The following is a 71,642-nucleotide window of genomic DNA, read 5'->3' as shown; positions in this document are numbered from 1 at the left end:
GGTGTGCGTGCTTGAGTGTGTCTGGTGTGTGGCGAGCCATGCATACAAGCACAACTTTGGGGGCTCAGCTCTTGCCTGCCACCTTGCTGAAGCTTCGTTTTCTCATCGACGACACTCCTGTGCCCAAGAACTCCAGGCTAACTGTCTCCTGAGCTTCCAACAATCCTCCTGCCTCCACCTCCCATAGGAATGCCAGGATTACAGATGCTTGAATCAGGATGCAGTTTAAGGTGGGTTCCAGGATCAGTTCAGACCATGAGGCTTGTACGGCCAATGCTTTTTCCCATTCAGTCAACTTCTTGACCCTAAAGTTTTCTTCTTAGTGTTAGCAAAAAGAAGCCTACACTGCAGGAACATTTGAGAAAAGCAAATTCAGGTAGCAAGATGACTCTGGGGGTAAGGCCACCCAGCCAGACCTGACGACTTGAGTTTGACCTGGCGAACCAACTCCGGAAACTTTTCCTCTGGCCGCCACATGCATGCTGTGGCACATGCATATGTGTGCGCACACACACACAAATAAATGTAACATACACAAAAATTAAAGCCAGGCACCACGGTGATACACGCCTTTAATCCCAGCATTTAGGGGACAGAATCTCTGTGAGTTCAGAGCCACCCTGGACAGGACACCCAGGACAGCAAAGGCTACATAAATAAATATTGGAGAGAAAGAGAAACAGAGACAGACAGAGATAGAGACAAAGACAGAGAGGCAGAGAAAATTTAGAATAAATAAGAAACAAAGTTAAAATTTCTCCCACCTCACAGAGAAGGAGCTTTGGTGTGCTGCCACACGGGCTTGCTCCCAGGCTCTGCCCTCGGGTTCTGCTCTGCACAGATGGGCTTTTCCAGCTGACATATGGCCCGGAACCTGCTTTTCTCAGCACGCAGTCAGTCGTGTCTTTCCACAGCAGTCAGTGGACTAGGGTGTGGACTCACCACCACCGATTGAACTGGTCTCCAGAGAACGCATGTTTAGCTCTCCATTCGCAGCCCCCCTCCGAACCTGGCCAACTGTTAAAGGACATGACTCCCCTAAAGGACAGAGGTGTAGAAAGTACAGTCATGTCCAAAAGACCAGGACCTGACAGATGCGTGTCTCTTGCCCTCTCGATCTCTTTGCACTTGAATGGCTCCTCAACTCCACTGTTTCCTGAATGACTACTTCTTCTCCCCTCTCTACTGATGAGCCTCCTGGTCTTCCACCAGCACATTTGAGTCCACCAGGCTGTCCATCTTTGCTCCCCAAGGATCAAGCTACTCATTCACAACTCTCTGAGACAGGCTGGCCTCCTGTGCAAAGATTCCCCAACATCCAGAGCCAGTGGCCAGTTAAATACAGTCTCGTGACTCCCCCTTTTCACTGATACCCATAAGGACATTGTTGACCGCTCTCCCCACATTCACCTTCCATTTCCTTGCAGGCCGCTAACTCTCTACAGACCTTCAAACCGGCCTTGCCTGTACCTGAAAGATTTCCTGCCACCCTCCCAGCATGCCCCACCCCCAATCCCTCCCAGCATCCCTCCACCCACCTCAGGGACTAATGTTCTCTGATATCTGACAAAAGATTCTAAGTAAAATCCCAGTAATTCCATTAGTGTTTGGGGGGGGGTGCCATAGTCACTTCAGCTCCTGCTTGACACCACACATACACACACACACACACACACACACACACACACCACCAGGCCACGAGTGTAACAGCATTCTGAGAAACACCCTAATGCAAGGTCCAGGACAAAACCAGCATCCATGCTGAGCTATGGAGAATGTGACTGTGGCAGTCACTCTATGGCCAACAGCCATATGCAGCTGTGCTGAAGACACATCTTAACCAATAATAGGGACTTCCTTGCTCTAGACCTCTTTCTCTCACTTGGAAAATGGGAATAAAGACACATGGCCTGTAGAGAGGTGATGGCCAAGACGCAGATAGAATGGGGATGTAAGGAGGGGGTTGACAGTGTCTTTTACACTATCAGTGAAGAAGGAAAAATATGGAAATGGAGTTTAACAATGGAGTGACCGAGAGATAGCATTTAGTGTGTGTGTGTGTGTGTGTGTGTGTGTGTGTGTGTGTGTGAGAGAGAGAGAGAGAGAGAGAGAGAGAGAGAGAGAGAGAGAGTATTCATATGTATACTGAGTCTTTCACTCTTTCCTCTGTCTTTTCTTTCACCCCTGCCAAAGCTTTCCAGGGCCAAGGCTCCTTTCTACTGCTGTCCTTGGAGTGGGTGTCACCAGTGTCTACTGCAGCATTGCCCCAGCTGAGTCACCTGATCTCTTCCAAACCAGCTCCACGTTTGTCAAAGCTTCAGTAACACATCTGGACAGAGGATTGAGGGAACAGTGCCCAATTGTCACCAAACTGGCTACAAAAGCAAGAAGAAGGAGGTAGAGGGCAGGCAATAAGCAACAGGGGAACTCTATAAGTGGGGGACTACTTGGATATCTTCAACAATGCAAACAATGCCCATGCTAGCTGTAGGCATCGGAGTCCAATGTCTGTCCTCCCTTCCTGACCCCAGCAGTCCTAGAGCTCTACTGATGAAGTCACGAGATGCTGTGGCCATCCCTGCCCAACCAAATCAGACAGAGTGACGTTGTTTGACATGGTTTGAACATGAAGTGTCCCTCCAGAATGCTATTGGAGATTTTAGGGTCAAAGCCCAGGCCCTGGCAGCCTTAACAAGCTGTGTTCAGCTTGTTCAGTAGATCAATTAAACAAACAAGTAATGGTGACAAGAAGATTTCAAACAAGCAATAGTGACAAGGAGATTTGTTCAGTGTGGTCACACTAGGAAGGGGAGCAAAGAGTTCCAGTGACACTTCTGTCTAACAAGTTCATCTACAGGGTCCTGACATGAAGTTGAGGTTGATGTAGGGGCAGAGGGATGTATAAATAAGCAGTCCTGGCCTAGGTGTGGTCCTCCTGATGGTCACTGACACAAGTTGTCAGAACTGTGGGAAATCTCTTTCAGGGGTACAATTTCCCCTCTAGCTGAGATCAGGTTTCACTCAGTCTTTTCCTTCTCCCAGCATGAAAACCCTGGAGAAATTCCAATGTCTTGGTGTCCATTGTCTCAGTGTGAGAGGGAGGGCACAGATGTCTATTTAGAATATCTTCACTCCTACCAAGATGGTTACAAAAAGGCTTGTAGAGCAGACGTGGTCCCCAGATAGATCCCATCCATCACTGAGAGGTGCTTGGCTAATGAGGTCTTGACTTAATCAATGGATGACTCCACCAACGGATGCACCAAGTGATGACATTACTGGGAGGTAAAGGACAATGTGGAAGGTGGGGCCTGGCTGGAGAAAGTAGATCCCTGAGAGTTTGGAGACAGTATCTTCTCCCAGGACCCTCTTGATCGCTCTCTACTTCCTGGCCACCATGAAGTGAACTTCCTTGTTCTGCCCACACACTCACCACCATGATGATTCTACCTTTCCTTGGACCTAGAGCAATGGGACTACCGACCATCCAAACCCAGGAGCCAAAATCAGTCTTCTTCTCCGAACTTGCTCCTCTCAAGTGGTTTGTCAGAGTAATGAAAAGCCTAAAATAGACACTCTCACTCCCCACTCACTTCACAGAGGAGAGACAATGTCAGTTAGTCTGAATGCTCCCCAATATCCCATGCACCCTGAATCTCACTCCCACATTCCTTCTACCTCCCAGCAGCCCTGAAGCCAAGCACACAGGAATTTTCTTTGGGAAGCAGAAGGCAGACACCCTTGCAGGTCCAGGTTAAAGTCTGTGCCCTTGACAGCCTCTGTGGGTAGTGGAGGAGAAAGCGTTCTCCACCCCATGAGCCCTGCACAGATCTAGTGCCCTGAACTGAACCTCTTCCTCTGTGAAGAAGAAAAAGGGAAAACCCTTGACAATACCCGCAGAAAGCACAGGCTGAAGGTAGGCTTCACACGAACTCGATGATGCAGATAATCTCTCCAAGTAGAGATAGAGCGAGGCACCCAGAAAGTACCAACAGTGTCCTCCCCAGAGCTGAGAGGCTGGAGAAGAGCTAGAGGCTGAGAAGAAGCCTAACACTTGAGCAGATGAACAAGTGCCCCCAACCAAAGCCAGGCACGGTGGTCCGTACCTATAATCATAGAACCTGGAAAGGTAGACACAAGAGGATCGGGAATTCAAGGTCATCATCAGCTACCTCATAAGTCTGAGGCTAGTCTGGCTGAGCTACATGAGACCTTGTCTAAAAAAAAAAAAAAAAAATAGTGTCTCAACCTCTCAGCTTCCCCTGTGATGTCCTGACAGTGTCTCTCCTTGGACAAACTCAGCAAGAAGCCAATGGATAAGTAAGGCATGGGTATGTGGTCCATAGGGACCAGCTTTTGCATGGAGAGAAGGACCAAGCACAGTCCCAGAGAAGAAGAGCCTCCTGCTCTCCCACATCATTCCAGCATCACCCTGGGAAGAAGCAAATTCCTGCCATAGCGAGCACTCAGCACATTCTGGTTCTTATCCTTGTTATTATCAATTGCACCACTTGCCTGTCATAAACCCAGTCTGCTCTGCTCTTTAGGACCCTTGTCTTCCCTTCCATGTCGCAAACTTGGTTATCTTTCATCTTCTTAGGAAGGAAGCCACTGACGAAGATGACACCATTCAGCTTCATTCTAGCAACCACATTTGACCTCGAACCTCACATTCCAGTATCCCAGGGTGCTGGGGGGATCTGAAGTAATTACAACTCTTTCATCAACTTGGTCCAGCCTTACCAAAAGTGCCTCTATGAACTTTTTACTATTTTTCCCCTTGGAGCCAAGGCATCAAGGAAATTGACATTGGCTGAGCTCCTGTAGCACCCAGCACCACTCTACATCACACCCAGTGTGGCTTGACAGTTAAGCACATTGGCTTGGAGACTAAAGGTGAGGTTCAATGGTAGATCACTTGATGGTATGTACGAGGCCCTCGGCTCCATCCCACTGCTAGAAAATGAAAACAAAAATGAACTCAGTTTGGAAGCAGGCCAATCCTGGACAAACTGTTGGGTTTCTCTGATTCCCAGTCTCCCCCTGTCAATGAAATGCTGCCTATGAAGGGTCTGTGGTGACAATGGGCAAGGCCTGGCACAGAGACATTCAATTATATCTCAGGAAAGGTGTGGATGATGGAAAAAGAGGGATCCAAGGCGGTAAGGGGATCCCCGGAGATTCCTTTAGTGTTGACTTTTGAACCCTGTAGTAAGAGTGTTGGTTTCTTTAAAAACCCAATTATGCTATGTGAATATGTTTTTGTTTTAATCCCAGATGTGGGATAAGAGCCTGCTTCCTAGCAGGTACGATTTGCCTCATGCACTAGTGGTGGTGTAATCTTTGCCAGCTGCAGATACAGTATTTTCCAGTGTATGAGACAGCTTTTTAAACCCCAAAATATCTGTGCCAAAGTCAGAGGTCATCTTATGCACCGGGTACTTCCCTGCAGCATATAGTAGCGGGGTGGGGGGCGGTGCCGTGGCCAACTCCCCACTCTGTGCAGGGAGTATGAAACAGGGAGGAGCAAGCTGCACACATCTTCTTGTACCTTGAGAAGAAGAACATGACTGTGACTTGGCTCTCCGCCAGAACCCAACCATTCCTCTCGGAGGGCTGCACGCCTTCAGGTTGTGTGTGGAGCACGCCTTAAAGGGGCAGTGTAGGCTGGCACTGGCTGTCTGTTGGCATTTAATAAAGTGCCTGGCTGCCTGTACCCTGCCTGCAAATAGACACATACCCGAGTCTGCTACACAGGGCGTGCATTGGAAGAAGGGGGTTGTCTTAGATGGCTCGGGGGTTGTCTTAGATGGCTAGTATATTCTAAACTCTATACTTTAACTGGAAAAGTTGGGGGTCATCTTATACACCCAGTCATCTTATACGCCAGAAAATATGGTAGTTTAATTCTAGGGGCACTGAAGAGGTATAAATTTGGAGAGCCCTGAGAAGGCCTGTAGTGGCTGCCCCCACTGCTGCTGGTTTGACCTGCGGCTGCATTTACTATTATGGGATTGCTGCTTTGCTCACTTGCTGAACTGCTGAGTATTCTGACAACAGAGATTGGACTTGCCTCAGTGAACTCTACATCCCTAATAAGCAGGAAGAAGTTTATAGAGGTCCATGCACCTTTTCCCCTCTAACCCTCTTGCTCTCCTACTTAGTGTTGGGGCATTGGAAGGGATTAGCATGGAATAAGGGTTAGAAAGGAGGTAGAGGTATAAGACCCCAACAAAACAGATAAAAACAAATACACCTACAGAATCCAAGCTAAAGCCAGTAACAGCTCACTGCACATACCCTGCTGCACCTCTCCCATCAGAAGCCACCATTGTGTTGTGAAGAAGCATAGAGAATACATGCTGTGGTCTTGTTTTTCTGATGACTGTTGCTTAGTTGGGGACAGATGTGCATGGCTGGAATTGGTGGCCTCCTTGTCAGGCAGCTACAGGATTCTCTCAGAAAAGAGAAAGATGACGGAAATTTTGGCTAAGCAAAACCTGGTTCTGCCTATCCACACAAGGGGATCTCCTGAATGTGTCTCGTTCTTTTATTGAATATCGATGGTGGGGACTTGAGTGGGATCCCCCAGAAACCCCAGCGCTATCCCTACGTTGTAGATCTAAATAGCCTCCTCAAATCCTGGAGCCTCCAGAGCTGAAAGATGGTCCTTCCCTGCAAGGGCCTTGGGAGGCTGCTTAGGCTCGCAGAAATTTGGGCTCTAGGAAGTCAATGTTGAGGTGCTTTAGAAATGAACTTCAATATAAACCAGACTGGTCTGTGAGCCTTTTTCTATGTGACAATGGGAAGTTAATCTTCCAGGCCTTAGTTTCCCCATCTGTGAAGCAAGCCTAACTCCTGGCATCATTAAGAGGGTACACTGAGGTCATGTGGTTTTTGGAGGGGGGGCTAGAGAAGAGACACAGCACTAAGGGAGGCAGAGCTGTGGCCTCCTGCCAGCTGGAGGCCAGGGGCAGCTGAGCACATACCAGGTTCTTTAGACAGAATGGAGGCTGGCTCCTGTCTGTGGCCTCAGCGCCCCAGTCTCCTCTGGCCAGATTTCCTGTTGTCCTCCTTTACTCCTTAGAAAGGAGGAAGCAGTCTTCCTCTGGAGACCTTTGTCCTGAGCCCAGCCCTGGAATGCTGGAGCCATTCACTTGTGCTGAGTATGTGGAACCACTTTCTGGGTTTAAGAAAATACATTGTTTACCTAAGAGTTCTTCGGTGAGAAATGGGTGTCTGTTGCTTTAAACAGAGGCAGGGTGTGCAGACAGAAAGGCTCCGGACTTGTTTGTAGCTGAAAAGAGGGAGGACGGCATCCTGTTGTTAACCAAGAAGGACAGACAGACAGACAGACAGACAGACAGACAGACAAGGAAAAGGTCAGCAGAGACCTAACTCATTTTCCCTCTCCACAGAGAATTTCTCTTTCCGAAAGTAATTTCTTCCTTTTCCTTTTTCTTTTTCTTTTTTTTTTTTTTTTTTTTTTCTTTTTCTTTTTCTGACATGTGTCCTGCCAGTCCCACCTCAAATAATATTAGTCTGCTTAAGAAAAGCATATTTTCTCTACTTAGGCTGTGCAGGACTGGTATTTCTACCTGACTATGTCAATGCTAAAAATTCAGGCAGCAGTTGTTATGAGCAGCTCTTGAACTCAGAACTTGGGGATGGGAGTGTGAAAAGCCGTCTTATGAGCCGAATGGCCCTATGGCTATGACTTGCTTTCCATAGTGTCTGCAGGTGCCTGCCTGTTTCACTAGTTATAAAAAAAAAAAAAAAAGCAGAAGTGGAAGCTCAGGAGAGCTGAGGGTGTGCCAGACAGGCACACAATTGACTAGTACAGGGGCCAAGGCCTCACCATGACTCTTTAGGTCCCTCCTCCCAGCATCTCACCCTCAGAGACCAAGCAGCAGGTGTGAGGTACTGGTGAGGGTGGCAAGAAGGGAACGGAGAGCAGTTGGGTGGGTTTCTGGCTATGTGGCTTTGCTAGCTTCTGAGTGCCTCTGGTTGTCTCTGGCAATCCTTTGGTTCTTTAAGGTGCCCCAGCATCAAGATACAAGCCCAGGATTGTAATATCCCAAGGGTTTGCCTGATTCAACTATGGTCATTCTCTGCGATGTTTCTGGGCGTTTAAGAAGCATCTGTCAATTGCCCACTCGGTGCAGCTCTCCCAAACCTGCTCTCTCACTCCTCCTCCCATGCACCCATCTCCTCTCTTTATCCTGGCAGGGCATGCTTCACCATCGCTTCAGGAATCTCTTGGCTCCTCTAACCCACCACTAGCCTAAGACTCCTTATGGCTGCTCCAACATCACCAGGAAGCTGATGGGCAACTCCAGACTTTTGCTGCACTCCAGAACTGATAAGCGAGACTCTGCCTTCTAATAAGATCTGTGGGTAAGCCAGGCAGTGCTGGCACACGCCTTTAATCACAGCACTTGGGAGGCAGAGGCAGGCAGATCTCTGTGAGTCTGAGGCCAGTCTACAGAGCTAGTTCCAGGATAACCAGGGCTACACAGAAAAACCCTGTCGAAGAAGGAGGAGGAGGGGGAGGAGAGGGAAAAGGAGGAGGAAGAGCTGTGGCTGCATAGGAAAGTATGAGAGGCACCATGACTACACATTCGCCCCCTCCCACCTCAGAACCTGAGTACATGCAGCACCCTCTATGAAGAACGTGCCTCCTTCATGTGAGCCCGTGTTGGTTGGTGTCTTACTCATCCTTAGCTTATACGTCATTTCCACTGAAAGGGGTCACTAGGTCCTCCCACAAAAACATCCAGTTTTTTTTTTTTCCTTTTATAATATAAATTGCAGTATGTGATTACATATCGGGTCACATCTGTCACCATAAAAATTCAGGCCATGTTTTATTGTAGGAGCTTCACAAATGCACGCTGACTACATAAATGTACTGCCACCTAGGAAGAGAAGTCCACACAGACTACATGGGATGCTTAGCATCTCTGGGGATGATCATGCTGTCTAAAAACATTTACTGAATATTCTTATACCTCCCAAGCTGGGGTCCTGGGTATCAAAGGATTGCTTGTTACAAAATGGAGCTCAAAACGTGAAAGACTAAGTCTAGTGTCTTGTTCAATGGACACAGTCAGAGGCGGAATGAGACTAGCCAAGTTATTTCCTGGTGGTAGCAGCAAGGACTCTTCAGAAGTGGGGAGAGGAAATTAACATCTCCAGCTCCTGTTTCTGGCTAGATGCCTATATAGCCATCAGGTGTCAAGTACATGAGAGCGACATATGGATTCTTTCTCTACAACTCATGACTTGTGCCTTGTTTTGAGGTAAAAATAGCAACACACACAGTCTGGGGATGGAGAGGGGGCTCAACAGTTAAGAGCATGCACTGGCTGCTCTTGCAGAGGACCTGAGTTCAGGTCCCAGCACCCACATCAAGCAGTTCACAAACAGCTATAACTCCAGCTACACGGGATCTGACAGCTTTTCAGACCTCACGGGTACTGCATGCACCTGTACACACCCACACAAAGACACAATCAAAACTAACCCTTACAGAAGGATGAGGTGGCACAAGCCTTTAATCCTAGCAATCAGGAGCCAGAGGCAAGTAGATCCTGGAGTTCAAGCCTGGTATACAGAGTGAGTTCCAGAACAGCCAGGGCTACACAGAGAAACCCTGTCATGAAAAACTAAATAAATAGATAAATAAATAAAATAGTTTTTTTAAAAAAATAGTGAGACAGTTGTGGAAAACATCTTTATCCCAGCACTTGGGAGGCAGAGGTAGGAAGATCTCTGTGAGTTAGTAGCCAGCCTGGTCTACAGAGTGATTCCAAGATAGCCAGGACTACACACAGAGAAACTGTCTCAAAAAAAGAACAAACAAAAAAATAAATAAATAAAATAAATAAACCTTAAAGTGATGCACACAATTTAAAAATAAAATGGCACAGAAGTCTCTCATCCCTCTACACCTTTAATTCTATTCTTCAAAATTAACTATACTTTAACTCATAACCATTCTTTTCTAGAAAATTATTTCAGATCTCTAAATATATTTTTATACAACTGCTTCTTGACTTATTAATGTTAAGTGCTGCCTATTTAATTCTTTCTTTTCAAAAAATCGTATTATACTTACTTTGTGTGTATATGTGTGTAGAGGTCAGAGAGCATCAGTTTTTTTTTTCTTTTCTACTTAGTGGAAGAGAGCATGTTACACAAATATGCACATAGTGGCCAGAAAACAACAGTAAAGAATTGTTTCTCTCCTTCCACTTTTACATGGGTTCTGGGAATCTTACACAAAGTCATCAGGCTTGATTCTTGGCAGCAGGTTTCTTTAACCGCTGAGCCACCTTGGCAACCCTAGTTCATTCTTTCTTTCTTTCTTTCTTTCTTCTAAATACTTTTGTTTGTTTGTTTGTTTTTTGTTTTGGTTTTTCAAGATAGGGTTTTTCTGTGTATCCTTGACTATCCTGGACTCGCTTTGTAGACCAGGCTGGCCTTGAACTCACAACGATCTGCCTGCCTCTGCCTTCCAATTGCTGGGATTAAAGGCGTGCACCACCACCCAGCTTAAATACTTTTTTAAAAGATTTTTAAAATTATGTATACAGTGCTCTGTCTACATCAGATCACATTATAGATGGTTGTGAGCCACCATGTGGTTGCTGGGAATTGAACTCAGGACCTCTGGAAGAGCAGTCAGTGCTCTTAACCACTGGGCCATCTCTCCAACCCCCCTAATTCTTTCTTATGACATCAAGATGCAAATTTACCCAGACTTCCCACACTCTTCTCCAGAGTCAAGCCTGGTAAAGGTAGTCTTCATTCCTCATCAAGAAAATTTCTCTTTGCAAAAGATGGAGACCACTATGAAGAGCTGTGGAATCCAGTCCAAAAGGATAAATCTACAAAACACTTCCAACACTTAAGGCTCAAGGACACTGAGGAGGAAGAGGAGGAAAGACTGTAAGAGCCAAAGCCTCCTCCGGGACTTTGCTGTGAGATCGTGTCCTCTAACAGCACCAGAGGCTGTACCCATAAAGGCTCACCAACAACGACTGCCTAGACGTGAGCTGAACAAGGAAGACACCGCTGAACATTCCAAACCACATGGGGGGAGGGGGAAACCCTTAAGGTCTCAGTTCTACACAAAGAACTGTAGGCAACTGAGTGAAGCTACAAGTGAAAGAGGTGGCCTTTCCCAGAGAAGAGCACACCAATTGGTCGTCCAGTGCCAAACAGTCAACCCTGCAAACATACACACAAGTAGCCTTGTATGGGCTCCACAGGTTATTTTGGGACTATGAATGTACATACAAATACATATATGCATGCAGTAACAGCTGATGGGAAAAAGAGGCCATGGGTTTGAAGAAGAACAGGGAGGGGTACATGGGAGGGCTTGGAGGGAGGAAAAACGAGAAATGTTCTAATTAAAGTGCAACCTCAAAAATAAACAACAACAAAAAAAGACAAGTGAATTTAGCTGTTCTGCATCATTCCCATCTCCTGTATTTACTTAATCTGAATAATCATATCGCTGTTATTTAGCTTTATAAATTCAAGCAATGCAGTAAAAACATATTATTCCTTCAACTATCACTCTCCCTTCTTCAATTACTATCTTATAAAAGTTCTAGGGTCTCTCTATTTTTCTTAGCTCACTTCCCCAAACCCATCTAGCTATTTCAGACATCTCTGTATTTACAGTGCCGATGGTAATAACATGTGCAATTCTGTTACTTGTCCAATATAATTGTCTTCAATTCCTCACCTATCTAAAATTTGAAAATACATAGCATTTATACTATTGGTCTAATAATATTTGCAAATGATTCGTAACAATGCCTCCATTGTCATAAGCTTGATTGTTTTCCTTGAGTTTCCAGTTGCTTTTGTTTTCCTTGTAGTGTTTACCTTTGTTATAATTTCTTCCCTCTCCCCTGTAAACTTTCCATTCATACAGAGTATTCCCTTGGGACTTCATTTTCCCTCAGGAGGCATCTTACCACACTACCCTGCCCCTCACCTAACTTCCACAGCATCTACCAGCATGGTTGCTTTCTAGTGTCTCCCAAAACTCTCGTAACGTGTTCTCTTTGGTTAGATCCAGAGTTTTTTTTAAAGCTGTGTCTTAGTTAGGGTTTCTATGGCTGTGATAAATGTCATAACCAAAAACACCTTGGCAAGTAAAGTGTTTTTTTTTTCCACTTCATCTTATGGCTTATAGTCCATCATACAGGGATGTCAAGGCAGGAACTCAAGGCAGGAACCTGGAAGCAGGAACTGATACAGAAGCCATGAAGGAGTCCTGCTTGCTTGCTTGCTTGAATGGTTTCCTCCTCGGCTAGGAGCACCTGCCCAGGGGTGGCACTACCCACGTTGAACTGGGCCCTCTCATATCAGTCTTCAATTGAGAAAATGCACCACAGGCCCATCTGATAGGGGTGTTTTTTCAATTGAGGTGCTCCCAAAATGGTTCCAGCATGTGTCAACTTGACATAAAATTGGCTAGCACAGGCTTGTAGTAGATATAAACATGTTTTTGTTTTGATCTCAAGTATGGGATGTGAAACAGACTTCTGTAAGGGTGTGCAGTGTTTTTTTACTGGAAACAGACTTGTGAGAGGACATGTGGTGTTTGCTAATAGAAGAGCAACTGCCTATTGTGGGTGCATAGTCCTTGTCAACTGATGATGAACAACTTAGTATGGACTCTGACATACACACACACACACATACACATACACACACACACACACATATATATATACTCCCAAAACAAGAGGTGTGGCTTTTTGGTCTCGGCATCACGTCCTCTTGTTTGGCTGTTCATTACTCCACTTTGAGATACTCCAAGAGAGAAACGCGCCAGAGAACACTTTTAGGTTCCAGGTTCTGGCTGCTGCTCCAGATTCCGGCTGCTGTGGTTACAGTCACCTTTTCTGAATTGCTGGTTTGCTGTTTAGCGGGTCTGCTGAAATCCTGACTACAAAGAGTGGAATCACTCCAAGGAGCTGAGTCTAAAAAGGTCTACTTCTCGTGTTCCCATTAACCACTTTTCTATCCTGTCTAGGGTAGGTGGAAGGGAGGTATAACACTAAAGAAACCCCATATAAAGTAGATTTGAAAACATTCAAAGCCTACACAGGCTGTTAGTTTTTCTTTCTTGGTTTCCTCACTCAGTGTGTGTGTGTGTGTGTGTGTGTGTGTGTGTGTGTGTGTGTACAGGAGAACATGTACGGATGTGTGTGTGCACACATGTATGCACAGGCTGTAAGTCACCCTCAGTGTCAGTTCTTAGGAGTCACCCATCTTGTCCTTTTTTTGGGAGGGTTGTTGCTTGAGACATGGTCTCTCACTTGGACCTGGTGCTTGCTGATAAGGCTACACTGGCTGGCCCCTGAGCTCCCCAGTGCTGATATAACAAACACAGACCACCACTCCCAGTTCTTCATATGGCTGCTGGGGATTGAACTCAGGTACTCTACTGACTTGAGCTATCTACTCAGTTCCTTCCCCAGCACCCTTACTGGATCATGGTCTCTCTCTCTCTCTCTCTCTCTCTCTCTCTCTCTCTCTCTCTCTCTCTCTCTCTCTTTTTTTTTTTTTTTTTTTTTTTTTTTTTTTGGTCTTTCGAGACAGGGTTTCTTTGTGTAGCCTTGGCTATCCTGGACTCGCTTTATAGATCAGGCTGGCCTTGAACAACTCACAGCAATCCACCTGCCTCTGCTTCCCGAGTACTGGGATTAAAGGCATGCACCACCAAACCCGGCTCTTCCCGCCCCCCCTTTTTTTTAAAGAGAGTCTTGTCTTTAATGTATGTGTATACATGTTTGTAGAGTACGTTCAAGGTCAGCCTGGGCAAATTAATGAGACTTTGTCTCAAAATATCAGAAGGCTGAGAAGATAGTGTGGTGGTGGAACACTTGCTTAGCATGCAAAAAAAAAAAAAAAAAAAAAAAAAAAAAAAAAAAAAAAAATATATATATATATATATATATATATATATATATATATATATATATATATATATATCTTGTGTTCAATCCCCAGAGCCACAGAAAAGAAAGAGATAAAGGAAGATTGAAAAAGAAAGATTTTGAGGCCAGCCTGGTCTACAAAGTGAGTCCAGGACAGCCGAGGCTACACAGAGAAACCCTGTCTCGGAAAAACCAAAAAAAAAGAAAGAAAGAAAAAGAAAAAGAAAGAAGAGGGGTGCTCTACTCAGTCTCTCTAACAGAAAATGGGATGTTCCTGGGTCCACACTGTAGATCTTGATCCATATCAAGGCAAGCTGAAGGAGATGAGCCGAGGCTAGCCTCAGGCTGCCTGATCCATATCAAGGCAAGCTGAAGGAGATGAGCCAAGGCTAGCCTCAGGCCACCTCTGCTTAAGCGCATGTGTTCTGTTCTGGCCAGGGCTTCTTACACAGTGTGGGCTGTAGTCCAGCCTCTCATTGCCCTCTCACCTGAGCAATGTACAACCTGCTCACACATTCAGAGCAGCCCTGCTTCTCTGGAATAAGACTTGGCTACACTAGGGCCCCACTGCCAAATGGCAAGATGGAGAGAAAACCAGGCCCTACATCCTCCTTAATTTGAACACATTCTCTGCGATGTCGTACTCTCCACCCAGCGTGATTTCTTTGTTTATGTTACTCATGTGACCCGAAAGGAATTTGAGTTTAGGACCATTATCTTAAATTTTTTTTTTTTTTTAGCTTGGTTTATCCAAGTAATTCGTTTCATGGTCTTTTTCTAAATGGCATTTTTCTTTCCCACCCAACCCCCTCTCCCAGCCCTCTTGGTTAATCTATTTGTGTTCTCTCTGCCCTCTTCTAAAAATACATACAATGCAACAGGATTTTTTTTTTTTAAAGGTAATCTCTGGAATGTTCGAAAAGCATTCTGACCACAAAGTTATATTAAGATGTTTAATTATCAGAAAATTGCAGTATAATAAACCTATCAAACAGTAAGTGTGTACCCTGCATATATGCACTGGAAATTCCTGAGCAACCTCAGTCTGTAAACGTAGTCACCTCACCCAGCACTCAACCGACCCTTTATGCCCTTGCTTTAACCAGCCTGGGAGACTTGAAGGTGCAGTTGCTCTCGTGTAACTTCAGGATCAACCAGTTCCGGGGAGTTCTCCAAGCAGTTAGAACCTCCCCTAGCTCACCCAGAGACTAAGTCCGTTCTTCCTTCCTACTGCTACCAGCCTACTCTTAAAGAATTTATTTGTCCACTTTCCATATTTTAGGATGCCCTCGGGTCTTCTGGGTCGATAGCTAATATCGCATAATAAGCAAACATGGTAGCCCATAACAAGAATGATTTCTGAGGGTCTCATAGGTGGCTTGCCTTCAGAATATAGTTCTCTGGGTCTCCCGGAGCAGGTTAGCTCCACGTGACTCTCATTCCACTGAGCCCATGCCCGAGTTTTCTCATAGCAATGACACACACATAAGGAGAAAAGTTCAACAGCACAAGCCGTTTCCACCTTTGTTCATAACGTCACATCCATTAGCACCAAGTGAAAACAGAGAAGCCCAGAGTCAAAGGCAGGGGGCATGCTTGTGTCAGGAGACGGGAAGGTGGGGAGAGGAGTATTTACAGACTGTCCTCACCTGTCTGACCATTTGTCACAGATATCTGACCCTTTCCCACGTGCACAAATACACTCACGACGTCCCTGAGACAGACCAAATGTCTAACCCAAAGCCAGCATGGGTCTGCAATTCCCGAGTCTTGTGATCTACACCAGAGCTGGCTGAGGCGCTTCTTCATTTGATAAGGAGCTAAGAATCAAGAAGACAGGTTGGTTTTCCTCCTACACCTAACACCCAATGGAGCGGAGTGTACTGAGCCATTGTAGAGACGCTCCCATTCGGGGTGGGAAAGAATGGGAGGCATGCACTCCCTCATTCATGCCGTTTCCACACCAAGCCGAGGATTTCTCCCAGAGGCAAGCTAAGATGGATTTGAGGACTTTCTTTGAACTAGTCCCCGATTGCCTCTCTCATCTACCCTGGTTCTTTCTTAGGAGCTCTTGGCTCTTCCTTATGGGCTATCTTCTCGGCCTATCGGGCTCTGCCACTTGGAAGAGTGTGTCTGAGGGTGACCAGATCACAACCCAGGGGTCTGTTTCCAGCCAGACATATGTTTACCTCTCCAGCAGCCTCGATTTTCTTTTGTATTTGCTTGTTATGCAGTATTAGCTGACTAAGACAACCCAGGATGGTGACCGGGTTTTCAGCTGGTGGAAATTCTTTCTGGTACTTCGTTAGCATCCTGTGGGGGTGCTGGTTCCTTCTGTTTGACTGCATGACAGAGGCCATGCCCACAAATCTTTTGAAAACCAGCCACTTTCTTTCCCTGAGGAATCACACCCTTCATTTTGTCCAGGAGGCCTTGTGTCCAGCCGAAAAAAGGGACATCGTAGTCTAGTTGGCCACCAGGAGCTGCTACCTAGTGAAAATCCGGGCCAAAAGACTTCAACTAAGCAAAATCAGTGCAAGTAAGCCAAAAAGTTGCTGTGAGTTTCCTGGTGGACAATGAGCTGAGCAACAAAAAGACTCCTGCTAGTTTGTTAAACAAAATGTTTTCTTTCTTTCTTTCTTTCTTTCTTTTTCCTAGAGATCATCAAATACAGCAAGCATGGTAAAGTTCAGAATTGGTGGGCGTCGGGGGTGGGGGAGTAGTTGCAGTGAGGACAACTTCTCACGAGGCAGAGAGCTTAATGACTTTAGGGTAAAAAGGAGCCGCAAACAAGAAGATTCTGCTATCCTGAAGGCAGCTTCCTGAGAGAGAGAGAGAGAGAGAGAGAGAGAGAGAGAGAGAGAGAATCAGGGTGAAGACAAACAAAAAGGGGTTTAAAGCCACATTCAAGGAGAAGAAACTCAAGATTTAACTGGCTGTATTTTATTTTGTTTTCCAATTTTCAAAAGCAGAAGAGACTATAAGCCGGTGAGCTCACTTCAGAGGCGAGGAAGGAAGACACGCTGTCCAGATGACCACTTGCTGGATTCGCTCTCCGAGCTCTGGAGACGCTGGGCTGGTATCTGTTCCGATAACTGAGGGCTCCTGTCGGCGGCGTTCTTGTCTGGCTGTGTTGGGGAGCTCCCACAGAGGCTACGGGGAGGGTGGTTCACTTCAGCTAGTGGGCTGGCTGGGCGAGAAGCTGACTTGTTCCCTTTATTCTGAAGGGGTACAGTGTGTATCCGAGGCAAGTGAGGTTAATAATAGACAGTGGGGGCCGGCGAGATGTAAAGGCACTTGCTTCCAGGCCTAAGTTTGATCCCTAGAACCCGGGTGGTGAAAAGAGCAAACTGATTCCTGTGAAATGGCCACACACGTACTGCCGTATGCTCACATATACACACACAGCACACAATCAACCAATAAGTAGAAGACAGTGGGTGTGGGTGTGTGCACGCCGAGTGTGTGTCCCTCTTGAGGAATTCTAAGAAAGTGAGCTGTCCTCATCGGTCAGAGCTAGTCGACCACAGCCCTGCCGGCTTCTGTCCAGCTCGGCTGGGTTCACATGGGAAGTGCGGGCTCAGAGGAAGGAGGATGGAAGGCTGACCTGACGCTGGGAAAGCGCCTTAGGACTGATGTCACCAATCCAAGAGCCATTTGTGTCTCCTCCCTAGTGTCCTGTCTGGTTCATGGCTGTGGCCCAGCGCTGAAGCCAAAATTCGACCAGATTCTTTTCAGAGCCACAGCCGGGTCTCTCTGTCCCAGGTGACTGGAGTCTTCCCCACTTACTAAATGTGTGTTGTGATCTCAGTGAATGCGAGACAGAAAAACCCACTGCTAAACCCAAAAATGCCAGCATGTCTGGGCCGGCCCTGGCTAATACTCTCTCAGTCTCCAATCTCCTTCCTGCCTTTCCCCATTCACAATGCCGTTACCTGTCTCCTGCAGCCGGAGGGCTCTCAGGAGGCCATGGTTCCTTCGTAGTGGTGGGCACAGAGGTCAGAATAAGGGAAAAAAATGCCTACTGTCCGCCATGGCATCATTGTGTAGAAGGAGGCAGTGTCTCTAATTCGAGACGCCTTCTGACACAGGCATGCTGAACGGTGGGCGCAAAGAATGCGAACAGCCAGGCCATCAGTAAAGCAATTACAGAACAAGATTAGGCTGATGCTCAGCACTGGCTTGGGGAGGGGTTACGGTTTAGGAAACAGCACAAGACTCCCCTCAACTATGCCCTAACCTAAGAGCCCATCCCCAGGACTCTGTGGCCCCTCAGGCGGCCTCCCTGATGGGTATGGATGGAGCATCCTTAGCAAGCAAGAAAAATCATCAAAGGCCCACCAGCAGGGTTGCTCAGTCATTAGACAGGGAAGACAGATTCCCTCTAAAACCAGCCTTTAAAGGCAGCTCAGTTACCTTCAAGGGCCTCAGGAAAGCCCCAGATAGGTGCCATCCAGGAAACAGGGATACTTTGAGATCAGCAGGGTATAATGTGGCATAAGAGAGGCAGGTCAGGCCCAGAAACAACTTCCTGACTCAAAGGGCTTATTGGACCATGAAAGAGGACTCCTAGGGAGACTGCGAAATCGCCATCTCTCTGGGCTTTTAGATGCCTGTTTATGTGAGGTAGCGACTTCCCAGACAGCCCAGAGGCAGGCTGGGGAATATGAGGACTTCTGAGCCCCCTCCTGTCACCCCCAGGAAGCTATTTTAGCCTAAGAGCCCAGGTTTCCCCCTTTATGAGTGGAAAATCCAGTCCAGAAAATGGCATTCTCCTCAGTGCTTTAAAAAAGCACGGAACTGTCCACCTACCTATTCATCCGTTCATTCATTCAACACATGCAGTAAACACTCACTGCATGGATGGTTCAGTTCGGCCTCCTTGAGAGGAATGGGAGCCCTTTGATGGTCTGTGAGGTTATCTTGTTATCCAAGGAGGAATGGTGAAGGTAGAAGGTAGCAGATCTGCGTCATAAATATTCTCAGCCTGGAAGCCGCTTCAGTGTCTTACCTCTGAGGGCCTGCTCCAACTTTGAAACAGCTGTGAGTGTAAAGTCAAATCCTCAGTTTGAAAGTATCAAGTGGTGACTCAGAGTGGTGGAGGCAGGAGCTGGAAGCATGGGAGGGAGCCAGGCAGGTGAGAGTGGCGTGAATAGTGGTTTTCTTTATGTTGTCTGTCTCTGTCTCTCTGTCTCTCCCCCTCTTACACACACACACACACACACACACACACACACACACACACACACACCAGGGCTGGAGATGACTCAAGGGCTGGAGACTCAACATGTAAGAGCAAGTACTGCCCCATAGAAGATTGGAACTCAGTTCCCAGCATTTATATGGTATGGCTTGCAACTGCCTGTAACTCCAGTTCCAGGGTATCTGACATCCTCTTCCAGCATCCTAGGTCATTGCACTCACATATACAACACACACACACACACACATACACAATCAGAACCCTTAGCATCCCCAGGGAACTGTAGATTTTTATACCAGCAGAATGCCTGCGAGTTTTGATTTGGAAACTCTCCTAAAATTTGAATGCAAAGTCCCTGGGGGACCTGGTCAAACACAGGCCGGCTATGACTCCCAAGCGGCCGGACATGAACACTCCCTGTGGTAAGGGTGGAGTGTGGGGACAGGAGTGAGCCCTCCACTTCGGCTGTATGGGGCGTGGGATCTTTCTCCAGAATCATCCTCCGGCTTCCAAGCGCAGGGATCGGCACTTCAGGCCTCTGCCGAGTCTGCTGACTTAGGGGCTCCTGAGTTTGAGGCTGATTTACTGGGCACTCACGTTGCCCCTGGAAGTGAGCTGCAAGGTGGTGCTGGACTTTGACAGTTGGTTCTGACTTCTGCTGACCTTCCCTGCCTTCTGGGTTTGAATTCTTATTACCACCGAGAACACAGAGCTATTCACTCACTGGTCCTCTTCATCCATCATCCATCCATCCATCCATTCAACTGTTCATTGAGCTACTTGTTGAATCCATCTAGTAAATACACCTTTATTTTTAAGGGGAAAGGGCACACAGGTGCTGTATCGTATGCATGAAGAGCAGAATGGATCCCAGGAATCAAACCCAGACCGTCTGACTTGGCAGCAAGTACCTTTAATATTCACTGAACCATCTCCCCAGCCTCAAAACATATTCTTTTGTTTGTTCTGTTTTGTTTTGTTTTTTGAGACAGGGTTTCTCTGTGTAGCCTTCACTGTCCTGGACTCGCTTTGTAGACCAGACTGGCCTCAAACTCACATCTATCCAACTGCCTCTGCCTCCCGTGCGCTGGGATTGAAGGCGTGTGCCACCACACCTGGCTGAAAAATATTCTTTTTTTTTTTTTTAAACAAGATTTATGTATTTATTATATATATAGTGTTCTGCCTGCACATACACTTGCTCACCAGAAGAGGGCAGGAGATCTCAGTATAGATGGTTGTGAGCCGCTGTGTGGTTGCTGGGAACTAAACTCAGGACCTTTGGAAGAGCAGCCAGTGCTCTTAACCTCTGAGCCATCTCTCCAGCCCTGAAGAATATTCTTAAAGCCTTGTCAAGAGCTTGTCAATTTCCACAATGAACAAGACAACCACCACTCCAGTGGTGCTTAGGCCTAATATACTAGTGAGGAGGAGGCCCACAGACAAGAACAATGAAATATAATGGAGATGAAAAATAGATAAATAGATAGATAGATAGATAGATGATGATAGATAGATAATTTTGTGTTAATTATCAGTAGGATGTGTGTGTGTGTGTGTGTGTGTGTGTGTGTGTGTGTGTGTGTGTGTAGAACTTCAAAACCAGGGAGAGACTAGGGTGAGGCACCGCACTGGCCCACACATCTGAATGAGAAAGCCCCTTCTGTACTACTGTGGCTCTATGAAGCCTGCACCAACAGGAGCCTGCCCAGTCGCTACTCACTCTGGAAGGATCCTCCAGACATAGCCTGGTGAGCGCCAAGACTGCCAGGAAACATCGTGGTCCAAGAAGGGCAACAGAGGAGGGCACAGAAGACAGATCTGTAAAGGGCCACATAGAACCAACTGTGACTTAAGCCAGCGTTAGTGCCAGGTGGAAATGCACAGAGCCTGGGGTTCAATGCCCAGCTTGATAGCTGGAGAATCAGAGGCCAGCAAAGGATGTTCATGGTGACCCAGCAATGAAGAAAAGAGACAGAACAGATGCCTGATCCTGCCGAGCTTCTTGCCCAGTGTTTGAGCCACTATGGCTCAGGGCAGGTGCTTGCACCCTGTAACCTCCAGTAGCCAGTGTGGTTTGAGAAGGAGGGGTCCAGGTTAGTGAAAGCGGGAGCAATGACGAAAGAACGTCATGAAAAGCCTACCTAGACTTTGAACTGACCAGGACTGACCTCCAGTTCAGATGACCTGTCCTCAGATCTATGACCTTGGGAGGTGGGGAAGAGGAGGGTGCATATAATCTCTCTGAGCTTCCATTTTGCCATATGTGAGACAACACAGACACACTCCAGAGATGTACTGTGGGTACATACGCAAGGCTTAGCACAGGGCTGGCACACGCGAGGAACCCTTGGGTAAGTTTACTGTTACAGGATTCTTGACTACTCCTGAGGCAAGAAAGGCGTTTTCCCTCATGCTGTAAAGAACTACTGTGTGTAAGCACTCCCACCACCTTATGCTTGCTCGTACACTCACCAAATACTCATCAGGCACCTGTCCTGTGACGACTCACCTCCTAGTCCACTAGGAATACCATGTGGAGTAGACACAGAAGTGATCGAGCTAATACAGGAGGCAGTGAGCAGCCACATGAAGACCAGCAAAGATAGAAACTTCAAGAAATTCTAGGCCAGGGCCCTGGAGTTGTGAAACACGACTTTACTCTCAGTACTTGGGAGGCAGAAGCAGGTGGATCTTTGTGAGTTCGAAGCTAGCCTGGTCTACATAATAAGCTCCAGGACAGAGCTACATAGTGAGACCCTGTCTCCAAAGGGGGGGAGCGAAACAAGGGGGAGGGGGCTAGGCCAGGGATGAGGGCAAGTAACTATTGGACACTCCACTGTGAGACAGTTCTATAGGCAATCTATATAAAGAGGCAATCATTTGTTCATACACACACACACACACACACACACACACACACACACACACACACACCCGCCTCTTCCCAGTGTCCAAGCTGCTAACATGGGACCCTCTCCATGACACAAGCTCTGGGGGGGAAGGGAGTGACCTCATCCTCACTCCTTGCTGTGGAAAAAGTCCCCAGGATCCAGTGAGTTTAATGTCCTGCCACAACTCCTCCTGGCTGTTTGCCAGACTGAAAACCAAGCCCTCCAAAAGCCCAAACATGGGCACCTGGTAGGATTAATTTCCCAGTGTCTTCAGGTCAGCAAAACTTCAGGTGCACTTTTCCCAGCATGCTTTGCTCCTCTCTACATTTCCTGCACCTAGGGATGCATCATCTAGAAGCCACAGATTCCGGAGGGAAGCTGGTCCTGGTTCCATCCCCCCCATCCGCCCCCCCCCCAAGCCCTCAAGCTGTTTTGCAAGAGATGGTGAACTTTCAGGACCACCTTGTTTTGAATCAGAGACATCGTATTTTCCCAGAACTTTGTATTCAAATTCAATATTGACGTCAGAAGCCAAGAAACATGAATGGTCCCTACAGTGAAGGAGGGGAGACGTGCTCCCCAATCTCGTACCTAAAGCATTTCTTCGGCAGGCAGGTGCTCTATGTCACGTGACTTAGCTTCATTTGCTGGGAACGACACCGAGCCACACAAACTCCAGGGAATGCCCACTCAGCAAAACGAGTACTCTGGTCCCTCACCTTTGGCTTCAGGGGTTCACAGCAGAGGGAATCCAGGAGACAGGCCCTCCCTTTCTTGAGAAAACTGGAGACAGAATCTTGGTTCCGTGCAACACGTCTGCCCTAACTTAAACTTTGACTCTGTACCAGTATGCTTTCTGAGCTATTTGCGCTGTGAACATAGCACCTAAAAAGATTTATTTAAAAAAAAAAATTTTAAAAAGAGGTGACTGTCATTTTTAGAAAGGCGAGACACTCAACACATCCTACCCTGAGTAGATTTCTTTGACAGAGTGGGATGTTGCCCAGATGGGAAATACACCCTCAGACTGTAAGCAAACAGTCCACGGCATGGAGCTGGGCTATAAAAGAGGACATTTTACCCAAACGTGGCCACACACGCCTTGTTATTTCCCCGAAATTAGAGGGTCTCCCGGTGACCCCGTAAATTCATCGCACGAGTTATTGTCCCACAGCTTCAGCAGCAGACTCGTTTTGATAGAATTTTCCAGTCTCAGTTGATAAGACGCTAGAAGCTGGGGTGGAAGAAGGGGCCAGTCAGCGCACCCAAAAGCAGGAACCAAATTCTCAGGCTTCTGGGTTTCTGAGGGAAACTTTGTTAGCTGGAGGGGATTGGTAAGAAGCCAGGCGACTTTCCCTAAGGGGTGGCCTTTTTACTAAAGTGATAGGAGTTGATAGGGTCGGCTGAAAAAGTCGCTCTTGCACACTGCAAGGGCTGGATCAGGCCGAATACACAGCACCACTCCCACCTTCCACCACCCCTGCTCCCCCAGAGAGCCTTCTGCGTACAGAACCAATCGGGGAGGTTTTGAAACTAAAGGAAGAATTCACAGCCATACTTAACAACTCCCCGCCCCGCCTTTGACAACCCAGGATTGAACCCAAGCCCTCGTGGGTGTCCCAAGCCGGAAGTGCTCTCCGACGGGGCTGCATACACTCCCAGCCCCTTTACCAGCTTTTTACTCAGCAGACCCTTTAAACCAGGTCCTTCCACCACTAATGGTGAGTAACAGATTCCCAACGAGAAAATACATCGCTTAATCGCCACCATCTGGAAAGATGGGAAAGGACTGAGAGCTTCGCACAGAGTCCACTGCTGGGGGGGACAGAGTCGGGAACAGCAATAAGCATGGGCTCCTGTGAGTCCCGTGGGCTTTCTCATCTGTAAACTGGGAGCTTTGGGAGGCTGTTTGGGGGGGGTTGTTGTTTTGTTGTGTTTGGGGTCGGACCAGCTTGTTTTACAGCCGACTCCGTCATTGTTTGTTTATGCATCCAACAAACATTACTGAGCCTTTACCGTTTATATCACTTGTCTCATATGACAGACTCTCGTGTAGCCCAAAATGGCCTTGAACTTCTTACCTTCTTAATAGGTATGATCCACTATCCGGGTTTTATGCCATGCTAGAGACTAGACCCCAGGGCTCAAAGACATGAGGCAGACACTCTACCAACTGTGCCACACCCCAACCCCTGTCCTGACATTTTCTATAATATTTTATTTTATGTATATGGTTGTTTTGTCTGTGTGTGTGTGTGTGTGTGTGTGTGTGTGTGTGTACTACAGAGACCGGAAGACAGAATAGGATCTCCTGGGACTGGAGTTACAGGCAGTTAGTTGTGAGCCACCATGTGGCTAGTGCTCTTAGCCGTTGAACCATGTCTCCATCTTCCCTCCCCTCTGCCTTGCTTCTAGACTTTTAAGACCTTTTCTTTTTTTTTTTTTTAACTAATCTTTGTTATTGATTTTTTTATTATTTATTAATTAATTACACAGTATTTTGCCTGCATGCCAGAAGAGGGCACCAGATCTCATTGTAGATGGTTGTGAGCCACCATGTGGTTGCTGGGAATTGAACTCAGGACCTTTGGAAGAGCAGGCAGTGCTCTTAACCTCTGAGCCATCTCTCCAGCCCCTTTAGACCTTTTCAATGGTTAACTGTTGTCCTTCCATGGTGGCCTTCACACTTTTTTTTTTTTTTTTTTTTTTGGTTTTTTGAGACAGGGTTTCTCTGTGTAGCCTTGGCCATCCTGGACTCCGTTTGTAGACCAGGCTGGCCTCGAACTCACAGCGATCTGCCTGCCTCTGCCTCCCGAGTGCTGGGATTAAAGGCGTGCGCCATCACACCCGTCCACACTTCATTTTTAAGCCTTGAGCCAGCATCTTCTCCCTCTCTGTCTGCTCACAGAAACAAGTACCTGTTCTGAAGTTAGTTGCCCCAGAGTTCTTTGGTATAGACTTAGGTGTGGCCATTAGGAGAACCCAGCTGGAAACAGGAAAGCAGTCCAGAGCATTGTATTGATTAGAAGGAGGTTGATAATGTTTCCTTTTTCACGCCTACCAGAAGTGAGGCCTGTGCCTTTTGAATGAAAACTGGAGGCAGAAGTCAAGCCCAGATCCTGAGATGCCTGTCTCTGAACCCTTCCCACTGCAGCACATAAAACCACTGGACAGTGCCCTCCAGACAGCTACCTTCACAAGTAGTGTGGCTAGATGCAATCGGTACCGAGAGAGAAAGGCCCAGAGCCAGCCAGCCTGGATTACCAGGCTCAGCTCTGACACTTACTAGCTGGATGGCCTTGGGCAAGTCGATTAACTCCTTGATCCCTCAGTTCCACAAGGATCTCAACATCAGATAGTGATAGTGCCCACTATTGTAATGTAAAGATCCGTGATAAACGCACAAAACTCTAAGACTTAAACTGTCTCGCTTTAATAAATGTCGTTCAACTGTCAATTGCTCTAGCATCATTACAGATACCCTGAAAGCAACAGAGGCTGTGGGAAGAAAACGAGAATATGAAGATCCTTAGCCAGGAGTCCTGGGGTTGGGAGAGGGGGAGGCGGGGCACTGAAACTAACAGGATCAGAGCCAGCTCCCACTCTGCCACTTTCTCTGCACACCCTTGAAGGGGTCCACTGCTTTCCCAATCACCGGTTCCCTCATCAGTCACTGACTCCCTCATATGTCCCAATGGCCTGGAGACTCAGAAGCGTTCCTGGCTGTACTGCTTGGACTCGGGACAGTTGTTGAAGGTGACTCGTCAGTTCATTGAGGTCCAGACTGGCCAAATTCATCCCAGATGGCTGGGGCTTTCCCAGTTCTCACGGGGAGTTCTACACTCCAGAAATACAAATGGAGGAAAACCAAGATGGCAGGCCACTCTGGTGGTCAACTCCTTTTTAAAATTCTAGAACAATTTTTCCAGCCTTCGCCAATCATTACCACCTTCATAGATGTTGAAATAGTTGGTGTGGAACTCTTTACTCAAATACATCTGTTTCCAAAGACTTGTCCCGTTGTCGTGTCAGCAGTTGGTATAAGCTAGGTCAGCCAAAGAGATAAGTATTCCCATAAAACAAAGGGGTTGCAGAGATGGCTCAGTCGATAAAGTGCCTACTATGCAACCATAAAGGCCTGAGTTCAGTTCCCCAGAATCTATGTTAAGAAGCTGGGAACAAGGCTGAGCATGGTGGCGCACACCTTTAATCTCAGCATTCGGGAGGCAGAGGCAGGTCAATCAATGTGAGTTCAAGGCCAGCCTGGTCTACAAAGGGAGTCCAGGATAGCCGAGTCTACACAGAGAAACCCTGTTTCGAAAAACCAGAAGAAGAAAAGGAGGGGGAAGAGGAAGAGGAGGAAGGGAGGAGGGAGGGGGAAGAGGCTGGGCATGGGGGAGTTTGTCTGTAATCCCAGCTTCCTTCCAGGAAATGGAAGCAGGAGAGTCCCTGAAGGTTGCTGGCCAAAAAAAAAAAAAATTCTATCACAACTGATCAGCTCCAAATTCAGTTTGAGACACCCCCCCTTCCCAAAAAAAAAAAAAAAAAAAACTGAGGAGAAGAGAGTGAAGCCACACACTGATCTGAAGCTAGTCCAAGCCCACTGAGGAGGCTTCTAGAAGCAAGACCCACCTTCCCAGCTGAAGACATCTATGGGCAAAAATTAGCAATGTAGTAAAATGGTGGCAGAAGAAGCAAAGGAATGAAGCAAGGCTTTGATCCCTTCACACGAGGCTTGTGATTGATGACGGTGTGGAGATGGCAGCTGGTGGGCAGCGCAATTGACACTGGAATGGTGGTAAAACGAGGAAACGGAAGTCTCAGGGCAAGCTTAAACAATGGCTGTTGGGCAGAGAAGCCCATAGCCTTCCCCCAAAGGGCTTGTTTTGCTATGACATAAATTGGGTCATATACACTTTTGCATGAAACTTTTTGCTAAACAAACCTTTATAAAAGAGAGAGAGAGAGATTGAGAGAGCTGTGGTGGCTTCCTTCGTGCTTAATGCCAGCACTCAAGAAGCAGAGGCAGGCAGATCTCTGTAAGCTCAAGGCGAGCCTGGTCTGTGTAAGAGAATTCCAGGTAAGCTAGAGATACAAAGTGAGACCCTGTCTCAAAGTAAATAAATAAATAAATAAGTAAAGAACAGTAGAGACACCTGATGCTGACCTCTGGCCTCCACACACTGTGTATACATACACAGCACACATGTGCTTACACATATACGCAGAAAGGGTGGAGGGTGGGCTGGACTAAGTTACACAAGCTGCTTCCTCTTTGCCTTGCTAGTAGCTCCTGTTCATTCCTCACCATTCAGCTTAGGCAGCACTCCTGTGGGACGCTAAAATAGAGACCTTTACCCCATGTAAATTTCATTGCACCCCGAATCCCTGGTCTTTTCCATCTCAACTTTCGGTAGAGCAAGGCCTCACTTCATTAGACAGGCTCAGTCAGGCTGCTGCCTCCGTGAAGACAAACACCAACAGCCACAAGCCTACTGCACTGCTCCAATGCCTTGCTGTGTCTCATGACTACTGGGAGACCAGGCGATAACTCCAAGAGCCACTGTCAAGCAGTCACCCACCCCAAGATCAGTGGCACACCACCAACCCCAAACATTTCCTTCCCATTCACCCCAAGACCAAGGCCTCCTTCTCCACCCACCTTCTCAAGGAAGGCAATAGCATGCATTCTGGCTATGGGAGAACATGGGATCTGGTGACACTGCTGGGAACGCTGACAAGAATGTGGCTGTAGTGGGTTCACCCAGCTCTCAGGAAGGACTAGAGATCAGTCAAGAGGCCTCACACACAGGAAGAACACGAGCTGCTGCCGGCGGCGCAGGACGGCCCGAGCCTTTGGTCTTGGCTTTCCTCTCCTGGAGTATTTATATCCACCAGAGAGGCCTGCTGGCCTTGTCAACTGTGAGTGTGTGTCCACCCAAAGTAGCTCTGTCCTGAATAGATTCAATACCAGGCCTTAGATGGGCACTCTTGGCCATATTGAAGGTTTTAATAAGATAGGTGAGGTAAAAGACTCAGGTGGAGTGTCCAGTACTGTCTTTGTCTCCTCAGTGGGGTGAGCTCCTGGCTTGGTGTATTGTTTGGGTTTGGGTTTGGTTTGGTTTAGTTTGGTTTGTAGTCCCGAGGGCTGAGTCTAGAACCTCAGGCGCGTGAGGCAAGCACCACACCAGTGAACTCCTCAATGCTTTTTCTTTCTTTCTTTTTTTTCTTTCTTACTTTCTTATTTGTTTGTTTTTGCTTTTTTATGACAAGTTTTCTCTGTGTAGCTTTGGCTGTCCTGGAACTCACTATGTAGACCACTCACAGAGATCCACTCCCTAGTGCTGGGATTAAAGGTGTGTGCCACCACTGCCCAGCTCCCAGTCCTTTTCTTAATTGTTAAAATTTTTGCATCAAGACCTTTTTAAGTTGTTCAGGCCAGCCTTGAACTTGGGATTCTTCTGCCTCAGCTTCCTGCATAGCCAAAATTACAGGCCTGCACGAACAGACCTGGTTTGCATTGTTTGATTTTACAGAAACAACTACTTTATAAATGAAAAGGGTGGTGTAAGACCCTCAGTGAATGTAAAAGGACAGGCCATTCAGAGAGGGAAGCAAAGACTGCAGATTCTATGGCCAGTGTCTCTGAAGACTCAGCCCCTGTGGCCATCTTTTCAGGTTAGGCCCGTTTCCTGGAGACCTGGTCCCAGGCTCTGACTTAGCCTTTCTCTCCAGACAGCTGCAGAAAAGCTGTAGCCAGCACTCTAGCCTTGAGAGCTTAATCTTTGCAGGGAGAGCAGGGAAAGGCACCTACAATCTCCAGCCACACATGTGAGCATGCGTTCCATGCCATACAAGGAACTCAGGTGCAGCAGAGCTGGCTGTCCCTGAAGAGCAAGATCTGCCCTGTGACAAGAGGCCAGGCCCGAAGCCCTGCCCTGTGCTTGCCAGATTCTAGAACTGGGGGGATTGGGGGGGGGGAGCGGGCATTGCATCAGTCACTCCCACTCAGGCTCCACTTAACCAATATATAAATTGAATGTGATAGTCATGGTGGAATCCTTGGCCAGATCTGTTGTTGGTATGAAATAACAGAAAGCATGGACAATCCTTTTGACACGGAATTCACTCAGTATTCATTGGCCTTTATTTCCAGTACAAGAGTTAAAGCAATTGTTCTTTACCTGTATTGTTAGTGCTGTTTTTCTAGTTGTTACCTGCCAGCAATGTGTCAGGCATAGTACCTGAGATACAGAGAAGAGTGTGGCAGCCCCGCCAGGCTTCCGGATGCTCACCGTATGTGATTCAAGTTCAGAGAAAGGGACTGGTGGCACGGGCAGGTCGAAGCTGGATCCTTGTGGAAGGAACTAGAAAAGGCGTGGTGGAGGGGCATGCGAAGGATGCCAGATAAGGTGAGGGCAAGGAGACCGCCTATCCCTGCTGATCTGCCCAGTGGTTGGACTTGGGGGATGAAAATCAACACAGACCCATTCGGTCTAGTTCCAAGGAAGAGTCCTGAAGTCTTGTTTCCAGAGGCCACTCTCGACAAAGGAATAACTAAACGCTGAAGTGACATCAGGTCAAAGTGGATGGTTTTCTTTTTATGGCCAGTTATTTGGCTAGTTTGCCAGACTAGGGATAAAACCCGAATCTGTCATTGTACAAGGGACACCAGAAAGTGAAAGGAGAGAGAAGCGACTCTGCCGGACTTCTTATCCGCCCCGCCTCCCCTTCCAAGAGTCTCCTCGGGTGGAATCCTGCAGTCTTGTCTCCTGGGAGCGGTTCGCTCTCCAGAAAATATGACACTATTTCCTGCCCTTGTTTGTTAACACACCCCGTCACCATCCGCCTCGGTTTCATGTAACTGCCAACCGGCATTAACACCCTCCTCCTCGCCGAGGCAGAAAATAGAAAAGGAAGAATTCAACAGACACCCCCTTCCCTCTGCCCCCCCCCCCGGCCCCGCCGCCGCCGCCGCCGCCGCCTTGCCATCCTCGGAGGCACCAAGATAACCAGGACAGAAACCACAATTGGCTCTGTGCTCCCTCTGCCCAGGAATGCTAAAGACAGGACGGGGTGACCACCTTCTGCGCTTTCCTACCAAGAGAAAGCGCGTTATTCAGGCTGTTTAGACTCTCTTCTTTACTACAGAGAAAGATACTCTTTTTTTTTTTTTTCTTTTTTTTTCTTTTTGTCCAAATACAAAGCAAGAGGTGTTGGACACAGCTAGGCAGGAACTGTCAGCTGTTGTCTGCAGCAATCAGGTGAGCCGCCCGCCGGTGCCTGCAGCGGAGACACACTGACCCCTAGTGGCCGGATGATTCCTTGCAGCCCTGTACCCACCCCTGCTCGGTGAATTAGCCCTTATCACAGAGCAACCCCGTGTGCGCCTGAATGGGTGCGTCCAGTGCTGCCTCCACCACCAGCCCCAGCACACTCACGCACCTGCGCGCGCACACACACCGCGTCCCTTTTCCCTCCCAAACCACAGAAGCAATTTCTCCTCCTTTAGTCCGTTCCAGAAAACAATTTCCTAAGTACCTTAGGAGGAGCTCCCGGGTTAAGACAGGTTTCTAAATTCTGGGGAAGCAGGGAGGTGGGGAGGACCCCCTCCCCCCATACAACACGGAGCTGGAGAGATGGTTCCGTGAATAAAAGCACTTGCTGCTCAGGCATGAGGATTTGAGTTCCAGTCCTTTAGTTAGCACCCACGTAAAAAGCAGAGAGGGCGCTGAAGAAATGGCCCAGCAGTTAAAGCACTGGCTCTGCAAACACGGGGGCTTGAGTTTTGATACCTAGAACCCACATAAATGCCAAGTGGGTGCCTGCCTGTTACATGTGACCTCCAGAACAAGCTGGCTAGCCTGTGAGTGAGCTCTGAGTCCAAGTGAGAAACCCTGCCTCAATTAATACGCTGGAGAGCAATCAAAGAAGTTTCCCAAGTTTAAGGAAGTTTCCCAACTTTAATCTCCGGCCTCCTCCACACATGCAAACACCCATGTACGCACGCGTATACATTAAAAGTATAAAAAGATCCGGGTGCAACTGTAAGCCCAGAAGCGGGTGGGGATGGGATGGGGGTAGAGAACAAGTGAAAAAATCTCTCTCTCTCTCTCTCTCTCTCTCTCTCTCTCTCTCTCTCTCTCTCTCTCTCTCTCTCTCTCTCTCTCTTATCCATAGGCAATCTATATGCAGTTAGAACTATACCACCATTTCACAGGTGAGCAAACTGATACCTAGAACAGCTTAGTAATTAGGGAGGGTGGGTACAGTAGGAAACCGAGGCAGCCTGTTTCTCGGCCACTGCACCAGGTGCTATGCTTTACGGGTACCAGCACAGAGGGGATGATGGAACGTGTGGCAGGCTCTTCCCTGTATGTCTTTTTTACTTGTTTTGTTTTTCGAGACAGGGTTTCTCTGTGTCGCCTTGGCTGTCCTGGGCTTGCTTTGTAGGCCAGGCTGACCTCAAACTCACAGAGATCTGCCTGCCTCTGCCTCCCGAGTGCTGGGATTAAAAGCTTGCGCTGCCACTGCCACCTGCTGCTGCTGCTGCCACCACCGCCACTGCCTGGCTCTTTTCTACTTTTAAGGATTAAGAGCCATAACAATTCAAGGGGAGGAAGCGATGTGCAGGGGGCAGCAGAGTGGACTCCTCGGCTCCACAGAACTTCACTCATGTTCAGAGCCTCATGGCCGGCATGCAAGGTGCTCAATCAAACCAGAGCTGGACAGAGTTTGAGGGAAAGTTCTAGGAAATGGGAGGGCAGGAGAAGGGGTGCGAGCTCTGGGACCCACAATGCTGAGGTGGAAACATACCTCGTGCAAAGAGGGGTTTTAAAACGCGCCCACGCTGCTCCTTCATTTGGGGGCTAGTACAAGGGGGCTATGTAAACGTCCGCTGAGCTCTCTCTCTCTCTCGCTACTCCGCACTGCTTGATTCACGTCTGAAAACAGGAGCGCCTCTCTTTAGTTTGTTATTTTGTTTCATAGAAGTCTGACTACATAGAAGCAAACATTACCAGGTGGGTTTTGTTTTGTTTTAATGTCACTTACTGTGCGTCTCTGTGGAGTAGGGGGAGGCCTGCATGTTCCATGGCCCACATTTGGAGGTCAGAAGACCACGGGTCAGAGTCCATTCTTTCTACCATGTGAGTCCCAGAGATTGAACCCTGACCCACTGTAGCAACTCAAAAGCCCACCAGCCTTGGCTTTTACATGAGGAAATGGAAGTCTCTAGCAAATGGGCTTAGTCACTATCTCAAGTTTCCTAGGTAACGGGCAGAGGACCCTGAACACGCCGGCTTCCTGAGCCAAAGAAGTTGTCTTCCCATACTGTGCCTGTCAGCCAGGACCCTCACATGGTGAAAACCCAGGCAGCTGTCAACCCCCTCCTCCTCCTGCCCCCCCCTTCACCAATCTCCCCGCCAGTAGTTCTATAAGGCTTACTCCTGTCTGCAGACCTTTACCCCAGCCGGTCCCTCAGCCGGGAGTGCCCTTCCTGTACATGGATCTTCACAAGGTTGGCACCTTCCTGTCATTCCGGTGTCAGCTCAAGTGTCACCTCCTCCGAAAAGCCTTCCCTGTGCACCCAACCTAAAATAGCCTTCCAGTTACTCTCCGTTGCATCACCATCGTTTCTGCTTCCCAGCAGTTATTAATCTCTGTAGCGTGGTGTCCAGTCACCCTTGCTAGTTTCAGCTTGTGTGTAATAAGGGCATCTGTTACCCAGCAACCGCCTCCCATGGGCCATGCAAGGGTCCCAAAGCTTTGCCCACTGGGAGACCATGACGGTAGGTCCTTCATTAGGCCCCCTGAATAGAAGATGAAACCAGGCCAGGGAACATTCTACATGTCCAAACGTCTACCCTTAGTAAGCCTTGCTCTTAGCATGACAAAAACACTAGCTTGTCGACAGCAAAAGATAATTTTAAATTTTGGGGTTTTTTTTTTTTTCAAGACAAGGTTTCTCTGTGTAGCCTTGGCTGTCCTGGGTTCACTTTATAGACCAGGCTGGCCTTGAACTCCCAAAGATCCACTTGTCTCTGCCTCCCAGAGTGCTGGGATTACAGGTGTGCACTACCGAGCCGACTGACAAATAAAATTTTTAAATAAGCACAAGGCTGGGAGATTTCTCCCCATCCCCAAAAAGGTACAGAATTGGCCAATAAGCAAATGAAAAGATGCTCAAAATTATTACTAGTCATCAGAGAAATGCAGATCAGAATCCCCAATAAACTAACTCCCTTTCACCTCCACTAGGAGTGCTTAATTGTTTTGTTGTTTTGTTTTGTTTTTGAGTTCTTAATTGTTTTAAGTGGAAAATAATACATTATTGGCAAGGGCATGGAGAAGTCTTGGTGCTTGTGTGTTGCTGGTGGGAATGAGAAATGAGGCAGCTGCTGTAGAAAATAGCTCTTCAAAAGGTTCAGTGTAGGGCTGGGGAGATGGCTCAGTCAGTAAGGTGTTTGCCTTGCAAGGCCAGGGACCTGAGTTCAATTCCTAAAACCGATTAAGAAATGTTTTATTTTGTTTTAAAGCTGGCTGTAACGTGGTGGCAAACTCACTTGTAATCACAGAGGTAGACAGGAAAACACAGCTGGATACTTGGGGCCCACTGGCCAGCCAGTCAAGCCTAATGGGAGATCCTAACTCAGAATAAAGTAGGTGGCGTTCCTAGGAATTACACACCAAAGGTGGTCCTGTGACCTCTACCCTCTGTGCACACATAAATGAGCCTGTACAAGCATACATACACACGCGCGCGCGCATACACACACACTTACTTGCATACACACAATAACAACAAAACTCAATGGAAATCACATATGACCCAGCAATTCCCACTCCAGGCAGAGACCAAAAAAATTTAAAACAATTACCTAAACACATATCTGAACATTTATACCACCAAAGAGGGCTAAAAAGTGAGAGGAATCCGAATGCCCACTAACTAATGAATGGTATTGGGATATATATATGTATCTCCATGCAATGGAATATTAGTTGGCCCAAAAAAAATATTATTACTTTCTACAACAATGATACCCTTGAAATCATATGCTGGGCTGGAGAGATGGCTCAGTGGTTTAGAGCACTGACTGCTCTTCCAGAGGTCTCTGAGTTCAATTCCCAGCAACCACATGGTGGCTCCCAACCATCTACAGTGTAATCTGATGCCCTCTTCTGGCCTGTGAGTGTATATGCAGGCAGAGCACTGTATACATAATAAATAAATAAGTCTTTTTAAAAAAAGAAAAGAAGTCATATGCTACGTGTGAGAAGTCAGAGACCAAAAATATTTCTATAGGAGTCAATGTATATAAGATATCCAGGCCAGGCCAATTCATACATAGCAAGCAGATAGATGTTGCTGAGAACTGGGAAGAAGGACAATAGAGTGACAGCTTAAGGGACATGGGATCTTTTCAGGAGGATGAAAGGGTGGCGCTGGTTGCACAACATGTGGATGTACGAAATGCCTCTCAGTCGTGTGTTCTAACGTGGTTACAAGGGAGCTAGATAGATGTCTCAGCAGAAAAAAAAAAGCCCTTGACAACCTGAGTTCAATACATAGAAACCACGTGGTGGAAGGGGAGAACCAACTCCTGCAACCTGTCCCCTGGCTTCCAGGCTTATAGCATGGCATGTATGTAAAATAAACTAGTAAGTCCACCTTTGGATGCAGGAGGAGTGCCTTTATGGGCCAATCCTCTGCTGGAAAAGCATGGAGACCTGAGTCCGGATCCCCAGCAGCCATGAAGAAGAAGCTAGGCGTGGTGGCATGCACCTGTAATCCCAGCTCTGGAAGGCAGAGTTGGAAACTCAATGGCCAGCCAGGCTGGCCCATCAGTGAGTTGCAGGTTCAGCAAGAGAAGCTTCCTCAAAATAGACCCTGGAAACAAAGATGTTGACTTCTGAACACACACACACACACACACACACACACACACACACACACACACACACACACCTGGACCTAGTGCAGTGTCAGATATATGATAAGATAGAAATAATGCCCTGAAGATGTGATTGATGAAACAAACATCCATGTCTCCCAGCACACTCAGCCCCTTTCAGGAAGTTCCAGGAAGCTCTGGGTCCAGGGTTCCCAAACTCCAAATGCTCCTGAAACTCCCACTGGCTCAGAGGGCTGGTGAAGCCTGGGAGTTTGCATGTGTAATTCAATGCCTGTCTTCCCGGGGGGGGGGGGGGGGCATGCTTTAAGAAGTTGGCTGCATGCCTTCTATTCAGTCACAAAAGAGGAACCTCAGAAAAAGGCCCACATACTGAGAGAGAGAGAGAGAGAGAGAGAGAGAGAGAGAGAAAAGAAGAAGGAGGAGGAGGGAGGGGAGGGAAGGAGGGAGGGAGGGAGGAAGGGAGGGAGGAAGGGATGGAGGGAGGGAAGGAGGGAGGGAGGGAGGGAGGAGGGAGGGAGGGAGGGAGGGAGGGAGAACCATACTGAGTCAGTTTCATAGTGAGAGTTCTCAAGCAGGGTCTTAAAGTCCGTATGTGGAAAAAGGAGTTACAGGCTCAGGAAGGGGCAACTTAACCAGATGCAGACTCTGAGGACCTGCCCCAGTGACATATTTCCTCCAGGTAGGCACTGATCCCTAAAATAGTGCCATTAGCCGAGAAACAAGCCTTACAGTTTATGGTGGGGGTGGTGGTAGTGGTAGTGATGGTGGTGGTGGTGGCAGTGGTGGCAGTGGTGGCGGTGGTAGTGGTGGTGGTGGCAGTGGTAGTGGTGGTGGCAGTGGTGGCAGTGGTGGTGGTAGTGGCAGTGGTGATGGTAGAGGCAGTGGTATTGTTTTGGGAGAGGGTGTCATGCAACTCAAGCTAACCCTCAAACTTGCTGTGAAGCTGAGGATGACTTTGAACTTCTGGTCCTCCCACCCCTGCCTCCTGAGTGCTGGGATTACAGGCATGTGCCACCACCCCTAGTTTTGTGGCCTGATCAAACCCAGGGCTTTGTGCTTGCTAGCTAGGCAAGCACCAGTCAACTCTACTAGTCCCCAGAGTCACCTCTCAGTACACAAGTCTTCTGGGGGCACCTCAGGTCCAATGATATGCTTCTGTGTTACCAGGTAAAGGTTTGGAGTTCAAGGCTGAGCTGGGGTGGGAGAGGGTTCACAACTGAACAAACAGATATTTGCTGTGTGCCTCCTCCCACCGTGACAGAATTGGGGCACTTTCCAGAGTTGTCTGCCAACTCCTGCCTATAGTGCAGCCCTCTGAATATATATGTATCCTTCCCAATGTGTAGTAAGTCTGTCTGAACACCTTTGAGCATGTAAAAGAACAAACTCCTTTCCTGGCTAGAGGCTGTGCTTGCTTGCCTTGCACCGTCTCAGTCTAGGTCCTTGGGAACACGAGTTCTCCAAGTGTCAGTGGACAAAGACAAGCGAGTGATAAACAGAGACAAACCCAGGGGTAGTGTTTGAATCAGAGTGTATTTTGCAGGCAGGCAAGCTAGACTTTTATACACATTTTTTTTGAAATGGGGAGTGTTTTTGTGGTTATATTTTTTTTTCATATAATTCAAAATATAGGATGCAGAGTAATAATGTTGTCATCAATCTTGAATCATCATTCTTAAGTCATTAGCTTGGTATAAGTACGCATGTGCCTTCTTTATCAAAGGTCAATGTTCTCTCATTATGCCAAACATCTATGTGTCAAGACAGTTTTTCCTTAGCATTTCTCATCACTATCTGGAGCTTTCTTAAACACTTTATTTGTAAGTCATAATATAAACTATTAACTAATGATTAATCCTTAGCCATGCTTGTATTAACAAGTAGAGCAGAACTCAGTGGTAAACTTGCCTGAGTGACCCTTGGCTGCAGTCCCACTTTAGGGCATCTCATAACAACAGAGTTATGTTTGAAAAGTTCTGATATGAAAGAAAAAACAAAGGCAGAATGTTCCAAACCAATGAGAAAAAGAAAAGATGCAATCAGTTACTCCTGGCAGGAACATCAGACCTATTCCAGGAGGCTCTCCCTGGGCAGGGGTCATCACCTCAGGTTGTGCAGTAACATTTGTCACTGGAGGGGTCATTGTCCACTGGAGGGGTCGTGACACTTGCTAAATTAAATATGAAATGCAATTTCTCACAGAAGTCCTAACACCCAATATTACTCATATAAGTAGGGCAAGAGTCCTACCATATAGCCCAGGATGGCCTCACACTCTCTATGTAGCTGAGGCTATCCTTAAATTTGCTCTCCTCCTGCTCCAACCTCCTGAATACCAGGATTACAAGCGTATGTTGCCTCATTCAGCCTACTTCTAGTTTTAAGAGTTCCATAAGGAATATAGAATTAATATCCTCCCCTGTGGGAGGATGCCCTCCTGACCCTTTTTAAAAGATGCTGCATTTTCCCTTCCCTGGAGCCACTAGGGACATCTCCCATACCTTCCCAGTATCTGCTTTTGTTGACCTTTTATTTAATCTCTAAAAGTTAGTGTGATGACCATCAACCTAAATACCAACCTGAGACACTCTAAAATGTAGCGATACTTACGTGGAGCCAGCAACATAACAGGGTTACAGATGTGGGAATATTCAGAGGCAGAAGCAAACAGAATTTTCAAGACAAAAAGGAGTTTACCGTGCGAAGTGGCACTCGCCTGTAATCCCAGCACTTGGGAGGCAGAGGCAAGCGGACCTCTGTGAATTCGAGGCCAGCCTGGTCTACAAAGTGAGTGAGTCCAGGACAGTCAAGGCCACACAGAGAAACCCTGTCTCAAAAAGCAAACAAACAAAAACAAAACAACAACAACAATCAAAATTTAAAAACAAAACAAAAAACCAACAAACAAACAAAAAGAGGCATTTACATGAGACATGTTGAAACAATAGCCTTCGGTCACAATGATCAATAATTAAGGGTAGGCTCGGCCCCAAGCTAAGCAAAGTTAAAGCTGGTGTCCTTACAGAACTGTCTTAGTTGGGGGTCTCCACTGTTGTGAAGAGACACTATGACCAGGACAACTCTTATAAAGGAAAACATTTCATTGGAGCCGGCTTATAGTTCACAGATTTAGACCAGTAGCATCATGGCTGGAGCATGGCAGCAGGCAGGCAGACATGGTGCTGGAGAAGGGGTTGAGAGTTCTACATCTTGATGCTGAGGCAGCAGGAGAGTGTGTGTCTCACTCTGTGTAGCTTGAACATTTATACCTCAAAGCCCACCCCCCCACACACACACATAATGGCACACTTCCTCCAATGAGGCCACACCTACTCCAACGAGGCCACACCTCCCAATAGCACCGCTCCCCATGGGCCAGGCATTCAAACACACGAGTTTATAGGAGTCATACCTATTCAAACCACCACAAGAACTTTCTGTGTAGGGTCTCAGAGCCCTTTGAGGTCTACTGGAGTTCCTCATGACAGTCTTTATCGGGCAATCTTGTGTAAGAACGCTGCCTCACAAGCTACCAGCTTTACGGTGGTGTTATCTTTGTAGTGCTGACGGGAGGGACTCCATTTTGGTCCTGCCGGCTTTCTTTCCCATTGCTATGGAGAAGATCAGTACCTATCTCCCTAAACAAGCCCACCGGACACCACCCAAGCTGACTCCCTGCCCTTCTGCGGCTTTGACTGTTTACTCTCTAATTCTGAGACAGAGGTACAGGTGAGGACCATGGGGTACAGAGAAGCACCCTGCTTTCCACAAGAAATGTCTTCCTTGCCAGAAGATTAGGTATGTATTTGGTGCCACAGTGGGATGATCTCCGGCAAATGTTTTCTTTGGGAGAAATAAAAACAGAAAGTAGCCCTTGTGAAATATTGCTGAGTTATTTGTTCCCGTTCGTTTTCCAGTCTTTATTACATGTTTATTTATTTCATCCATACTGTTTCTATCCATTCATATAGTGGGCACGTGCATGCCACAGCCTGCTTGTGGAAGTTGGGGGTAATTTACTGGAATCAACTCTTCTTTCACCATGTAGGCCCTGGGGATCAAATTCAGGTCACCAGGCTTGACAGCAGGCACACTTACCATACCTACCCACTCAGCCGTCTCACCAGGCCCCATTCATATATTTAAAGAACAGTATAAGGGCTGGAGAGACAGTTCAGTAATTAAGAGCACTCACTCCTGCTTTTGTAGAGGACTCAAGTTCAGTTCCCAATGCCACACACACACACACATACACACACACACACACACACACACACACAGTGGCTCACAATCATCTATTAACTTCAGTCCAGGAAGTCAATACTCTCTTTCTGGTCATCCCCAGTACATGGTGTTCACAGAAACATGCAACCAAACACTCCATACACATAAACTAAAATTAAGTATCTTTTTTAAAAATTAAAATCAGTATACTTTCTGGAACTGGGTTTATAAAGGCGAGCATGGCAGGAAGTCTCTAGTGCTCTCCTCACAGGAAAAGAGACAAAGATTAAATGCTTGCCAGCCTTTATTAGTTCAGCAAAGAAATGAAAAGCGATGACCCAAACCCAGCAGCCCCGAGTGATGCACTTCCCCCTCTGAGCAACGTAACCCCAGGGTCCCCAGTACAGACCCCCTGCCCCATGCCTGTTCTGCAACCCCCAGATCCATCCCTCTTAGGGAGAACTGGTGTTATGCCTACACTTGCAAACTAGCAGGAAGGCCTTCGGGAGCCCGGTGATTCAGGCTGTCCACATTCACTATGTAGGTGCGTTAGCAAAATGGAGCAGAATATATATTTGTCATTTTTCCCAAAAGCAGCTTCTGGCCTGCCCACAAAGAACCACAAGTCCCTGGGCTCAGAAGACACTGTTTCTACAGCTTCGGGTCAAAGGGAAGAAGAGCTTCTTTCTGTCCCAGAAGTCTCCAGGTCACTGCCTGTCAACACGGTTGCTGGAGAAGAAAAGAATGAGAAAATAATGAATTGAGGTGGTGGTGAAGAAAGAGGAAAAGGAAGAAGAAAAAAATTTAAAAATTAAAAAACAAAAACAAAAAAGGAAAAAAAATTTTAATTAAAAGACCAAAAAAAAAAAGAAAAAATGAGGAAAACGAAGGAGCTGCCAGCTGTTATTTCCTGAGAGAGAGAAAAAAATCCCTGTGTGCTCCAACTTTTAAAACTTTATTTTATTTATTTATCTATTTATGTGTATGTGTATCAATGTGTACATATGTGTATGAATACAGGTGTCCCAGGAGGCCAGAGGAAGGTGTCAGATTCCCCTGGTGCTGGAGTCATATAAATGGTCATAAGCTGTCTAACATGAGTGCTGGGAATTGAACTCAAGAACTCTGGAAGAGCAGCGAGCATTCTTGACCACTGGGCCATTTCCAACATTTCTGGACAACAAAAAAGAGGCTCCCACTAACTGCGTCTTACAGAAGAAACAGAAAGTAGTCAGGCAACTTGTCCCATTCAGCCAGTGACCAGTAGACTGGAGTCTGCAAGCTACTGACTCCTGACTCCAGGCTGAGCCACCCCTGCTGCTGCTCATGTTTCCCTGGCTCCATGCACAGGGCAGCTGTCTGAAAAGAGACCTTTGTGGAATCCCATGATTCTGTTCAAGAAATCATTTGCTGGGTACCAGGCCCGGAGACAGCATCACCCCCATTGTACAGATGCAGAAGTGGAACCTGAGAGGAAAGGTAGCTGGCCACAGAGTTAAGACACAGAGCATGTCAAGCCCACTCTGGCCAGAGCATGTGTACCCCTAACCACTCCACAATTCCGTTTCCTTTTTTATTTTAATGTGAGCTGTGTGTGTGTGTGTGTGTGTGTGTGCGCGCGCGCGCATGCTACAGTGCAGATGTAGAAATCAGAACACAAGAGCCCAACCTGTGGGAACTGGTCCTCTCCTTCTACCACACGAGTCCCACGGTTCAAATTCAAATCATCAAGCTTAATGGCAAGTGTCTTAGCGGCAAATGTCTTTGCCAGCGGAGCCATCTCACCTACCCGCCCCCCCCCCCCCGCCCCCAACAGTTCTGTTTTCTAAAAGGAACCAAGTAAGAGTTTTCTGTGATGGAAGACAAGGCCCTTGGTACAGGAGGAAATGGCAGACTGGAAGTCAGAAGCATGTCCGTACATAACCACCCTGGCAGAAATAAGCATCTAGGGAGCCTACACTCGATTGTTAGAGTACTGCCTAGCATGCATGAAGCCCTGTATTTGGTCCCCAGCAGCGCATTACACCACCTGCGGGACCACACAACTATAATCCCAATGCTTGGGAGCTGTAGAGAAAAGGATCAGAAGTTCAAGGTCATCCTAGTCCATGTACAAGTTTTTTTAAGACTGGGGAGGGCTGTCCTTCCTATCAGGCTATTAAAATAAACTCCTAGAAACTGGAATGGCTCTAGGAAATTCAGTGCTGGGAGAAGGAAGGCTGAAGCCTAGGGCCTTCAAGAGAAGGGGCTGTCTGCTACAAAGAGATCACACAGCTCTTTCAGCTTGTCACCTTGTGACAGTAATGGTTGACAGACCACACTTGGGCCAGGACCACTTAGTGATACATGCCTCTGGCCTTCTATTTAAATCTAAACCTCAAGTCAGGACCCTGAAAAAAGTGCAGGGTACACTGGACCTCTGTTCCTCTTCCCAATGTGACCCCATGGACTAAGGCTCTGTTCTCTAATTCTCCTCATTAATTGTGTCTTTGAATGGCCTACTGAAAACAAACAGCTGAAACCAGGCTTTGGTAGCGCACGCTTTTAAGCCCAGCACTCAGGGGGAAGAGACAGGTGGATCTCTGTGAGTTGGAGGCCAGCCTGGTCTCCATAGCAAGCTCTAGGCCATCTAGGATGACATAGGGAGACCTTGTCTCAAAACAACAAAGATGTCAGGCGCGGTGGCGCACACCTGTAATCCCAGCACTCGGAGGCAGAGGCAGGGGGATCGCTGTGAGTTTGAGGCCAGCCTGGTCTACAAATCAAGTCCAGGACAGCCAAGGCTAACGCAGAGAGACCTTGTCTCAAAAAACAAAACAAAACAAAACAAAAAAGGTGACAATGCCATTTGTTTCTGTACCTAGGTTAGGAGTTCCATAATGGCCAATCAGCTCCTCCATAAAATGGGGTCAAAGTGCACGCCATCAATGATACCAGGGTAGTAAGATGGTCAGGGCTTACGGGACAGCACACAGTAAACTACCAGGTGATGTTTCGAAGGGTGTGTCTCTGCGCCACTACAGCAGCACAAAATACGCAGCATTGAAGATGAAAAGTTTGCTCGCAACCACACATAATAAACCATCCAGTTTTGCTCTGTCCGGCTTGGTCTGTAAAAGCCTCCAAGAGGGCTAGGCATGGTGGTACATGCCTTTAATTTAAGCACTCAGAAGACAAAGGTTGGCGGACCTCTTTGAGTTCAAGGCCAGCTGGTTGACACAGGGAGCTCCAGGCCCCCCTAAGATACAAAAAAACAAAAACAAACAAACAAACCTGCGGAGAAGGGGCTAGAGAGATGGCTCGGTGGCTAAGAGCACTGACTGCTCTTCTAAAGAACTCAGTTTCAATTCTCAGCACCCACGTGGTGGCTTACAACTGGCAGCGTTTCCAGTCCCAGGAGGATCAGATGCCCTCTTCTCGCTGCTGTAGGAACTGCATGCATGTGGCCCACAGACAGATCTTTCCTAGACGGCAAATAGGGTACCATCCCTCTCCATCTGAGAGCTCTTGATGACCAATAGATTCCGCTGCATTCTTCCTTGCCTGGCTCCCTTACCACCCCCTTAAACCACAAGCAACTGACACTCTAGCCCTTCTGTACACTGCCCCATAAAGTCTCCCAACCACTTCTCACAGTCACCCTTTCCAACAGAAGGCCTGGGACCTACCTAGCTGACCCCTTTACACAGGATGGACAATGTTCCTGTCGCAGTGGGGTTTGCAGTGGGGATTCAGCCAGTGTTCCAGAAACTGCTCCTCAGCGCGGTGCTCCAGGGCCAGCAGGTGGTGCACATACTCCTGCAGAGACAAACCCATAGCAATGGGAGGTTCCTGGAACTCACGATGTAGACCAGGCCAGCCTTGAGCTCAGAGAGTTCTGCCTGCCTCTGCCTCAGCTGGCGACAGAGGTATGGGCGGCCGCGTGCCCTGCTTGCTCTTTCTTCTTTGCCTGAGTCTTTCACACAGCCCAGTGGGAAACCAGCCAGCAAGGGAGCCTGCAGGGGTCAGCCTAGCTCTGAAAGAACTCCGGGTACTATAACCATGAGAGGGGGATCGCTGCAAAGTGTATGTGAAGCAGAGCCACATAAATATTTTCGAATAACTCTAAAACAGTGGGCTGTTAACCAGAAAAGTGGTGTTTCACCGCAGGAGAGAGCGGACATATTCAGTAATATAGTATCTGTGACAAGATTAAATCCCTTTGGTATGTGTCTATATCAAACATATTTTAGGCCAGGTGTGGTGGTGCACGCCTTTAATCCCAGCACTTGGACAGCAGAGGCAGGCAGATCTCTGTTGAGGTTTAGGCTAGCCTGGTCTACAAAGAGAGTTCCAAGCCAGCCAGGGCTACACAGACAAGTTCTGTCTCAAAACAAAAAAAAAATCCTGTCTTGAAAAACCATATATACGTGCATATAGCATTTCCTACAGCACTGAAAAGCCTTTAACAGAGGGCCTAGTTTGAACTTGAAGTTTTGATGCTTTGTGACTGCCTTCTAGGAGCTCTATAGCCAGGACTCAATACAATCATTAAAAAGAAGTAAGGGAGGGGTGGCTGTAGTGGCACAGACCTTTAACTCCAACACTCCTGAGGCAGAGGCAGGTGGATCTCTGAGTTCAAGGCCAGCCTAGTCTACAGAGTGAGTACCAGGACAGTCAGGGCTAACACAGAGAAATCCTGTCTCAGGGAGAAAAAAAAAAAAAAAAAAAAAAAGATTAAGGCCTGAGTTCAGGCCCCCAGCACCGGCATGAAACGGAAGTGGATGTGGTGATGCATGCATGCCTATAACTCCAGCAATGATGCAATAGGCACAGAAAGACCCCGGGGCTTGCCAGGCAGCCAGCGCCTTAGAATAAGTAAGCTGCGGGTTCAATTAGAGACCCTGTCTCAAAAAAAACAAGGTGGAGAGCAACTGAGGACCCCTGGCTTCCCCTGGCACATGCACACCCACACAGAGAAGCACACTCATACGCATGCACCAAAAATGTTCACACACATTCGCGGAAAAGCCAGACGTGGTGGCCATGTAGCTATAATCCCGGCATGTGGCAAGCTGAAACAGGAGGATTGCCATATAGTCAAGGCCAGCCCAGGCAACACAGTGAATTCCAGGCCAGCCCGGGCTTAGTGCGAGACCCTGTCTCAAAAAGAAAGGAAATGTTATACAGAAAGAGAGAGATGGTTAACATTCCTTGACAAGTGCCTAAAACGCACATACAGGCAAAGTACTGTCACCCACTTTGTAGCATCTCCTGTTTTTCGGGGCTGGGAAAAAAAAAATTAAACTGAATGAGCTTCCCCGGGCTCAGGAAGATGAACACCACATGTTCTCTTTCATATGGGGATCTAGATTCTGGCCTCTGGGAGGGAGCACCACACACACATGGTGTACATACATGCATGCAAGCAAAACACTCCTACACATAATAAAATAATTTTTCAAGTACAGAGAGGGCTACAGAGAGACTGTATGTGTGTGTGTCAAAAAACAAACACACAAACCCTGGCTCAAGTGATTCTCTGCCTTAGCCTCCTGGGTAGTTAGGACTGGCACATGACACATGCCACCCAGCCCGGGTAGGTTTTATTTGAGGGTTTGGTTTTTCGTTTTGTTTTGTTTTTCAGAATAGGCACAATATGAAGAGCGTGTGGCTTAGTGCCCAGAGCACGGTAGGGCCTCTGTACAGCTCATCGAAGACATATAAATGAATACATAAAAAGATCGCTTTTTGTCTGACTTAGCCCTCCTTGGAGGGCCCCTAGCCATCTGTGTCACTCGTCTTGCTATGATGGCCAAACGTACATAAAAGCAGAAGTCAGTGTCTATTTCACAGCAGCTGAAGTCATCACGGCAGGAAAAGCCACCAAAATAGACACACACTGAGAAGAAGAAAGAAGCCAGCATTGGTTTCCATGACACTTCAGTATTTATGTCAAATGTTGGGGAAATGAATACACCACAAAAGGCCTGAAAGCGGTCATTAGTCAAAGATGAAAAGCCCGACTACAAATCAGCTGAAAACCACAAATTCAACAATTGCATTGGCCGAGTCAGAAATGACCCAGCATTAATGATCATCTCAAATGTTCCTGGACTGAGAGAGGGAGAGGGAGATGGAAAACGGGTTCTCATTTCTTTAGAGTCTCCTCTCGAGGGAGGGAAGAAATTAAACCAAAACAAAAATCAGTGTTTGTGTTCCATGTCAGATGCCCATTGTAATGATTTAAGTGAATCATTTCCCAGTAATTGGAATGGAAACTACACATGGACCCTCGCTGGAGCGGCGTGATAATGAAATGAACTGTCTAGCAGAGCCTGACCCGACCCAAAAATGACATAGCAAATAGCCTATCAAGGCATAAGCTTTTTCCAAGATGTCCCCAGCCTTTCCTATGACATTTGGGGCAGGATTACAAGTCCATTGACATTTGGAAGAGTTTATTTTGCTCATTAGTCAAAGCAAGGTAATCACACTGGCTGAGGGATGGCTCGGAAGTTAGCTGCCCTGCGTCCCCCAAAGGCCCCATGCTCCCAGGAGAACCAACATGCGCTGAGTACAACCAACATCTCAGCTGTTCTGAACCATCTTTGTGATCACGAGACCAGAAAGGTAATGGGGTTCCTGGAACACCTGCCCAGGGGCTTTACAAAGACCACTTGGCCAGAATGCTGGCACGATTTATCTGCACCCAGTAAAAACATGCCTGAGCTGGGCACAGTCTTTAATCCCTGCACTCAGGGATCAGCACAGGCAGGCTGATCTCTGTGAGTTCAAGGCCAACCTGGTCTACAAATAGAGTCCAGGACAGCCAAGGCTACACAGAGGGATCCTGTCTTGAAAAAAAACAAAACAACAACAACAACAATGCATAATAGAAACAGAAGCCAAAACGACAGAGTTTCCTAGGAAGACAAATCCCCAAGGTACAGGAGAGTGCCATCTTTCTTAATGAATTTGTGTGGTTCTCCCTGGCAATTGGCAAACAATCTCTTCCCTAAAATTTGGAAAGATTAAGAAAGCTCAATGAATTTAAACAAGGCGATGGGAGAGATTTCCTTGAGGTAAACTCCAGGTTCCACAGCAGAGTTCCTCTGGCTGAGTCTATCCACTGTTCCACCCTCCCCAGGACGCACAGACATGACTAACATTTAATAAACACCAGCCGTTGGTTTGGTGCTGGAGGCCCAGAAGTAAAACAAACTGCCCATCTCCTAAAGTGATTTAGAATAGTCTAACAGGAGAGACATAAAAATATCAAGATTGGGGGCTGGAGAGCTGCCTCAGTGTTGGTCTGGTGTATTTTGATGCTAATTACTGCATGCTGTCTCTGTGACCCACCGTGCCTGAGAGCCTAACCTATTTGACCAATAAAAGGCCATCACACCTGGGCAGGGCAAGTGGGATGGGCGTGGCTAAGGTTCCCAGGCTGGGGGAGAGAGAGAATCTTGGGGAGAAGAGACTGGAGAAGAGAGGAGAAGGAGGCCATTATGGGTTAAATGGAGGAGAAGCACATGGCCGTTGTGGATGGAGATTTGGCCCAGATGAAGAACATTAGCAAGTATATGGGATTATTGATGGGGGGTAGCTTGATAGAAGTTATTAGAAGCAGATGGCACGGGATTGGAACAGGTATTCCATACCTGCTCCACTATGGGAAGTAGTTTAGCGGATTAATATCCGCCCTGGCACAGGTTAACTAAGGTTAATTTTTAAAATATAATAGGTGCCTGTGTCTTGATTGATTGCTAGCAGGTTAGAAAATACTGTCGTAATAATAACTATAGGCCTGATAATAAACGTTATTAGGCCTTACTGGGCATTTATCAACAACAGCTCAGTGATTAAGAACACACAATGTCCTTGCAAATGACCCAAGTTCTATTCCCAGCACTCACATGTATACACACGCACACACATGCACACAAACCCACACACAGGCAAACACACCAATGCATACTTTAAGGTGAAAATAATCTTTTTAAATAAATAAGACTAAAAAGGCAAGAATTAAATATAAAGTTCACCAAAGTGCCACGTTCAATCCTCAGCGAGATGGTAGGGCTGAGTGTGAACCCATGGTCGCACTGGACCTTTTTCTAGCAATCCACATTTATGTGGGTGTGTTTAGGTAAGTGTGTGGCACTGTTTTATAGATGACTAGGACAGTCTCTCCATCCACAGGAGATACCTTCTTAGCCCCGCTAACAAACGTCTGAAAATGCAACTGGTGCTGAACTTCCATACACTGTGGTTTCTCCTATAGACACAGGCCTGGGGTGGAGTATAATTTACAAATTGGGCACAGCAAGAAATCAATGAGGATAATTAATTATAAGATGGAATAATCCGGGGCTGGAGAGATGGCTCAGAGGTTAAGAGCACTGTCTGCTCTTCCAAAGGACCCAGGTTCAATTCCCAGCCACCACACAGTAGCTCACAACAATCTGTAATTCCACTTCCAATGACTCTGACGCCCTCATGCTAAAATAAAATTAAATAAATTATTTTTTTTTAAGATAGAATAATCCAAATTTTATACTACAGGGCTGGAGAGGCAACTCTGTCAGTAGAGTGCTTACCTCTACTCAGTGAAGAGCCTTCCTCAGAGGAGGCTGAGTGTGTTGGTCAGGGAGAAAGGGCCTGCCCCAGGGCAGGCTGGGTGGGTCTGTAAAGGAAGAAAGGGCCTGCTACAGAGAGAGAAAGTTACCAAACTTACCTATAATAATGAAAAAGAAAGCTGACAGGCCAGAGAGCTCCATTAGTAAAGCCCTTGCCTTGCAAGCCTGAGATCCTGAGTTCAATGCCCAGAAGCCACATTTGAAAACCCAGGCATAATGGTGTGCACTTGTAAACCCAGTGCTGGGACACCAAGTCAGGCAGACCTCTGGGCTCGCTGGCCAGTCTGTCTATCCTGTTTGGGGAGCCCTAGGCCTGTGAGAGACACTGCTTCAAAATACAGGTGGAAGGCACCTGAGAAATGATATTCAAGGTTAACTCCAAACACACATAAAAGCACAAATGTACACACACACACACACACACACAGCTCTTAAATGGCTTATTGGGCTGCACTTTCCATCCTTCCTGTGAGGACATGAGATGGTGTAATGCCTGTGGGGTAGGAAGAGTGAGGGGAAGGCGGAGGCTGTACATGAGACCTGCTGAAAGAGAAACACACCAATGCTACAGTGGACCAAAAATGGAGACAGAGACTGAGCCAGGTTCTCGCTACCTTGTTTGTTCATTTGTTTTTAGTTTTTCAAGACAGGGTTCCTCTGTGTAGCCCTGGCTGTCCTGGACTTACTTTGTAGACCAGGCTGGCCTACACATCGATCTACCTGCCTCCGCCTTTGCCTCCCGAGTGCTGAGATTAAAAGCGTGTGCCACCACACCTGGCAAAAGGCAACTCTTATGAAAGAAAGCATTTAACTGGGCCTTGCTTTCAGTTTCAGGAAGTTTGTCCATGATCATCACAGTGGGAAACAGACAGGCATAGCTCTGGAGCTGGAGCTGAGCGCTTTACATCCTGATCCATAGGCAGCAGGCAGAGAGAGACAGAGACAGAGAGAAACAGAGAGAGAGAGAGAGAGAGAGAGAGAGAGAGAGAGAGAGAGAGAGAGAGAGAGAGAGAAGAGGAGAGAGGAGAAAGGAAACAAAGCCCAAAGCCCACCCTCAGTGACACAGGTCCTTAAAGGGTGCACTTACTCCAATCAGGCCACACCTCCCAATCCTTCCAAAGAGATCATCAGCTGGGGACTAAGCACACAAATGTATGTGCCTATGTGGGACCTTCTCATTCCAACCACTGCAGAGACTAAGTGACTGACTTGTAGAGAGTATGGACTCACTGACATCCCCACTCCAGGGCAGCAAGACAGCACAAGATCTCACCACCCTCCCCGGAACAGTGCACAGTTTTAATTGCATGCACTGTTCCTTACTAGAGTTTCCCATTTGTAGACGAAGGGTGGCCATGAGTGAGAGAAGCTTAAGAAAGTAGGAGTGCCAAAAAAAAAAAAAAAAAAAAAAAAAAAAAAAGGAAAGGGAAGGGTGAGCAGACCGGAGGAGCAGATAGGAAAGAGAGAAACTCTGTGACATTCAGTGGGAAGAGGAGGGTGCCCGCCAGAGCCAAGGGAGAAGGGCTTTGGAGGCAGATGCAGCCACTTGACAGAAGGTGCTGGGGTCGCAGTGAAAAAGCAATGAGAAGCGGGGGGTGGGGGGGGGGGGGTGGCGTGGTGGCGCACGCCTGTAATCCCAGCACTCAGGGAGGCAGAGGCAGTGGATCGCTGTGAGTTCGAGGCCAGCTTGATCTACAAAGTGAGTCCAGGACAGCCAAGGGCTACACAGAGAAACCCTGTCTTGAAGAAGAAGAAAAAAAAAAAGCAACGAGAACGTCTGGGTGATTGAACATCAGTTACCTTAGAAGGGATGTCTCGGGCTGACATGCTCCCAGGCTAGAGCGCACTGTCTTTTTTTCTATAAGCAGAAAGGATGCAGGAGGCTGCCTTAGGGTCACTGCTACTGTGATGAGACAGCATGACCAAAGCAAACTGGGGAGGATAAGGTTACTTCATTCATACTTCTGTACACTAATCCACCATTAAAAGCAGTGAGGGCAGGAACTCAAGCAGGGCAGGAACCCAGAGGCAGGAACTGAGACAGAGGCCGTGAAGGGGTGCTGGCCGTTTACTCACTTGCTCCTGGTGGCTCGCTCAGCCTGCTTTGTTACAGACCCCAGGACCACCAGCCCGAAGTATCCCCACCCACAATGGGCTGGGCCCTCCGTCATCAATCACTGATTAAGAAAATGCCCTACAGGCTTGCCTACTATCTGAGGCATTTTTGGCATTTTGGAGGCATTTTTCCCAAATGAAGCTCCCTCCTCTCTGATGCCTCTAGTTTGTGTCAAACCGACAAAAAAAAAAAAACTAGCTGGTTTGTGTTTGTGTTTGTTTTGTTTTGTTTTTACACTCACTCTGCTGAGCACTCACACACTGTCTCTCACCTCAGCCCCACAATAAGCCTAGCAGGCAGGTGTTACTTCCTCGTTTTCTAGCTGTGAAAACTGAGACTTGGGGAGGTGTAAGCAATTTGGCCAAGATACAGTAGTTGGCCAGTGGAGAGTTGTGATGCAGACAAGCTGTTGCCCACTATAAACTACATGAACTTGTGGAAATCGTACACAGGGTCATTAATCTATCTAACTGATAATTTAAAAGAGTACGCGGTCCCTCCCCCATTCATGTTCACTTATAACATATGAGGGTAACCCTTTGTTTTGGAAATCGGAAATTTGGAATTTGGAAATTTATCAATGTTACCAATTAAAGGTGACATCATAGACAATTCAGGTGGGTCCTATCCAATGGCTGGTGTCCTTTGAAGAAGAGGGGAATGTGAGAGACGAGGGCGATGGCTCGGTGGCTTAGCAAATACGGGTTCAATCCCAGCCTGGTGGTTAGTTTTCTTTAACAACTTAACACAATGTAGAACCTCAGTGAGGCATTGTCTGTGGGCATCTCTGTGAGGGAGTGTCAGGATTGGTTAATTTAAGTAGGACGACCCGCCCATTGTGGGTGACATCTTTCCCTGGGTTTTGGCCTGTAACGAGTGAAGAGAAGGAGCTGAGTGTATGTGCTGTAATGTACTCACTTATCCTTTCTTGACAGTGGCTCTGACTGGTTCAGGTTCCTGCTACCTTGTTTGTTTGTTTGTTTGTTTGTTTGTTTTTAGTTTTTCAAGACAGGGTTTCTCTACATAGCCTTGGCTGTCCTGGACTTGCTTTGTATACCAGGCTGGCCTCGAACTCACAGCGATCCGTCTCCCGAGTACAGGGAATTAAAGGTGTGCACCACTACGCCCCGGCTGGTTCCTGCTATCTTAATCTCCCCACAAGAACAAACTGCAACCAAGAAATGTGAGCTAAAATAAACCCTTTCTCTCCTAAGTTGCATCTGTCAGGGTATTTTAGCACAGCAACCAGAAACAAAAATAGACCATCCCAACACTTAAAAAAAAAAAAAAAAAAAGTGACAGCAGGCAGGTTGGAGTAATGCAGGCTTGGGTTAAGGAACAGCAAAGACCACCATCCACCACTAGGAGGCAGGCAAGGGACAGGTAATACACACTTCTTCAGAGTTTAAGGAACTAACTCAAGGCTTGACTTCAAACCTCAGCTTGCCAAGCTGTAAGACGGTAAAGAATGGCCTTTCTAACACCACACCCCACTACAGCTGCCCTACGAAAGGAATACACATAAACAGCAAAGACGACGGAGGTGAAACTGAAGTTCTGCCCCAAGTCTTATCACTCAGAAACGTTTGCCCCATACACACAGAGAAGCAGAAATAAATATGGGTAGGCCAAGTTTTTCTTCAAAACTCCATCTCTTTTTGAAAGTTATCCATGAAAAATGTTATATAAGGTTTTGTCACGAGCACAGGAAACCAGGCTATCAAGATGCCTCATAGGGAAAATGGTGCTTTCCATACAAGCTTGGGGACCAGAGTCCCATCCCTGGAACCCACATAAGAGCAGAATAAGAAAGCCAAGTCAGCTGGGTGGTGGTGGTGGCACACGCCTTTAATCCCAGCACTCAGGAGACAGAGGCAGGTGGATCACTGTGAGTTCAAGGCCAGCCTGGTCTACAAAGTAAGTCCAGGACAGCCAGGGCTACACAAAGAAACCCTGGCTCAAAAATCCAAAAAAAAAAAAAAAAAAAAGAAAGAAAGAAAAAGAAAAGAAAGAGAAAAAGAAAGAAAGCCAAGTCTAAGCCAGGAATGGTGGCATATACCTTCAGTCTCAACACTTGGGAGGTAGAAGCAGGCAGATCACTGTGAGTTCAAGGCCAGCCTGGTCTATGAAGTGAGTCCAGGACAGCCAAAGCTAACACAGAAAGACCTTGTCTGGAAAAAGAAAAGAAAAGAAAAGCCAACTCCACAAAGTTGTCATCGGACCTCCACATGCACCCTGTGGTATGTGCACCCACAGATGCTAATGATGACATGCTCCAGCACAATAATAATCAATAATTTTTAAAGGAGCATAGGATGCTGGGCATGGTGACGCACAACTTTAGTCCCAGCAGGCAAGACAGATGTATTTCTGAGTTTGAGACCAGCCAGAGCTACATAGTGAGACACTGTCAGAGAGAGACATACCCAGAGAAACAGACAGACAGACAGACAAAGACAAAGAGACAGAGACAGAAAGAAAAGACTGAGTGTTCTCATACATACTGAGGGTAGTAGGCCTTGACCCAATTTGTCAGTCCCTAGTATAATTGAAAGTGCTTGAAACTCTGAAATTTTTCACTTTGTTCATTGAAGCTGAAAAACACACATGAGGGTTCTTATTTTATTTTACTATTTCATATGTATGAGTTATTTGTATGTCCATGTACTATGCCCATGTCTAGTGCCCTCAGAGGCCAGAAGATGACAATGGATCCCCTGGAATTGGAGAAATAAACAACAAACAAGTGCTCTTAATCTCTGGGCCATCTCTCCAGCCACATGTATGAGAATTTTTTTTTTTATCACATATGGACAATATCTAAAATGCTCATAATTCAGGAAAAAAAAAAGGTCAAGTAAGTTGTAGCACAGATCTCACACGCATCATTTAATAATAACGAAATGGAGTGCGTTCTGTTAGGTGGCAACAACAGGACTGCAGAAAAAGTGTAAACAGGACCAGCTTACCACCTCTGCAGGCAAGTGGCCTGGGCAACCAGTGTCCTTCACCGGACATGATGCAGATACAGTACAGTGACCAGCAAGGCTGGACCAGAGGCAGGACAGTGAAATGGTGGAGGTTAAACAGGCCTCTAGTGCTTACAGATACTAGGAGAACTAAATACAGGAAATAGATGGTGCAAAGGGAAGGCAGAAATACTAGCTGCAGCGTCCCTGCTTGCTCATAGCTGTCCCAATGAGAGTGGAGGGAAAGAAAGAGCCAGGCTTTAGAATTGGGGTGGTGCCACATGCCCCAATGTGGAGAGCAAGGGCAGTAGCCATTGTGAGTGTAAGATCAGGAATTCCTTTCAGAGCTGTTAGATCAGAGAGGACTATTAGATATTCAAGCACAGATGGAGAAGTGGACAGTTGGCTAAGCCGGTCCAGTGCTCCTGAAAGAGGTCAGGCAGGGGCAGAAGCATCCAGCCGTCTCATTGGTACAGAGGTAAGATCCCAGCCAAAGGGCTAGAACAGTGGGGAAGGAAGGCAGAGCCCGGGATGTCCTCATGTCTAAGCAAGATCAAAGGCTATGGACTTGCCAAAGGAGAGCAGAGCCGTGAAACAGAAGAAGGAGAAATGGGAGAAGTGGAGGATGAAGGTCCTAAGAGACTAAGCAACCAGAGTGCCCAGGACAAAACAGAAGGGCAAAAAAAAAAAAAAAAAAAATAGGCCAACGGGCTATATCCCCTTTCTTAGGGGAACAGAGATGAGGCCAGGCCTTCTCCAGAGTAAGACTTCCTAACTCAAAGGTGCTCAGCAATTGTTGGGTCACACACAGACATGGGCCACATTTAGGGGGGGTGTGGAGCAGCCTGGATTCTGCCTGTCTGGCGAGCTCAGAGAAAGCCTAAGCAGCTCTCTAGGGACCACACTGAATGACAATACTTAAGATCCAACCCTATCAAGGCAAGGTGAGCACAGCTGAGGGGCTGGGGTTGGAGGGACTCAGGCAAGCACAGCTGAGGAGCTCCGGGGGTAGGGGAGTCTCAGAATCATGTTTGTGTTGGTTACTTTCACATCCCTGTGACCTCAGTACCTGACAGAAACAACTTAGGTGAAAGATTTAGCCTAGAGAGACAGCCCAATGGTTAAGAGCACTTACCTTCTAGAGGACCTGAGTTCAGTTCCCAGCACCCACGCCATGTGGCTCTCAACCGCCTGTTCCCCCAGCTCCAGGGGACCCTGTTACTTCAGACCTCCTTGGGGACCTGCATGCACAGGTACATACCCCCCACCCCGGACCCCACCCCCACACAGATACATGCAAATGCAAACCACTGAAACTGTAAATCTTTCTTTAAAGCGACTAAGGAAAGAATTGTTTGGGCTCATGACTTTAGAGAGTGTATTTAGTCCTTCATGGTGGGGAAGATACAGTAGGTATCTCAGCTCAAGGCAGCTGGAGTGTGTGACTGTTCACGGCATGGTGATTCAAGTAACGGAGAAAGTGGGGGCAGGAACCAGAGGCCAGGAACCATTTTCAAAAGCATACCCCCCCCCTTTTTTTCTTGTGGCGTGTTTGTTCCACCAGCCAGACCTCCACACCAGCCGAGGAACAAATATTAGACACATGAGCCCGTGGGGCCATTTCAGCTTCAAGTTGCTTGCCATCCTGCCTTCCCTTCCGATAGCCCCGTCTTCACGCAGTTGTCTCCAAACAAGGCTGGATGAGGGGTCTTTAGACCTATGAATCCTCTGACGCAATAGTCACGTGACAGCTCAGCGAAATCTACCGAACTCCACACGGCATAACCCTAAATAAATTGCCAGACTCTGGGGAGCCTCCAGACCGTTTTCAAAATCTCCAAAGAGCTGGAGCCAGGTCAATTATAAACGGCTGTCAGAGCCCATTTCTCTACCACAGCAGCTTCTAGATTCTAGGGGTGACTTTCCTCCCTTGACCGCCAGGAACATCCCACTGTGTGCCACCTGCTAGGCATCATTCCTTCCAGAAAACCAATGACACAGATGGCTTTGTGTGGCTGGGGGTTGCAGAGGAAGTGGCATGCAGTAAAGCCAACTGCAAACCCAAAGTCAAGTGCAGTCAGATAGGCGTCCTGACTGTTTCCCAGAGCGGGGGGGGGGGGGGGGGGGGGGGGGGGGGGTGGAATGGGAGTTGGGGGGGGAGGGAATCCAGCCGCAGTCTCTGCTTGGGCATCATTCATCTGCACCTTTCTCTGGCCTCTTTTTCTATCTTCCACACACACTGGGCCTCATCCTCTTGCATCCTGGCTGCCTCCATACATTTCAAGTCAGGGCAGGAGGGTACCCAGAGCCATCTGTCTCCCTCTTAGTTTCTTTTCATTTTCCCTCCAGGCCCGAACTTCCTCTATCAAGGGTCCTGTGCCCCCCCCTGCTGCCCCAGGGCAGATGCCAGCCTGCTCACCGCTAGCATGTTTTTAGGTGCAGGAAATACACAGTGGCTGCTTCAAATAGTCAAGGCCCCCATGTACATGGGCAGTTTGTCTGACCCTGTTTCCCAAAAGCCAGTAATTTTGCAGAAGCCAGCCTGAGCAATGTTTAAGCCAAGAGTCACGATGGCAAATACTGTGCCGTAGCTCTTCATGAGGAGAGGCTGCAAATCTCCACACATGTTTTCATTTTGAATCAACTCATCTCCCCAAAGCGCCACCTGTAACCCTCTTCCATGGCTTTTCCGTTCTCTAAACCAGTTTTCTTTTATCCAATCACTTAGTGAGAAACAAAATAAGACAAGCCCACTAGTTGGTTAAGTTGGCAGTAAGCACATGGTCTCCAGGCTTCGTTCCCAGGGGCACATGCCTTCCCTCCAGAAGCTGTCAACTGTACTCATTTGCCCAAGAACACCTGGGTACCATGACAAGAAGACGCATAACGCGTCCAACAATGTCACTGCCTGTTTCCCATGTAGGGTAGGGTCTGAAGGCCGGTGTCTAAGATGCTCTGTGTCCTGAACCTCTATTTCACAGACCTAAGCATATCAGTACCCTGCTTGAAAGCCCTAGATAGTTCCACAGTGTGTGCAGCACAAAACCCGACCATGTTGCAATGATGTCCAGGGGATGTCCAACCTGACCCTGAGACAGCCCTCCTCAGGCATCTTTCCAAGTAGCCTAAGGGGCTCAAGTCAAGGCCCAAAGAGGAACATGGAGGAAGAATATCAGACTATCTGACACAAGATACTCTGAAAAGCCTTTTTCAAAACACATACATGATGCCTGGCATGGTGGTGCATGCCCAGCACTTAAAAGGCAGAGGCAAGCGGATCTCTGTGAGTTCGAGGATAGCCTGGTCCATAAAGCCAGTCCAGGACAGCCAGGGCTGCATAAAGAAACCCTGTCTCGAAAAACTAAAAAAAAAAAGAAAGAAAGAAAAAGAAAAATCAAAACGCATAAGTGTAGGCCAGACTCAGGAGGTAGAGGCAGATGGATCTCTGTGAGTTCAAGGCTAGCCTGGTGTACATAGTTCCAGAGAAACTCTGTCACAAAAGAAACAAAAAAAGAGAAAGACAGAAGGAAGCCATGGTTCCTCAGGAGCCAAGGGCCCTTGGATGATGGCCACCCACGGTGCAGCTCTGACCACCAGCCCCTGACTCTGTCTGGCCAGAGATGGGACCTCACTGACATGCCATGACACACTGGCAAGCACAGGGCCACCATGGTTTGCATTCAGATCCAGCTGCGAGTGTTCTCATGGGTTGAGGCAGGCGATGGCCCCAGGCCAGGAAGAGGTTCAATGTCATCAAAGGAGTGCACTCAGAAGTTGCTAAGTGGGACAAGGACCACACAATGCCGGATTCAGAGCCAAGCGCAACACAGTTGCAGGAGGCAGGAAACTGAGCTTCAACGGCCTAAACACCTGCAGACGGAGGCCTGCAGAGTCTCCAGTAAGGGACAAGGCTCAAGACAGCTGGGTACAGGTGCTGTCAGAGAAAACCTCAGAGGTCAGGAAGTAATTTAATGATAGAATGCTTGCCCTACATAGGTGAGGCCCTAGATTCACTTCCTGGTGTAAGAAAGAAAGCTAAGAGTAACGGGCTAGAGTAATAGAAGGAAACTGCCCCCATACGCAGTTAGAAAAGGGAGAGATTCAGGCTGTCTGGAGGGCTCGGTTGGTAAAGGTGATTGCTGCCAGTCCTGACAGCCTGAGTACAGTCGCTGGACCACACATGACAGAAGGAGTAAACTAACTCCTACAAGTGGCCCTCTGGCCTCCGTATGTACACACCTCTAAATTAGCAAGTGTAAAGCAAAGAAAGGATGAGAGAAGAAACAAAGTATATTAAAAGAGTCAAATCTAGGTCAACCTGTGCCAGCAGCATTTACCATCTTTCTTTTTTCAATGCTGGGCATCAAATCTTGGGCTTCGTGCACTCCAGGCAAGCATTCTACCACTGAGCTACATTTCCAGCCCAATAAAAGTCTTTTAATTATCAAATTATGTACGTTGAATCTGCAGTAAGAGAAGGCAAACGTGGTTCCAGGTCCCTGTGACCCTCAGCATAAGAATCTGATAGAGGTGGGCTGGAGAAATGGCTCAGAGGTTAAGAGCACTGTTTGCTCTTCCAGAGGTCCTGAGTACAATTCCCAGCAACCCAGCAACCATATGATGGCTCACAACCGTCTATAATGTGATCTGATGCCCTCTTCTGGACTGCAGGTGTACATGCAGGCAGAGCACTGTATACATAATAATAAATAAATAAACATTAAAAAAAAAAAAAAAGAATCTGATAAAAGCCGGGTGCAGTGGTGTATGCCTGTAATTCCAGCACTCAGAAGGCAGAGGTCAGCCTGGTCTACAAAGTGAGGCCAAGGCAGGCAAGGTTACACAGAGAAACCCCGTCTCAAAACATAAAAATAAAAAATAAAAAATAAAGGAATAAAAATAATCTGATGGAGAGCTGACACCAGTTAAGGGGTCCATGAAAGAGACCAACCCAAACCACAGAGATACCACAGACAATAATTTCCAGACATCCCCAGTTTGCTGAACCTTCACCTGGATGAGGCAGAAGTACCATACATGTCAGAAGTGCTTCCAGCCACAGCATGAGGGAGGCTCAAAACAGGAGCTAAACCAGCCTGCCAAGGTCTCACAGCACCCACCGAGCACTTTCTTCTGCAGGAAAGGGGCCTGTGTAATACTTGCCTTGTTGTTGTGTTAAAAATATACAACTTGAGGGAGGTTTATTTCCCCTCACAGTTTGGGGGTACCAGTCCATCATGATAAGGGCGGGGTGCATGGTAGTGGGACCATGAGGCTACTGGTCATATCACTGCCACAATCAGGAAGTAAAAAGAAACGACCCAGCCCCAGCGGACACATCTAGGACACAATTCTGCTCCTAAGGCTCAGAGAGTTTGCTGTGAGATTGTGTCTCCTAGAAATGTCAGAGAGGCTGCACCCATGAAGTCTAGTCAACATGGCTGCCTAAACAAGACGGGAGCAAGGATGAAGGTAACGGACACGCTAACTCGGAAGAGGGAGAGCTCCAGAGGCTTCAACCCTAGGCAAGAGCTATGGGCAACTGGGAAATTCTGAGATGGGGGAAATGGCCTTTTCCAGGGAAGAGCCCCACCACCAACAACTGGTTACACAATACCAAGTTGTTGACCCTGAGATTATATAGATACAGGTAACATTATACAGGCCGGGCAGTATTGCAAGATATTTGATCCCATTGTGAACCCCAAGATTATGAACTGTAAAAACCTTCTTGTTTGGCATGGTTCAGCCCCAACACACACCTTTAATCCAAGAACTTTCAGTTTTATTGTAAAGAACTGATTTCTGGTGTGGTTCAGCCAGCCCTAACACACACCTTAAATTCAAGAACCTTCTGTTATTATAGACAGGTGATTATGGTGTGGTTGAGCCCTAGCATGCACCTTTAATCCAAGAGCTTTCTGTACCCAGGATTTTAATAAAGTTAACCCTAGGTCAAGAGGGGGAGCAAGAAACCAGCTGACAGGGATTAAAAAGTAGGAGGGACTTTGAGACGAAGGGTATTTAAGACAGCATGGATAAGAAGGGGCGTTTGAGCCAGGCATGGTGCGTGCCTTCAATGCCAGCACTTAGGAGGCAGAGGCAGGCGGATCGCTGTGAGTTCGAGGCCAGCCTGGTCTACAATGCAAGTCTAGGACAGCCAAGGCTACACAGAGAAACCCTGTCTCAAAAAACAAAAAAACAAAAAGAAGGGGCGTTTGAGCTTCGAGCTAGCAAGGCTTTGGCATTGGGCTTCTTGGTCTTTTCCTCCTGGGCTGTCAGCTGAGCTAGTGAGCTTTTGGGGATTTTCCTCTAGGACATGAGCTGAGTAGGAAGGTCAGCTGGCTGCTTTCTCTGCCTCTCTGAGATAGCAGGTTTTCAGTACAGCATCTGGCTCCTGGGTCTTTTTGGTAAAAATCAAACAGTTGGAATTTTCATTCTTTTAAAACAGGGCAGGTTGTATTTATGTATTTAGGAGAGAGAGAGAGAGAGAGTGTGTGTGTGTGTGTGTGTGTGTGTGTGTGTGTGTGTGTGTGTGTAGCAATTTAAAAAGAGGAGAACTTGGCCTGGAAACATTTCATCGGAAGTACGTCACCGCCATCCAGCAGGATTCAGGTCCCTTAAGCCACAGTGTGCACTTTCTGCGCATTGCAAGATCGACTTATAGAGGGAATTCCTCCCATACCCGCCTCTCTCTCCCTCATGTGTCCCCAGAGACTGTCTCTCCAATCCCTCCCCTGATAAAACCTCTCATGTGGAAAAAAGAAAAAAGAGCGGGCATGGTTCTGAGGGCTGGTCACAGCCTGGGTCCTGAGATGGAGGGGGGAGGGGTGATTCTAGTACAGATTCAGGAGTAAGACACGTGTCTTTAAACCCAGCACTGGAGAGGCAGAGGAAGGTGGGTCTCTGTGAGTTCGAGGCCAGCCCAGTCTACACAGAGAAACCCTGTCTTGGAAAAATAAAAGAAAGAAAGAGAGAAAAGGAGGCCATGAATTTGAGAGCAAGAAACTGGGAGTGGGGGGTGGTACATGGGAGGGGTTAATGGAAAGAAAGGGAGTGGAGAGTAAAGTAATCATATTTTAATTTCAGAATAAATTGTTTTTTTAAAATTGAGAACTGATGCCCGGCTTGCTTTCTGTTTTTAATGCAATCGAGGGCCCAGTCCATAGAACAGTGCTGCCCATACTTAGGTTGGCCCTTCCCCACTTTAGTTAGCTCAACCCTGAAACTCTCACACACATGCACAGCAGCTTGTCCTGGAGATGGTTCTAGATCCTGTTGACAATATTAACTATCTTAGGTGCCCTGGTTCAGGAAGACTAGGCAAGCAGATGCCATCAACAACAGGGCAGAGCAGAGGACAAAAGTTATAACCAGGCAGCTGCTACCAAGATATGGCCCAGGGAGGCCACCGCTGCCTGACAAGGCTTGTCAAGAGGCAGACAGGGGGTTAGCATCAGAGCAAGGAGAGAGGAGGAGGAAGATGCTGAACAGCCCACTCAGGATGCTGGGCTACACACTCCACACCCCTGTAGACCCTACCCTTCCTGTTTTAAGTACCCTGTTCACAGTGGGTGAGTAGAGCTAGCATCTCCAGGAGTGAAGATCACACATACTGGGGTCCCCCACCCCCTCACAGCCCAAGCTGTGACCAGCCCACAGTGTATTACAGAGCAAAAGCTCACTCAGAAGATAGCAGTGTTCTATAAAATTGCCAGGGCCAACCACTCACCCGAAAGGGCTCATCAGGGAATCCAGGTTTGCTGGGCCTGTCCTGTCGCCGGGACCTCAGGAGCTGTTTGGCTTGCTTTTCTGTCAAAATCGGAGAGGCTTCTGGAAAAAAACAGGAAGAGACTTGAGAGATTCCCAGGCCCAGGAGGCCACACACACTCCATCTCAGGGCTCCAGAGAGGATCTGCAAGTTCAGTCTTGGTTAAAACACATCAAAGGAATCTACCCCCAAAGGATGCACCATTTCTGAGGGCTCAGGAATTTTAAATTGTTTCTATTACGGTTAACTCAGAGCAAAAGCTTCAGGATTTAAATCTATTTACCTCCTACGATGGCCCATTTCTTTAAAGTGAACATGTATGTAATGTGCGCGGGCTTTTTGTTTGCATGCTTGCTTGCCTTGTCTGTTTTGAAACAAGCTTTTGGCTGATTGGCCTTGACCTCTAAGTCTAGTTGGGATTAGCTTGAACTTCTGATCCTCCTTGGTGCTGTAATTACAGTTATTTGCCACTATGCTGCTAATGTGGTCCTGGGACAAAACTCAGGGCTTCTTCACAAATGCCAGGCCAGCTACATCCCTAGCCCTGAATATAGTTTTAAAAATAAAATAAAATAATTATATATAGATATATCTATATGTCCTTTCCCATTGTGTGTGACAATAAGACTGCTAAGCCCAGTCTTCACACATTCCACTCAGAAGGTATGGTCACAACACAGCAAATGGGGAAGGGATAATCACATGCAAAGATTAAAAGGTATTAGCAGAATATTAAAGAGTAGTAATTCTAGAAGCTTGCTCATGCAAAAAGAAAGGGCATCCGTCAATATGCACTGTATATTATCATGCCGGCGTCCTTGGAGAGAGACCCTACCTGAGGAGAAAGCCAGCAGAGTGAGAGCGAAAACCAACAGGAACAGCTTCTCCATGGTGCCAGGCTCCTCTCCGCTGACTGCGCTCAGGAGCAGTCCCACCTACTTGAAAGTCTCCCGTGTCCCCACCCCCGTCAGACCCAATGCTCTGTAGACCGTTACTAACACAGTTCGTCGTGTGACATTAAGCGTGTCTGACACTGAGTTTGTAATAATGACTATTAAAACATTTCCCTCCAAATTCCTGCAAATATCCATCCTGAGGCAGGAAATGATTCCTCTGAATGTGACCTCCTGAGTGTGGTTTTGAGAGTATTCATTTCACATAAACAGGTCCTTCTGGCACGTTTCTGTAACTATTTCTCTAAAGCTTTGGCTAGGTTTTTTCTGTTTTGTTTCTTGTTTGTTTTTGTTTTGGGTTTGGTTTGGTTTGGTTTGTTTCACTGAGCAGCTCGCACCCCCTTTTTTCCACTTAGTTATTTTGTGTGTATGTATGGGTGTGTACATGGACACTCACATGCCTTGGGGGGCCAAATTGGGGAACAATTTGTGGGAATCACTTCTTTCCTTCCACTGTGTAGGACCTGGGAGTTGAACTCAGGTTGTCAGGCTTGGCAGCAGATACATTTGCCCACTGAGCCATCTCACCCTCCCTGGATGTCTCTTATATTTCCATATTTTATGACATTTCCCCAAAATATCCATCCATCAATGTAAGTTCTCTGTCTCTGTCTCTGTGTCTGTCTGTCTGTCTGTCTGTCTCTCTCTCTCTCTCTCTCTCTCCCCCCAGCCACTCCCACCCCTTTAGGTAAGTCATTTAACTTCTTTTCTCTCTTCTTGAAGAAGGAGGCAACAAAACCCACCTTGTGGAGGGTGGAGAAGAACTGAGGTGAAGTCACGGATGCCACAGTAGCTGTGACCACTCACTCTTAGCCAACTCTTTCTTTTTTTTTTTTTTTTTTTTTTTTTTCTAATTAAATCTTTTTTTTTTTTAAGATTTACATATTTATTATTATGTACACCTGCAGGCCAGAAGAGCGCATCAGATCACACTATAGATGGTTGTGAGCCACCATGTGGTTGCTGGGAATTGAACTCAGCACCTCTGGAAGAACAGTCAGTGCTCTTAACCTCTGAACTATCTCCCCAGCCCCGACTCTTTGTTAAAATTAAGGAGTTTGAGATCCAGAGATGGAAAAATCAAGTCCAGGGTCATACATGGCTCATATATGGGTATCGGGGGAGAATCTAAATCTGTCTTCACACTTAACTGTGTGTTCTTCTCACCGTGTTCCATGCTGTAGTTTAGATGTCGGCTACTCCTAAGGCCTATGTGTCAAAGGTGTGGTCCCCAACATGCCAGAATTGGGGGGGGGGGACCTTTAAGATGTGGAGCGTAGGCCAGATATGGTGGTGCATGACTTTAATTCCAGCACTTAGAAGGCCGAGGCAGACAGAGCTCTATGAGCTCAAGATCTGTCTGGTCTACCTGGGGAGTTTTAGGACAGCCAGGGCTGTGTAGATAGACTCTGTCTCAAAAATAAAACAAAATAAAAGGTGGCGCCTACATAGGAAGTTCTAAGGTCACTGGGGCCATGCTGGTCCTGGGGACTGTGGGACCTGGCTCCGTTGCTCTTTCTCTTTTGCACCTGTATCTCAGTGTGATCTATTCTGTCCCACTGGGGCCCCTGCCATGATTTGCCTCCTCACCACAGGCCCACTCAAAAGAGGGACAGTGAGTCATATGCTAGAACCCCCTGAACTGAGAGACAAAGGAAACCTGTGCTCAGGGCTGAGGCAGTGTCTCAGCAATCAAGAGCACCTGCTGCTCTTGAGGAGCACCCACACTCAGCTTCTGGCACCCACATTCATACCTCCAGTTCCAGGGGACCCAATGTTCTCTTCTGACCTCCCCAGGCACCAAGCATGCACATGATACACATGTGTGCATGCAAGCAAAACTCTCATATATAAAATAAAATAAACCTAAAAAAATATTTTTTAGACTATGCCAACCAAGGCTATACAGAGAAACCCTGTCTCGAAAAAACAAATATGTGCCACCACACCCGGCTTTTTTTTTTTTTAAGGAAAAGAAGCCACATATTGGAAAGAGAGCAAGGCAGAAGGGTTCACAGAAGGGTTTAGAGAGGGGAAAGGGAAAGGGAAAATTATATAATTACATTAACAGTATGTCCTCAGAAAAAAAATTTTAAGTTGTGTGTCATGGCTTATGTCTTTAATCCCAGCACTCGGGGAGGCAGAGGCAGGTGGATCTCTGTGAGTTCGAGGCCAGCCTGGTCTACAAAGCGAGTTCTAGGACAGCTAAGGCTACACAGAGAAAGCCTGTCAATAATAATAATAATAATAATAATTTTTAAAGAAACTTATAAATTGATCATCTTGGGTAGTCCATCACAGGGATGAAAACTTGACTAGCACACCATAACACACTTTCTCCTGCACGGGGCCTCAGGAAAAATCAGTGAGGCCATGAGCAGCTTTAACCACACTTAAGGTTATATTCATAAGGAGAAGAAAGCCTGCTTGGGGCAGTGGCACACTGCAGGACTCCTGGCTCCTTCCATGTAGAAGCAGGAGGATAAGAGAGGTTCAAGGGCCTTTCCAGCACACAGGAAGCTCAGCACAAGCCCCACTTCCCTGACCCTCCCTCAGCTGAAGAGAAGGGGATCTGACAAGCTGCCACGGTTCTCAGTAAGTACCACGTGAAGAACTCATTAAATACAGAACAAGTTATGGCCAGAAGGGATGTGGCATGTCTTTGCATAATGCTCCCCAGTCAGAACAATGCCTGTTGTCCTGCGGTCACTTGGCCAGCTCCAAAGAAAACAGAACCTGACCCGCAGTTGCCAGAGTCGACGCTAATGCTGGGTAACTGATATTAAACTGAAATGTCCTCAAAAAGAAAAGAAAGAAGAAAAATAAACAAGATCTTAAAAACAAGAGTTTTATCCTGCCACTGGGTTGGTATACAGAGATTTCAAACAGGCTGCAGACAGGGAAAGAAAGCGTGTGTTGTCAGCGAAAGATGGCTCGTATCTCTCTCTCTCTCTCTCTCTCTCTCTCTCTCTCTCTCTCTCTCTCTCTGACACAGGGTTTCTCTGTGTAACCCTGGCTGTCCTGGAATTCACTCTGTAGACCAGGCCTAGAACTCAGAGATCCACCAGCCTCTGCCTCCCAAGTACTGGGATTAAACGCATGCACCACTACCTGGCTCGCTTTCTTTCTTTCTTTCTTTCTTTCTTTCTTTCTTTCTTTCTTTCTTTCTAGGCTGCCAAAATAGATACCAAGCCTTACAACCTAAATTCACTGCCCAGGATCTACAGGGCGGAAAGCCTGAACGAATGCTGGGCACTCTTGTGCTGTATACATATGTATTTATAGAAACACACACATAAATAAATAAATGTCAGCAAGATCTTTCCTACCTCAGGACTTTTGTGTATGTTCTTTTCCTGACCACCTGCTTCCCATCTTTCAGGGGTCAACTTGAATCTTCTCCCATCTGGGGAACCCTGCCCTTCTTAGCCTTCTCAGTAAAACCCCCTGTCTCCCACACCCTTTTCTGTCCCATACTCTGTTTGTATCAAATTTATTTGTTTGCTTTTCAAAAGGCTGTCTTCTCCACTGGGCTGCACGCTCTAAATTTGTGTGTATTCTCTCAGGGACTAGGAAGGTGACACTGCAGGACCTGTTTCACGCCTTGGGATGCTGAGGCGGGAAGGACCCAGCAGGTAGGTGTGGAGCTAGGCGAGCCATTTCAGTTTTGCCTCTCAGAAGAGGGTGCAATTCTCAATATGGCCACAATGTGGCAGTGTAGAGAACAGGACCCCACTACTAGAACCACGGAGAAATGAGGCCACTACTCTTTCCTATTCTGGAAGTGCGCAGGCTCCAGGGAAGCACTGGTCATCGGGAGAGGTGGCGCTCCAGTGCCCCGATTATTTCTCTACTACTTAGTTAATGCACTGCTCGAGGTCTTTTTTTTAATTATTATTATCTCTTTAGTTCTGGGGCTCAAACCCAAGACCCTCACTCAGCGTTAGGGAAGAGCTCTAACTCTGAGCCCCAAGTCAGCCCCTTCTTAAAGGTCTTCATCAGACGCCGAGGGCTAGGAGAGCTCAATCAGCCACTTGACAACATCTAAGGACGTTAAGAAGGTGCCACCCAGGCTTGAAGGGGCACACCTGTAATCCCAACGCTCACAAGGCTGAGGCAGGAGGATTGTGAATTACAGAGCAGCTGAAAGCATTTTGACTTCTTCCCCCACCCCTGATTTTTTTTTTTTTTTTTTTTTTTTTTTTTTTTTTCTGAGACAGGGTTTCTCCGTTGTAGCATTGGCTGAACTCACTCTGTAGACCAGGCAGGCCTTAAACTCAGATATCTGCCTCCTTCTGCCTCCCAAATGCTGGGATTGAAAGTGTGTGCCGCCGGGTGGCCAAGGCTACACAGAGAAACCCTGTCTCGAAAAACCAAAAAAAAAAAGAAAAAAAGAAAGAAAGAAAGTGTGTGCCACCATCGTCTGGAGATATTTTGATTGTTCGTTTTACTAGACAGGGTTTCTCTGTGTAGCCTAGGCTGTCCTGGACTCACTTTGTAGACCAGACTGGCCTCGAACTCACAGCGATCCGCCTGCCTCTGCCTCCCGAGTGCTGGGATTAAAGGCGTGCGCCACCACTGACCGGCACATGTTCAGAAACCATTTTACCATTGCCAAATCTCCCACTGCCTGACATTCGGATGCAGTCACAGCTCCCACTTAGAAAGGGTAAGGGCTAGACCAGGTGCCTCTATTTGGGCAGTGGGACAATAAGCAGATGTGACACAAATGGGTTATGCAATGTGTTTATGAAGCAATCTACCTGGGTCAGACAACCTGCCCAAACCCTCCGAGCCAAGCAGTATATTTAAGTTATTAACAAGGCCTTGTCAGAACAGCCATTCAAAAGCAAATGAATGCCTCTGTGTAGGCAGGGTGGCATAAGGGCTGTAATTGTGGGTTTTGGAATCATCACCAAACCTGGGGTTATCTAGGGGTGGCATCTGCCTGTAATTCCAGCAGTTAAGAAGTAGAGGCAGAGAGTCACAAGCTTGTGGCCAGCGGGAGGCGGGGTGGGGGGGGTGTTGGTGGGGGTGTTGGTGGGAGGGGGGTGGGGGGGTGCGGGGGGGGTGGCATTGTCTCCAACACACATGCCCGCACACACATGCACACACAAAGGCTAGATATGACTGCCCTTCTTATTCTTCCCTTTTTCTCTGTGTAAAATCACTCTTACTCATTTTGCATGCATGCATACATTCTCAGACACAGGACAGAAAATCGTATGCCGAGCCAGAAGTGGCTGTGCACGTTACGCTTGTGGTCCTACCACTTGGGAGGAGGAGACAGGAAGATGAGGAGGTCGAGGTCATCCTCGGCTACATAGGAAGTTCAAAGCCACTGTGTCGAATATGAGATCCTGTCTTTAAAAACAGAAAGGGGGGAGGGGGGAATGAGTCTGCGGAACAGTTTCAGAAGACCAAAGATGCTGAGGTTAGTCACGCACAGCAGGACACAGAACTTTATACATTTGTTTATTAGAGGAGGCGGTGGCCCCCTTTTAGTGAGAGATTACTCACCCCTCTTGCACATCCACCTTGGCATCTCTTTCTCTCAGGGCTTTGCCCAAGCACAGCCTTCCCTTCCTGTTTGGAACTGCATAACAATGGTGAGATGCTTTGGCCTTCCACAAATGGACTTTAATTTCTCCTCTGGGTCCAGGGATGCTGGCCTCAATTTGTCTCTGCCCAGCAGGTGAGGACAGCCAAGGTCAGCAATGGTTCTGATGGCCAGAGCCAGCCTGCTGTCCAACCTAAACAGGAAGGAGAGGCACATGGGCAGAGGATCAGGAATGTAAGATACAGACAGATGCTGGGGGGGTGTAGGGGCTGAGGGGGTGCAGGGAGGGGGAGTGCAATGTGTTGGGTGCACTGGAAAGGCTGGAAAAGTGCCAGCCTGGAACTGGAAGATACAACGTTCATTCTGGGGAAAACACTGACCTAGATGTTGCTCTTCTTGCTGGTATGTTTTATTTATTTATTTATTGGTTTTTTTGAGACAAGGTTTCTCTATGTTATCTTGACTATCCTAGACTCACTTTGTAGACCAGGCTGGACTTAAACTCACAGCGATCCACCTTTCTCTGCCTCCCAAGTGCTGGGATTAAAAGCATGTGCTGCCATACCCAGCTCTACTTTTATTTTTTTTTTTATTTATTATGTATATGAATGCTGTGTCTGCATGTACACCTGTACATCAGAAAAGGGCACCAGATTTCATTCTAGATAGTTGTGAGCCACTACGTGGTTGCTGGGAATTGAACTCAGGACCTCTGAAAGAGCAATCAGTGCTCTTAAGCTCTGAGCCATCTCTCCAACCCCATTTATTTTTATTTTATGTGCGTTGGGGGTTTGCTTGCATATATGTTTGTGTGAGAGTGTCAGATTCTGGAGTTAAAGACAGTTGTCAGCTGCCATGTGGGTACTTGGATTTGACCTTGGTCCTCTGGAAGACCAGTCAGTGCTCTTAACCACTGAGCCATCTCTCCAGCCCCTTGCTCGTATCTTAAGAAGTTAGGCTGGGGCTGGAGAGATAGCTCAATGGTTAAAGAGCACTGACTGCTCTTCCGAAGGACCGGGGTTCAATTCCCAGTACCCACATGGCAGCTTACAACTGTCTGTAACTCCAAGATCTGACATCCTTACACCAATGTACACAGATTAAAAGTTAAATAAAATATTAAAAAAAAAGAAGAAGAAGTTAGGCTGAAGTTGGGCGTGGTGATGCGCGCCTTTAATCCCAGCACTCAGGAGGCAGAGGCAGGTGGATCGTTGTGAGTTCGAGGCCAGCCTGATCTACAGAGAGCGTCTAGGACAGCCAAGGCTACACAAAGAAACCCTGCCTCGAAAAACAACAACAACAAAATTAATATCTTCTGAAAAGGAAGAGAACATGTTCGCTCAAAAGCAATAGGAACAGGATGCTGGAAAAAAGGAAACATTTGCCAAACAAATCAACAAGAAATAAAATTCTAAGCAGGCTGTGGTAGTACACGCAATAGCCCCAAATGCTTCAGCAGCTGAGGTAGGAGGACTGATTGTGACCAACCTGAGCAACACAGTGAGAGACAGAACCTCAAAAAAATGGGAAAGAGCTGGGTGGTGGTGGCATACGCCTTTAATCCCAGCAGAGGGAGGAGAATCTCTGAGTTCAAGACCAGCCTGGTCTACAGAGTTCCAGAACAGACCAAGAAACCCTGCCTCAAAGAGAGAGAGAGGGAGAGAGAGAGAGAGAGGAAGAAGAAGAAGAAGAAGAGGAAGAGGAAGACGAGGAAGAGAGAAGAGTGAAGAAAGAATAGAAATTAAACAAGAAGGTTGGTGAAAGGGCTTAGCAGAGAAGAGCTTTGAACTTGATTTTAACCTCCTCACCTGTCTTGGACAAGGAGAACTGAGTCCTGAAGCATCCTTGACCTTCAGCAGTCATCGCAGCACATGTACACACACACACACACACATACACACACACACACACACACACACACACACACACACATTAAAGATTTTTTTTAACACAAGAGCAGAAATTGAAAACCTAATAACAAGGTTTAAAAAGAAAAGCTGAGGAAATGTTTTTTAAAATAAAGCAAGAATGACAGGGAAGTTTAAGAAAACAAGAAAAAAAATATGGGGGGCTGGAGAGATGGCTCGGTGGTTAAGAGCGCCACCTGCTCTTCCAGAGGTCCTGAGTTCAATTCCCAGCAACCACATGGTGGCTCACAACCACCTATAATGTGATCTGATGCCCTCTTCTGCAGATAAAGCACTCATGTGCAATAAATAAAATAAATAAATCTTTGCTGGGCGTGGTGGCGCACGCCTTTAATCCCAGCACTCGGGAGGCAGAGGCAGGCGGATCGCTGTGAGTTCGAGGCCAGCCTGGTCTACAAAGTGAGTCCAGGATGGCCAAGGCTACACAGAGAAACCCTGTCTCAAAAAACCAAAAAAAAAAAAAAGAAAAAAAAAAAAGAAAAAAAATATGTTTATAAGGGAGGGTGTTTACTCAAATGAGTTGGACACTGTGTCCACATGAAAAGCTGCCTATGGACGTTCGTAGAGGCTTTATTCGTCAGTGCCAAGCCTGGCAACCATCAAGATGACCTTCAGAGGCAAGTGAACACATGATCTGGAAGGAAAACGAAACAAAACGAAGAAAAAAAATTTAATAGTATGTGAAAGAAAGCAGACTGAAGCCAGGATGCCCAGTATTCCTGGGACCACAATGCATCTGGACACCCGGAGCTGTGGCGGCCCCTGCTCCGCATCTCCTCCCCTTATTACCTGAGTCACGTGAGCATACTTAGCCCACAGCATCCTCCCTCTGAGAGCATAGTTTTGCCACATTTTCAAACTATCGCCCTGCCTGGAAATTTCCACCTTGATGAGGCTCTCCATCCTTGTCCTCCTCAGGCTGGGATCTTCTTGGGGGAAACCAAATCCACACCGTGTCCTAGAGACGCTCAGCCTAAACCCCTCGGGCGACCTTCACATAGAAGGACTTTATGGCTACTTCTGCGTCGAGTTAAGTTGGGGATAGTTTTACAGTTTTTCAAAGCAAAACCGTACTGTTTAGAGATATTCTTGGGGATGGTAAAACTAAAGAAGATCAAGGAAATGAAGACCCCAAGTTCGGGACAGGTATTTCCTGTAACGGGGGAGGGAGGAGACAGCACACAGAGAATTGCTGTCGGTGTACAATATGCCCATCCGGGTAGTAGTTTCACAGATGTGCATTCTATTATGACTTTTCAAGCTGTTTGTAAGGGGTGTGTGTGTGGTTGTGTGTGTGTGTGTGTTTAAGAACATCTTTAACCATTATTTTATTTTACCTGCACAGGTGTTCTGCCTGTCTGTACACTGTGTGCATGCAGTGCCCTAAGACGTCAAAAGAGGGCATCAGATTCTTCTGCGACTGGAGTTAGAGCCTGTTGTGAGTTGCCACGTGGGTGCAGGGAATTGAATCCTGGTCCCTTGGAAAAGCAATCACTTAACTGCTGAGCCTTCTTTCCTTGTTTGTTTGTTTTGTTTTGTTTGTTTTTCGAGACAGGGTTTCTTTGTGTAACAGCCCTGGCTGTCCTGGATTCACTCTGTAGACCAGGCTGGCCTTGAGCTCATAAAGATCCACCTGCCTTTACCTTCCAAGTGCTGGTATTAAAAGCATGCGCCCCCACCACCCAGCTAATATCCTAGAATTTTTGTTTGTTTGTTTGTTTTTTCAAGACAGGTTTTCTCTGTGTACCCTTGGCTGTCCTGGGCTTGCTTTGTAGATCAGGCTGGCCTCCAACTCACAGCAATCTGCCTGCTTTTGCCTCCCGAGTGCTAGGATTAAAGGCCTGCCCCACCACACCCGGCTCAATATCCCAGAATTTAAGCAACGTTTTAAAAATAAGAATGACCTAAAGATCTTGTAGGGAGAGGAGATGCCTAGTCCACCATAATCTGATTCAGAGGACCTGGGCAGGAACTAGGCAACCCAATTTAGCTATGGTGGCTCACACCTTTAATTCCAGCATTTGGAAGGCAGACAGACCTCTGAGTTCAAGGACAGCCTGGTCTGCATAAGACAACCAGGGCAACACAGAGAAACCCTGTCTCAGGAAACAAAACAAACAAACAAAGAAACAAAATCTAGCTGGGTTAAGAACATCATGGTTTTGGTATAAGACAAACTGGGTTAGTCAAAGCCCCCCTTGGTTGACCGGGACTGTGTAATATCACACACACACACACACACACACACACACACACACACACACACACTTCCTTCACATATAAAATGAGAACGGTGAAGCCAGGTGGCAATGGCACACGCCTTTAATCCCAGCACTCAGGAGGCAGAGATGGATCTCTGTGAGTTCGAGGCCAGCCTGGTCACAGAGTGATTCCAGGACAGCCAGGGTTACACACAGAGAAACCCTTTATCGAAAAACTTAGAAAAAAAAAAAAGAGGGATGCTAGGAATGCAGCACAGTGGCTAGGCAGAGTCAACACAGCTGGCTATCGTGATA

The 71,642-nt window shown here is 47.2% G+C and overlaps 1 protein-coding gene and 1 pseudogene across 1 annotated transcript; one reads left to right on the top strand and one right to left on the bottom strand.

Annotated features, from left to right (window-relative positions):
- Positions 1–39,641: 39,641 nt before the first annotated feature.
- Positions 39,642–61,678, bottom strand: C16H17orf67 (chromosome 16 C17orf67 homolog). The gene is made up of 4 exons (XM_051158269.1): positions 61,521–61,678; positions 60,647–60,747; positions 42,877–43,006; positions 39,642–39,937 (listed from the first exon to the last, which is right to left on the bottom strand). The coding sequence occupies exons 1-3, from the start codon at positions 61,573–61,575 to the stop codon at positions 42,890–42,892; spliced, it is 273 nt and encodes a 90-aa protein (XP_051014226.1). The 5' UTR covers positions 61,576–61,678; the 3' UTR covers positions 39,642–39,937; positions 42,877–42,889.
- LOC127200904 (uncharacterized) lies at positions 44,369–44,470 on the top strand (annotated as a pseudogene).
- Positions 61,679–71,642: the final 9,964 nt, after the last annotated feature.

This window comes from Acomys russatus, chromosome 16, assembly GCF_903995435.1.
Source record: "Acomys russatus chromosome 16, mAcoRus1.1, whole genome shotgun sequence".
Lineage (NCBI taxonomy): Eukaryota > Metazoa > Chordata > Mammalia > Rodentia > Muridae > Acomys > Acomys russatus.
Note: the sequence above shows the minus strand (reverse complement) of the source record. Positions and strands in the feature narration are given on the sequence as shown.

Excerpts from the sequence above, each read along its gene's own strand:
- C16H17orf67 (XM_051158269.1), bottom strand. The coding sequence starts at position 61,575 with ATGGAGAAGCTGTTCCTGTTGGTTTTCGCTCTCACTCTGCTGGCTTTC. Across the intron at positions 60,748-61,520 it reads TCTGCTGGCTTTCTCCTCAG|AAGCCTCTCCGATTTTGACA; the intron begins GTAGGGTCTCTC and ends GTTTTTTTCCAG. Across the intron at positions 43,007-60,646 it reads TCCCTGATGAGCCCTTTCGG|GAGTATGTGCACCACCTGCT; the intron begins GTGAGTGGTTGG and ends TTGTCTCTGCAG.